General features: G+C 45.4%; 3 gene segments (V, D, J or C); all 3 read right to left on the bottom strand.

Moving 5' to 3' along the window:
• Positions 1–35,690: 35,690 nt before the first annotated feature.
• On the bottom strand, positions 35,691–36,452 carry LOC118498330. The segment is given in 2 exon segments: positions 35,691–36,109; positions 36,193–36,452. Coding segments are annotated over 2 exon segments (465 nt in total).
• Positions 36,453–43,998: 7,546 nt separating this feature from the next.
• Positions 43,999–55,798, bottom strand: LOC114489684. The segment is given in 4 exon segments: positions 43,999–44,023; positions 52,875–52,884; positions 55,251–55,568; positions 55,673–55,798. Coding segments are annotated over 4 exon segments (399 nt in total).
• A 2,127-nt stretch (positions 55,799–57,925) lies between these two features.
• Positions 57,926–69,245, bottom strand: LOC118498329. The segment is given in 3 exon segments: positions 57,926–58,050; positions 68,721–69,068; positions 69,154–69,245. Coding segments are annotated over 3 exon segments (519 nt in total).
• Positions 69,246–72,089: the final 2,844 nt, after the last annotated feature.

The raw sequence follows: 72,089 nt of genomic DNA, 5'->3' as shown, positions 1-72,089 counted from the left end.
AAATGGCCAAGTGCACCTGCTCCTTTGATGGCCCTTGTGTTAAAAACCCTGAGCACCCCCAAGTGATCACAGCCTTGGTTATGTCCATGTGGCCAAGCTGGTAACAGTGAGCATCCAGACCTCTGTCCTTTCCAATGACCCCCACTTCCCCTGTGACCCTAATGCCAGGTAGTGTGGGGCACACTCAGTGAGGTTGTAGGACCTTTTTCCTGTACTGAAAGCATGAATGGGTATCTGTATCTAGGGTTAGGTATTCTCCAGGGATGCATACCCTGTGGATTCAGTATAATGGAGAAGCTTGTGCATTATCTCTGACATGGTTATAATTCAGCTGACATGAGTCAGGTTCACATAGAACTGTCACAGACAAAGGGTGCTAAAATCAGTTTTGGGTTGGGACCACTATTGTAGATGCATACAGTCCCTATTCTCTCCCCTCTGTTATCAGAAGCACTTCCTCTCTCTTCCAGAGCTGCAGGGGCTCATCTTCCTGGGGACCACACCTCTGCTTCCTCATAATGAAGCCATAGAGACCAGAACATACCCATCTGAGTCCAGGACAGAAGCCTGCCTGTGAGACACAGTTAAAAAAAACTACCTCTGTGTGTATTGCTAACATGTTCATATTCCCTAAACAAGCTGAAGGGGATCACAGAAGAATCAGGGTAACTTGGCACTTCAATCTCTGCAACCCTTCCCAGTCTCCAAAGGGACAAATGATCCCCTCAACCCTGTGCTGCCCAACCAGGAGAGTAGGGGACAAGCCAGGCCATGCCCCTTTGCTTTGCAATGATAAAGGACTAGGACGGAATGAACCTAGAGATTCAGCAGATGGGTGTGGGGTGCTGCCCATGTGCACAGGTTGAGCAACACTGGTCCTCTTCCTCAAGCCACACAGTCCAGACTCTCAGTCATTCTCTGCCCACAGTCCTTGAAGAGAATAAGGGATCCTGAAAGTCACTACTGGGTTAACCAAATAGATCCTTCCTCCAGCCTGGGACTGCTGCAAGGACCCTCAAGCAGTCACAGATCCTGCTCTTGTAACAATGGGGTCATTCCCTCCCTGGGATGCCATCCTCAGAGTCCCCCATGTGGACCAAATTCCCACAAATTCCCACAACCAGATGCTATTTTGGTTCCCATTCCCAACTGCCTCACTGTGAACTGCATGGACTGCGACCTCATGCTCCCAGAGGGATGCAGCTCCCGGGTGCAATATCCCTTGGACTTCCCCATCACTGCACCTGTGGGAAGTGAATTACCCTCTGTTTCTCTTTTCCCATCTTGGTCCCCGTTCATGTTTATAAAGTTTTAGACCAGGGCTTCTGGCCAAGATGGAGGTATAGGTAGACACACCGTGCATCCTCATGAAACCAAAAGAAAGACAATTTAAAAACACAAAAACAACCAGAACTGACCAAAAATCGAAAGGGATGGAAGTCTGACAACCAAGGAGTTAAAGAAGACATATTCACCCAGACCTTTAGGTGGGGCAGAGCCAGGAAGCATCACATAGAGGACTCCTGGCAAGGCAGTGGCTGGAGGATCAGGGCAGGCCAGGTGGCAGATGACAGTCCTAGTGATGTGGTGGATTGTGGAACAGGAAGGGCAAGGTTACAGCTGGCCAGCAAGGCAGCAGCTGGATACCTGGCAAGTCAGCAGTTGGTGGAGCAGGAGGTCCTATATCTGAGCTCAGATAAACTGGGAGGGACAGTTGGTGAGTGAAACAGACCACGCAACCCAGGGTGCCAGTGCAGGGAAATAAAGCCTCAAACCATCAACTGAAAACACCTGTGAGAGTTGAGCCAGAAGTCGAAGAAACTCTCAGCCTCACAGGAGAGACCCACAAGGCCCTAGAACATACACAAACCAACCCACATGGGATTCAGCACCAGAAGGTCCCAATTTACTTGTGGGTAGTGGGGGGAGTAACTGAAATCCAGTAGAGTGGAGCAAACACCATTATTCCCTCTTGAACCCCTTTCCCACATACAACATCGTAATGCAGTGATGTGGGCTGCCCCACCCTGCTGAACACCTAAGGCCCTGCCCCTTACTATGTAACAGACACATGGAGACAAAAAAATGGCCCGAATGAAAGAACAGATCGAAGCTTGAGAAAAAAAAAAAATATGAGTAGGCGATGAAGAGATAGCTAACCTATCAGTTGCACAGTTCAAAACACTAGTAATCAGGATGCTCACAGGATTGGTTGAGTTGGGCTGTAAATTAGATTGAAAAATGAAGGCTATGCTAAGTGAAATACAGGAAAATGTACAGAGAACAATTGAGATGGGAAGGAAATTGGTACTCAAATCAATGGTGTGGACCAGAAGGAAGAAGGACACATTCAACCAGAATAGAATGAAGAGACAAGACTGGAAAAAAAAAAAGAAAGAAAAAGAGGAGAGGCCTAGGAACCTCCAGGGCATCTTTAAATATTCAAACATCTGAATTATAGGGGTACCAGAAGGGGAAGAGGAAGAACAAGAATTTGAAAACATATTTGAAGAAATAGCAAAGGAGACCTTCCCCAATCTGGCAAAGATAATAGACTTCCAGGAAATCCAGGAAGCTCAGGAGAGTCCCAAAGAAGTTGGACCCAAGGAGGAACATATGAAGGCACATCAAAATTACATTACCCAGGATGAAAAACAAGGAGAGAATCTTAGAAGCAGCAAGGGAAAAAAAAGACAATTACTTACAAAGGAATTTCCATACGACTGTCGGCTCATTTCTTAAGAGACCTTACAGGCAAGAAGGGGCTGGAAAGAAGTATTCCAAGTCATGAAAGTGAAGGACCTACATCCAAGATTGCTCTGTCCAGCAAAGGTGTCATTTATGAGGGAAGGGCAGATAAAGTGCTTCTCAGATAAGGTCAAGTTAAAGGAGTTCATCATCATCCAGGCCTTATTGTATGAAATGTTAAAGGGACTTATTTAATAAAAAATATTAAAAATATGAACAGTAAAATGGCAGCAAACACACAGTTATTAACAACCGAACCTAAAACAAAAATAAAAGCAAACTAAGAAAACAGCTAGAACAGGAACAGAACCACAGAAATGGAGATCACATGGAGGATTATAAACAGGGAAGTGGGAGAGGGAGAGAGGGGAAAATGTACAGGGAATAAGTGTCATAAATGGTAGGTAGAAAACAGACAGGGGGAGGTTAAGAATAGTATAGGAAATGTAAAAGCCAATGAACTTATATGTATGACCCAAGGGTGTGAACTAAAAGGGGGGGATGTGGGTGGGAGGGGGTGTGCAGGGCAGAGGGGAATAAAGGGGGGAAATGGGTCAACTGTAATAGCATAATCAATAAAATATATTTTAAAAGAATAAATGTTTATGCAATGTTTTAAAAAGTAAATAAATAAAACTTAAAAAAAAGTTCGAGACCATCTACACTTCAACTGGTTTTTCAAGTTGATAGCTCTGGTTTGAGCATGTGGACGAAGCTTCAATCTTTCTGGTTAGCTGATATTCCCTAACGTGAAACCCAGTCATCTTAACAGAGGTACACTTTGTGTTCATTTGTATTCTGCCACCTGTAGGGACAGCAGCTATGAAACAGTGACATCCTGTGGATGAAGTTTCTGTCATATGTAACTGACGATGGTGTGTCAAATGTTTATGAAACAGAATTCACCATGTTGTCTGCCTGCACCACAGACAGGGGTGTGGTTCCTCTCAGGAGAGAAGAGGAAGGAAGACAACAAATTTTGGGTGATCTTACTTGTATGTGGAACCTTTAAAATTATTAATAAGATCACATCTGTGGTTTTCTGAGGTGGCGGTTGGGCAGTGGGAGAATCAGATGATGATGATCTGACAAACTTCCACTTGTAGGATGAGGAAACCCTGGGGATTTAATGGGCAACTTTAAAAAAGGGAAATCTTGTCAGATGATTCAGTGTGGATGGACCTTGAGGACCTTATAATGAAAGAAATAAGACGGTCATAGAAAGATACTTCTGTATGACCCCACTTATGCACAGTGTCTCTCTAGAGTAGGCAAGAATATCCAAACAGGAAGTAGAATGGTGAGTGCCAGAGCTGGGAGGAGGGGAAGATGGTATGTGTATAAAGTGTCATATTTTGCAAGACGAACGTGTTCTGCAATTTGTTCTAAGTCAATGTGAGTGTAATTGACATTATAAAATTGTACAATTCATATAGCTAAGATGGCACATTGGTATTTTGACTACAGTTGCTAATTTTTAAATATGTAAAACTAGAAGTCACAATTTTATGTTGTTCCCATTACATCTAGTTTGTGAGACCCAGCCAGGCTCTGTAACAGGCTAGTCCCATGTCAGCCACTACGAACACACTGTGTTTACTATGCACTGTAGTGAGGTTTCTGTTTCTGTCCTAATTTACCTTCACACTTTGCTAACAGAAGCAGAGAATGGAGTAGAGTGGGGGAGATGCATGGAGATACCAGGCAGACCATGTGGTTCTCCCACACTTTATCCACCTGTACGGTTAACATGTGCATTTCCTCCCAATTTTTCTCCTTATTCATGTGACTATCTTTTAATTGTGCACTTTCCTAGCATTATAAAGATTATTAGGAAACTATAATTTATAGTAGAAAATTCAGCTTTAGCATGCTTGAAGGAGGTTATGGACATAAAGAAAGTATGCCTTTGTATCCTGACACAGGTGTCGATGGTGTTGTTTCTCTGCTTTTACCTGGTGATTAAAGATGGGTTGGAATAAGTTTTTGAATAGGCTCCTGAAAGTATTTGACCAGTAAGTGTAAATTCACTCATAATCAGACCTTTGCAGTTATAGATTTACTTAGTAATCCTCAGGATTTAATCAATTCTAGACACATAATTTTACTTATAATGCTTGCTACAGTAGGAGGTAAATACAAAACAAACACTAGTTAAAGTCACCTATGGATATATGTTGTAGTAATTATACTAGGGAACCATCTGCCCTTGAAAAATTTTGGCTAGAGCATTAACGTGTAGAAAACACCCTGGCATGTTTTACAGAAAATGGTGTGCGATGACATGATCAGTTTTCCATCACAGCTCATATGTGACTGCATGTCTTTTTCAAAAAGAAGTATGAGAGAGATTGAAGATTGTGGCGAGTTAGGTGGAAGCAGAGCCCACTTCTCCCTGTTCCTAGCTGAAACCCCTGACTGATTTTCTGAGGAATAGAATGAGCAGCCAACAGAATCCCAGCTTCTGAGATTCTGAAGTATAAAGTTGGGAGGCCAAATTGTAGGGGATATTGAAAAAAGGCAGTGAGGGGATTGCATTGGGATGTTAAGGTCCCTGGGATCTGCACAGGAACCTAGGCTGTGTGTCCCTCCCCCGGCCACCTGCTATGGGATATTTGGAGGGGAGAAGGATCCTCACCACAAGGGACCCGGATGCTTGAAGTTGCTGGAATAATATAGACAAAGAGAAACAGACACAGATGCAGTATACATCCTCTGAGGCTTTGGACACTGGCTTGGTCATATTGGAGAGCCAGTGACACCTGGAGAAGGGAGAAGAATTGGGCCATGTCGGACCCTGATTGAGATAGTCTCCAGTCTGGAAAGAAAGTTGGGCTGTGTGAAAAGCAAGGCACTTTTTAAGAATGGTGAGCTTAAACAAGAGGCTTAAAACAACAACAACAACAACAACAAAAACAAAAACAAGGTTTGCAGTTTCTTTGTTAGAACTCTCATGAGCATCTGTTTCACCTGACAGGGGATTTGAGCCATGTGCTTGCACTGCACTCAGGCAGCTTGCAGGGTCACTGATTTGCTCAGCTCACCCTGAGGCTGATTTGAGCCACTTGCCTGCACTTGACTGGGGTTGGTAGCCAGTCAGCTGAGTTGTGCCACTTGCCTGGAGGCTGACAGGTGCTGATGGCACTGTGGCTGATTCCGGCTGCTCGAGGGACCACTCACCCCTATGCTGATTTAAGCTGCATGACTGACCTTGCCTCAGCTGCTTGCCCAGAGGGTGAGTGGTGCAGCACACAGAGCAGTTGACTGGCACAGCTTTCCCGAACTGGCCTCCAGCCACTGTGGGCAGGCAAAGAGCAAGGAGGAGGCCCAGCACACTACCTTGGTGAAACTGGTGGATTAAAGGTGCAGGCCTGGTGCAGATGGACAGTGGAGCCTCAGCAGCTCATGGAGGATTTGGGCTGGAAGCTGGGCAAATGTGAATACCATGGCCCAGACCTGGTCTTCATCCTCACAAAACTACAGGGAGTGAAAAAAAATGAAGCCCAGTCCTGCTCTTCCTGTGGCATCCAGGAAGATCAGCAGAACTCACTCAATGGGTTAAAAGTAAGGGGGAGGCTTATTTTATTTTATTTTTTTTTGTTTCCGTGTGTCTTTTTAATTCCCCCAAGTGAGACGATAAGACCTGGAGTTTTGAAAGGTCCAGGGACAGATCCAAAGGGAGAGCACAAGGCTACCCTAAAATCTGTGACACTGAGACAAATTTCACTTTGCTATTCTATAGAACTGGCATTTTATTGTTTATTTGTATTGGTATTATTTTTACTTGTATTTTATTAATATTTTTAAATTTAACTTCTTTTTGTTCCTCTTCATTTTATTTCTCTGTTTTATGACATTGTTTGACTGGTTTTCCTTATTCTATCTTTCATATTGTGTTTTAATCCCCCTTCTTCCACTTCACTCATGTTCCAGTAACACACTACTCTCGATCGTGTACTTTCTACTCTGGTTATCCAAATCATATATTTATTGCCATATTATTGCTGTTCCAGTGCTATTGTAAATGATTGTTGTTCCATAAAATTGTAAATGCTGTACAATACCTCTCCCTGATCTTAGCCCATTTCACTTTATTGCTGAGCTTTATTATTGCTGTCATTAACTCTATTCTCTCTCACACTATTCCTACTTTCTTCCTTTACTCTCACTGTATCTCATCATCTAACCTTACACAAGTGCTGTGTTTTCTGGATTGAGCTCGCAATCCTTCTCCCCTCTAACAAAAGTCTTATCTCTCTTTCACCTTTTATAAAAAGTGGCTAGTTGGGTGTAATATTGTGGTTATTTTTGAACTTATCAAAAGAATCTCCTGTCTCCTCTTTACTTGTTGGTACTTTAAATCCCATACAATGTTCTCCCACTGCCTTAATCCATTTTGATGACCCTTTGCCACTGATCACATACAAGAATAGGTTGGAGCTGCAAACATCAGTATACCTGCTGGAGGACAAAACCCACCAACAAAAAAATAAAACTACCAAAAGGTAAAAGCTCAAGTACAACAAGATAGCCCACACAAACAGAAGAAAGGGCAAATCTAGAGCATCCACACAAGAGATCAAAGAGAACACACAACTTAATCCCACAGAATTCCTTCCCTAGAAATTCACCCAACAAAGACAGCTAGCAAAGTGAAACATCAGGAAGTGCAGAAACAAACAAAAAGAGTCACCTAAAATGGGGAGACAAAAAAAGAACCTGCAATCAGAAGTAATGGAACTTTCCCCACTAAAAGAGCTAAACGAAATGGAAGTAAGCCAACTATCAGATATAAAATTCAAGTTATTGGTTATAAAGATGCTCAGAGAAGTCACAGACAACTACAAGGAACTGAGTGAGAACTACAACAGTATGAAACAGGAAATAGAAACTATAAGCAAAAGCCAGGAAGAAATGAATGATAAAAATTTGGAAATAAAAAGCACACTAGAAGGAATTACAAGCAGGTGGGATGAAGCAGAGGACCAAATTAATGAGCTGGAAGACAAAGTGGAAAGAAACACCCAGGCACAGCAGCAGAATGGAAAAAAAGTCTAAAAAAATATGAAGATAGCTTAAGGGAACACCAAGATAACATGCTACACAACAACATTCAAATCATAGGAACACTAGAAGGAGAAGAAAAGGAACAAGGGATAGATATCTGATTTGAAAAAAATTATGACAAAAATGTCTGAACCTGAAGAGGGGAAAAAAGAGAAAACATGCAAGTTCAGGAAGCACAAATGTAACAGGGAAGCCCCAAATAGGGATTTGTAATCGGGTCCAGAAGAGCTTGGAGATAATTGGCTCCACAGCACAGGGACACACCTGCCCAGAATGTGGGCAGCTCTGGACCATTGTGAGAGGAGCCAGAAGTGGGCTGCAGACAAAGATTATTACTGGGGTTTAAATGGAGGCACAACAGCCATTGGGCATCTCTCTTTTTGGGACCATGAATCTGTTTAGGGCTACACCGCTTTGGTGTCTTGGTTGGGACCATGAGGCTTGGGTGAGAGTCAGGACCACAAGGCTTTGGAAGTGCTCCCTTTTACCACATGGAGGGTGCTGGGAGGACTGTGTGCATTTTTGAGGAACTTTAGTTTGTGTTATTTCAAATGAATAATAAATTTATTTCCTTTTCACTGATCTCTGGCATTGAGAGACATCTTTCCTCTGGTGGCGGACATAAGGAACTTGGGGGGGTTTATTTCAGGTAACAGTATATTGCCTTGGCTGTCCTTGCCCCCCCCCATTTTGTACTGTAACAGTTTTTGGTGACCACAAAGGGACAATAATGATCTATGGCAGCCCAACCCCCTCAGGTGTGAGAGAGTGAGGCTTAGGAGTTTTCCCAGTCTCAAGGATTTCTCTGAACTCCTCCTGAGGGCATCAGCCACCTCTCATGCCTGGAGAGGTGAAAAGGAAATGAAATGGGGAGGGAGCAGAGATGTGAAAGTGTTTTGGTTGAAAATTTGGTTTCTGAGTTTTTTTTTTTTTTTTTTTTTTGAATAGTTGAGCAGGAATGGTGGGCAATAGATGGGGAAATACCTGGTCTCTATGACATTTGTATTATTTTTGCTCTGAAATTTGCTTGCTTTGTTGGAACTGTGTGAATAGTTCTGAGCCGGTTCCTAAGTGGAGCCCATTGGGTAGGACCTTAAGGGACTGGGAGAACTACCATGCTAAGTCGACATACAAGATTCCCTTGACTAAGCAGTTAATGGTTTATTATTGCAATGCAGTGCGGTCTACTTGTGTTTTAGGTGATGAGCTGAAATGGCCTGTGAATGGCTCTTCCCATGAGTTACTGCATAATTGCTAGATTGAAACAGTGTTGCCAGTGGTGTGAACTATTGGAAGAGTTATACTATCTTAATGTGCTTATAATATTGCACAGCAGCCTTGTGCAAGAGACAGAGGAGCGTGTAATGGTCCAGAAGGGAAAAGTGGTCTCAGAACCCTTCCTTGATAGAACACAGGAAAAGAGAGAGAATGAGGGAATAAACCTCATAAATGCTCTGAACCCAGTCCCTGGGGGCTCACAGGCAGGGGGAACTCCAGTGGTGCTGCTGCCTCCCCAAGAGGTGGGGCCTGGCCATGACTCTCCCCTCCTTGCAGGTGAGAGACATATGCACCACAGATTCGCACCCTCTGCGAGTTGGCTCTGCTCACCAGCCCCACCAACAGGTGGGTGGGGTTTCCTTGGCTCCCGAAACCAGAGCGGAAGGGCCCTTGCTATATTTAAAGGTGGGTGTAGCTTGTGTTCTGCCCCCACTCTCACAGGTGGGTGGGGCCTGCTCTTTGTCTGTTCCCCTGGCACCCCATTTCCATTGGGTGGGGGTCGGCTCTGGAGTCCTGCTGCTACCGCAGCAGGTGGGAGGTGCCTTTGAGGCCTCCTGGGCTCCCCAAGCCAGAGTTGCCCTGCCACCCTCACAGGTGGGTGGGGCCTGCACATTGCCTCTGCCAGGGGCACCCCACCCCCAGTTGGTGGGTGGCAGCTTTGCTCTGAAGCCCCACGAGCAGGTGGGAAGGGCCTTCATTTTGCCTCCACTGCACCCCCTGAGGGTGGGGGGCATCTCCACAGGGCTGTTCCCCTTACAGGTGGGAGGGTCCTGGCCCCATCTGCAGGGTGAAGCCTTGGGGCACCACCCTCCGCAAGTGGCAGGGGCCTCCATGAGGCTGCCACCTTCACAGCTACTGGAGGTATCTACACCTCCAGCCTCGCAGGTGATGAGAACTGCCACTGCCGTGATAACTCCCCCTCCACAGGTGGTGGGAGCCACCTAAGTACTGTCTCCTCCTGTAACTGACTTTGAAGTGGAGATTTCAAAGCTAACCACTTTACCCCCACCTGCTGAGGAATGTGTCTCACCCCCCAGAACTTGCCAGGGTACCTCCTATAACCCGAAAGCTTTCAAAGGTGTAGCCAGCCAATACCCTTTGAGGCAATACCCAATAGGCAGAATAAATGAAAAAGGCCAGCCCGCAGGTTACTATTGGGCTCATACTCTCTTGTCCACTTCTGACGTGCTGAACTGGAGGAATGCCAATCCCTCATATAGGAGTGATCCTCAGAAGATGGCAGATCTTATTGCCTCTATTTTTGCCACTCACCACCCAAAGTGGGCAGGCATCCAGGCCCTCCTGAACATTTTGTTAACAGCAGATGAAAGACATTTGGTTCTAAATAGGGCTAATCAGGAGGCCCAGTATCTCCGAGATGAAGACACCAAGGGGATTCTTAACCTGGTGGATGCAATTCCTCGGGTAGACCCTAAGTGGGACCCGAATAGCAGAGATGGCTTAACCTCTTTGAGACACTATAGAAAGTGCATATTGGAAGGACTTAGGAAAGGAGTGCCCAAGCAGAGGAGTCTGAATATGATACAGACTCTCCAGGAGAAGCCAGATAAGGATCCTTCTGAATTTTTGCAAAGGATCTATCAGGCATATAGGAAATGCACTGATGTTGATCCAGAGTCACCAGAGAATTTGAGAATGATAAACATGACTTCCATTGGGCAGAGTGCTCCAGATATCAGGAACAAACTGCAGCGTGTATATGGAGTACTGGGAATGAGCTCCTCCCAGCTAGTAGACATAGCATTTAAAGTCTACAATGCCCAGGAAGCAGGGAAGGCAAAATGGGCCACAGTGTTTTTGGAGTTAGCCCAGGGAAACCAAAAGAAGTGGGGCCCTAGGGCAGAAAAAGGAAACTCATCGGGTGCCCGCCACCCTGCCAGTGGCAGAAGGGGCCCTACAGAGAAGAAGAAAGGCGCACTAGGCATTAATCAACGTGCCTATTGAAAGGAGGAGGGGCACGGGAGGAATGAGTGTCCACATCACAAAAGGGAAAGGGAGAGTAAGAATCCAGGTCCAATGATGGTAAAGCAAGAAATTAAGGATGTCAAGGAATGAGGAGGCCCAGGGGTTCCACTGGACATCTCCCGACCCATCACTATGTCCCCACAGGAGTCCTGGGTACAAGTGACTGTGGGGTATGAGCCAATTGACTTTCTTGTAGATATGGGAGCCACATATTCAGTGTTGAACAAAGTTGACTGGAAAAAGTTCAAATGAAGTAACAGTTACTGGTCTGTCTGGACATCTACAAAAACACACATTCCTGCAACCTCTGGACTTCCAGCTTGGAGGGGGGGAAGCTTACACACAGTTTTCTGTATATGCCTGATTGTCCCATTCCATTGTTGGGCTAAGATTTGCTGTTTAAACTGCATGCACAAATAACCTTTCTTTTTAATTTTATTTTAATCATTGTTCAAGTACAGTTTTCTCCCACCTACTCCCATTCCAGCCCACCCACCCAACCCTCTCCCCTCCCCCCATTACCCCCATCCCTAGTTTTTGTCCATGTGTCCTCCAAATTTGTTCCTGTAAACCCTACCCATTCTCCCCTGAAATTCCCTCTTCTCTCCCCTGTGGTCACAGATAACCTTTTACCCCAAGTGACAGCAGTTGTGTGTGGAAGTCCTGCTGGAAAATGCCCTCTGGTTGCAGGCTTCCCTTACCTGTCCTGGAGGCCCTTCCCACCTGAGAGCTGTGAGCAGGTCGATCAAACTGTTTGGGCTGACGGAACTCCAGGTAAAGCAGCTGATGTAAAACCTATAAAGATATATGTGAAAGAAGAGGTGCGGGTCCCACAAAAGAAACAGTATCCCCTCAAAAAGGAGACTAACAGGGTGAAAGTAAAGTAGAGTGGATCCATCCAGTGTTGCAGAAGTTTCTGAAATTAGGATGAATTCGGCCTTGCTGGTCACCATGCAACACTCCCATTTTGCCAGTCAAAAAGCCACACTCAGATGAGTTCCAGTTTGTACAGGATCTCCAGGCCATCAGTGACATTGTCCAGGACATTCACCCTACTGTGCCTAACCCTTACACCCTGTTGACTATGGTGCCTGGGGATAACAAATGGATTTCAGTCCTGGACTTAAAGGATGACTTGTTTTGCATCCTGATAGATGAGCAGGCTCAGAAATTGGTTGCCTTTGAGTGGCAGAACCCAGAGACAAAAGCCACACTCCGATATTGCTGGATTGTGCTGCCACAAGGATTTAAAAACTCCCCAACAATATTCGGGGAAGTGCTGGCAAAAGACTTAAGGCATGTTCAGTTGAAATCGGGAGTTTGTTTGCAATATGTGGATATTTGGATGACCTGTTAATATCCAGCAGTAACTATGAGGACTGTTTGCACAACACCATCAAGGTTCTAAATCATTTGGCAAAGAAAGGATATAAAGTGTCATGCCATAAGGCCCAAATTTGCAAACAGGAAGTGGCATATCTAGGATTTCAACTGAAACAAGGTACCAGGAGTCTGATGGCAGATAGAAAGCAAGACACTGCTATGCTAAAAATCCTAGGAAATCAAAGGCAGCTTTGTGGGTTCTTGGGAATTACAGGGTTTTGTCAGATTTGGATTTCAAACTTTGGACTCCTAGTAAAGCCACTGTATAATGCCCTAAAATGACTGGACTCTGAATCCCTAGAATGGACAGGGCTTGTCAGGTAGCCTTTGATAATTTGACGGAGAAGCTGGTTTCGGCCCCTGCGTTAGGACTGCTGGACTTATGAAAGCTTTCCAAACTGTACATTCATGAAAGGCAGGGGATAGGACTGGGGGAGTGCTAACCCAGACCCTGGTAAATATCCCCAGATAGGCTGCAGAGTCTATCTCTAAAAGAAGCTGGACCACACAATGAAAGGATAGCCACTGTGCCTCTGAGCAGTAGCAGCCACCTGTGGCATCTTACAGGAAGCTGAGAAGTTTGTCTTGGGACAACCTACTAGAGTGTTGGCGCCACATCAGGTTCTGACTCTGCTAGAACAGAGAGGAGTGTATTGGCTGACAGCAGGGCATATGGGGAAATACCATGCCATTTTTCTGGGCACTCCCAATGTTACCTTGCAGACCACCACAACCCTGAACCCAGCCACCCTACTCCAAGATATGGAGTGGGACTCTGCCTTTGAGCATGAATGCTTGGAAATAATTGACCGAGTTTATTCTAGCAGGCCAGATCTGATGGACGAGCTGCTGGTGTCACCAGACTGGAAGCTGTATGCAGATGGGAGCAGCTTCATGGACAAAGGCCACTGATGAGTGGGGTATGCATTGACCATGGCAAACAAGGTAATGGAAGCCCAGGCCCTTACACCAGGAACCTCAACACAAAAGGCTAAACCAATCACCCTTACAAGAGCCTTACTGCTGTCCCAAGGAATGAAAGTTTATACACACACACACACACACACACACACACACACACACAGATTCCAAGTATGCCTTCATGGTAGTCCATGCCCATGGAACAATGTGGAAAGAAAGAGGACTTTTAACCTCAGGGAACAAAGATGTTAAACACTCAGAGGTGATTTTGCAGTTACTAGAGACAGTGAATGTACAGGGCCAGGTTGCTATAATGCACTGCTCAGGACACCAGAGGGATGGTTCCCAAACCAGTCATGGAAACAAAATTTCTGACAAAGCAGAAAGACAAGAAGCCGAGGAGTTGTCACGCCTAGCAGCTCTGGTTCCCTATCTGGACTTGTCAGAATTTAAACCTCTTAACATGGAACAGGATGAGGAGTGGGCCCATGAATGGGGATTCACTAACACTGATCCCAATTCTATGTGGAAGGTCAATGCCCATGGTATGATTTTACTCCCTTAGGCTCTAGTGTATCCCATCCTCAAGCACCTACATGGAGGGACCCACTATGGAAGGGATGCTCTAATGGATTTCATTAGGCCATACCTGAAGGGCCCTTATTTGCAAAAGACTGTCCACAGGATTAGCCACACCTGTCAGATATGTGCCAAAAACAATACTAAGACAGAGTGTGTTTCTGCAGAAAAGGGAGTACAATACAAAGGAATGTTCCCCTTTGAGGACTGGCAGGTGGACTTCACACAAATATCTAAAATGAAGGGAAATTTCAGATTCGTGTTGGTCTTCATGGATACTTTTTCTGGGTGGGTAGAAGCGTACCCCACCAGGACTGAACAGGCAACTGAGGTGGCAAAACTTTCTTAAAGAAATAATTCCCAGGTTGGGACTTCCCCAGAGTATTCAGAGTGACAATGGACCATCGTTCACTTCAGAAATCTCCCAGAAGGTCAGGCAGGCATTGCAGATAAATGGAAATTACACGCATTTTGGAGAACTCAGTCCACAGGAAAGACGGAGAAAATGAATCACATCATAAAGAAGACTTTGGCAAAAACATTCCAGGAAACATTTAAAATAGGACCAGGCACTCCGGATTGCTTTGCTCTGAATCAGAGTTGCACCTAGAAGTGGGCTTAAACTGAGCTCCTTTGAAATAGTTTATGGGAAACCCCTCCGGATTTCTGTTTTAGGTACACCCCCTCTGGATTTGGAGCACAAGGCATGAATTAAGCAATATGTACAGCATTTAGGGCACACACGAACCATTGTGCACAAGCTTGCTTATTGCAGGTCTGTCTACCCCTCTGATGAGCCCCTGAACTAATTCCAGCCAGGAGACCAGGTCCTACTAAAGACCTGGAAGAGCCAAGGCCCTTAACAGAAGCTGTCTGAACAATGGACTGCTCCCTACGATGTTCTGTTGACAACATATTCCTCCCTGAAGCTCATGGGACTTAAGCCCTGGATTCACCACACACGGGTAAAACAGGCACCACCTAAGGGAGACAAAGACCCTACTGCTGCATCTGAGGCAGAAAGGGAAAGTTGGACCTGTACTCTGGAAGAAGGTCTGAAAATCTTCCAGAAAGAGACAATGAATCCAAGTGCAGGGTGACAGTGTTTGTCATGTCATGAAAGTGTTTGTAAAGCTAGGGACTTTTAGCTGCCATGTACTGAGTTTAAGTATAATCCTTCCCAGTGTGGAAAAGGAACAAGGATTGAAGGAGAATGATAATTAAATCTGAGTAAGTAAAATTAGTGTGAAAGATGTGAAAGTTTTAAACCTGGAGTAAAGGAAACCTCAACTACTTGTTTTCTGGTTTCATGGGAAAATAGCAAATTTCTAACATTGGTTTTGTTTCTGATCAGAAACCTGTATTTGAAGACCTAAAAAAAGGTCACCATAAGACCTAGGGAAGGTGGCTTGTAACCCAGGAAGGGTCATTTGGGACTGATGAGTGCTTCAGCCAGAGGCAAAGCAGCATATCTCTGCCAAGAGACCAGGCCTGAAGGAGCATTTCTATGCCAGGCCCCGATGGATGCATTGGTGCAAGAGAATGCCTCTACCTGTGTATTGTTTTGGAACTCTGTGTTTTGGATTTCGCTGTGTAAAGGAAATTGAGGATTCCAGGGAAGGTTGAAACTTCACACTCTCTAGGAAAGTAAATGGGAAAGTGAAATATATGTAAATGAGAAGGTGTATGAAAGAAAGAATAGAGGGTTTGTGAATGTTGCAGAAGGTCTGTGGGAAACTACAAAGATAAATGAAAAAAGTGAGAGTTTTAGGAAGGAATTATGTGTTGTTAGTAATGAAATGTATATGGCATGGAGATGCAATTTTGGTGTGTATCAGAAAGGGAAGGATTTTCCTTCACGCTTTGTATTTTTCTCCCTACCTGATCCCTCCAGAATTTGGCATTCTGAAGGAGTGAGTGATGACATAAGATTTCTTTGCATAAAACCAATAAGACCAGTCACTAATAGTGGTTTTGTTAACCAAGACTTTGACTGGAATGCCATGCCTGAAAGAGGCATGTATGGGCTCTGGTCATTACCAGAAAGCCACAAGAAACTGGGATTGACTTGTGAAACTAGTGTAAGTCCACGAGAAAAACCTGGCACTTTGGTTGGTTGTGTGGTTCATGACAGTCTATCCAGGGAAAGAACAAAGGTTGCTTTCCTGAAAGATGGCCAAAAAGGAACCTGTGGGCACAATGGAAGCCTCAAGGATTTGAGTGAAACAACTGGGACAGGTGACGTCAGATGGTGGATGTGTGGCTCTGCTTCTGTGCCTCGAGGGGCAGGCTGAGAAGTCAATCTAAAGGTTCCCTGTGTGAGTTCCAGCAAAGTGGACTTAAAGATCATAAGTGATCCAGGCTACTGTTGGTGTGTTTATTCAAACTAACAGTCAAAGTTAAAAGTGGGACCCATAGTCCCTTTAATAATGGTGAGGGTGATCTTAAGGAGAAAAAATATGGTTTGAGAAAAATCACAGTGCTCAGTATCGGACATCAGAATGGTGTAGCTAACTGTCTTGAAAGTTTGTTTCTTTTGAAAGCTGAAATTGGTTTTGCAATATGACATAAGATGTACAATTTACAGGTACAGAGGACCTGTCAAATTGCCATTGTTAAATGTCATTGCAGGAAGGGCCTTGCAACTGAATGTCTTCCCAAAAGACAGTCTCACAGGCACAGAGACTAGTTTGGGGATTGTTGTGTGGATTAACCTGTGTACTCTTCTGTTTTCATAGGACATATGCCTATGACTACATTATCTGAGTGATTGGTTGCAATGTAGGCCTCAGTTAAGGAGACCATTTTCATCATCACCCCCTGAGACTCAACAGTTTGGCTGAACTAATTGGTTAGGTTGGTGAATGATTTGGTCGATCAGTGGGCTTCACTTTAGAACTGATTTTCCCTTTTCTGTCCTAAAGGCTTTGACAGAAAGGGACCAGAAATCTGAAAGGAGGGGAATCCTAATATATATATCCCTCGGCCTGAGTGAAGCATAGTGGGCCACAAGCGTTTGGATAGGTGTAGCATGACTTGCACAACTTCCTGCAGATAAGCCATTTTTTTTTTACCTAAGTCCCTGCCTTTGTCATTTAGTGGATTATGATTTAATTATGCTTCCTATTCTCTTTTCAAATCTGTCACCTCCATAATATGACCAGGATGCCAACCATCCAGTAATGCCAGCCTTTGGACACCAAGCCTGTGAATTCCTAGTGACAGACAACTGTGGTCAATTCTGTAAGGTCCTTCCCCTTACAGGAAGGACTCCCTCTGTGCTGCACACAGCCGCTTACAGGGCACCCCTGACCCACCAGTAGGTAGGACAAAGTCCATGTCCACCAGGAAGTAGTTACACGAAAATGAGACCTTTGTCCATTCTCCTTTATAAGATTATAAACTGGGTGTAAACCTGAAAGGAGGGGTTGTAACAGGGTGCAGCCAAGAGGAAAGCCCCAAATAGGGATTTGTAATAGGGTCCAGAAGAGCTTGGAGATAACTGGCTCCACAACACAGGGACACACCTGCCCAGAATGTGGGCAGCTGTGGCCAATTGTGAGAGGAACCAGAAATGGGGCTGCATAGGAAGATTAGCACTGGGATTTAAACCGAGATGCAGCAGCCATTGGGTGTCTGTTTTTGGGGGACCACACATCTGTTTAGGACCATGTGGCTTCGGTGTATTGGTTGGGACCATGAGGCTTTGGAAGTGTTCCCTTTTACCACATGGAGGGTGCTGGGAAGACTGTATGCATTTGTGGGGAATTTTAGTTTGTGTTATTTCCAATGAATAATAAATCCCTTTCCTTTTCACTGATTTCTGGCATTAAGAGACATCTTTTCTCAGGTGGCAGGTAAAACAAACCCAGACAGGTGAGGAGGAACCCCCTGTAGACTATAACACAGAAAGTCCCAATTGAGATGAATCCAAAGAGGCCAACTCTAAGACACATCATACTTAAAATGCCAAGTACTAAAGACAATGAGCAAATCTTATAACAACAAGGGAGAAAGAAGAAGTAACATACAAAGGGGGTCCAATAAGGTTAGCAGGTGGTTTATCTAAAGAAACACGCCAATCTGGGAGAGAATGGCAAGAGGTATACCAAGAAACTATAGACATATGCCTGCAAACCCAGATTACTCTACCCAGCCAGGCTCTCAATTAAAATGGGAGGCATAATAAGGAATTCCCCGGACAAAAGAATGCTGAAAGAATACATCTCCACCGAACCAGCCCTGCAAGATTCACTAAAGGGACTACACTAAGAAGGGAAAGGAATTGCCCTGGCTGGCGTAGCTCAGTGGATTGAGCGCGGACTGGGAACCAAAGTGTCCCAGGTTCGATTCCCAGCCAGGGTACATTCCTGGGTTGCAGGCCATAACCCCCAGCAACCGCACATTGATGTCTCTCTCTCTTTCTCTCTCTCCCTCCCTCCCTCCCTTCCCTCTCTAAAAATACATAAATAAAATCTTAAAAAAAAGAAGAGAAAGGAATTGAGTGAAAAAGAGATGAACATGGTTACAAATGGAAAAATGAACAAATATCTATCAGTAAAAATTTTAATATCAATTGATTAAATGCTCCAACCAAAAGACAAAGGGTAGCTGAATGGGTAAGAAAACATGACTCACGCATATGCTGCCTACAAGAGACCCAGCTAAGGAAAAAAAAAGACCTACATAGACTGAAAGTCAAGGGTTGGAAAAAAATATACTAAACAAATTGACAGGAAAAAAGCTGGGATAACAATACATACATCAGACAAAATAGACTTCAAAACAAAAGCCATAAAGAGAGACATGGAAGGAAAACTGCATGGTACTCAAGGGAAGAATTCATCAGGAAGGCACAAACATTGTAAGCCAATATTCACACCACATAGGAGCACCAAAATATATAAGCAAAATCATGGAGGGATTCAGGAAAGATATAGAGAACAATGCTATTTTAGTAGGGGGTTTTAACACCCCACTGTCAAAAATGGATAGATCTTTGAAACAAAATGTCCACAAAGATATTGTGATACTGAACAATGTCCCAGACCAAATGAATTTAAGGGGGGGGGTATCCCAAATGAGCAAAACACACAGTCTTTTCAAATGTACATGGAACATTTTCAAAGATAGAGCACGTGATAAGACACAAAACAAGCTTCAACAAATTCAAGAAAATTTAAACCATGTCAAGCATTTTCAACAAATACAATGGACTGACACCAGAAACCAAACTCAAGGAACAAACTCAAACACTCAAACTCATGGAGATTGAATAGTGTTGCATTGGACAGTGAATAGATCGAGAATAAGATCAAGGGAGAAATCAAAAACTGTTAGGAAACAAATGGAAATTAACTCTCAACAATCCAAAACATATGGGACACAGCAAAGGGAGTCCTGAGAGGAAACTTCACAGTGATACAGGCCTACCTAAAAAAGAAGTATTTCAAATAAACAACATAATCCTTCACCTACAAGAACTAGAGGAATAACAACAAAGGCAGCCCAGAACAAGTAGAAGGAAGGAAATAACCAAGATTAGAGAAGAGTTAAATGACATAGAGACTAAAAGCACAATTTTAAAGATTGATATATTAACAGCTGATTCTTTGAAAAGATAAACACAAGCTACAAGCCTTTAAGTAAACCCATCAAAAAAAAAATAAAAGAGAGGGCCCTAATAACCATAATAAGACAAAAAGAGAAGAGATTACAACTGGCACCAAAGGCATGCAAATGATTGTAAGAAATTACTGTGAAAAACTATTTGCCAAGTGATTTGAAAACCTAGATGAAATGGCCAACTTTCTAGAAACATATAATCCCCAAAACTGAATGAAAAAGCAGAAAACCTGAAAAGACCAATAACAGCTGAACAAATTGAAGAAGTAATAAAAAAAAATATGCAGACACACAAAAGCACTGGGGCAGACAGTTTTACAGAAGAATTCTGCAAAGCATTTAAGCAAAAGTTAACCCGTATACTTCACAGAATATTCTGGAAAATCCAAAAAGGCAGAAGACTCCCAAACTATTTTTATGAAAATAGCATCATCTTAATCCCAAAACCAGATAAAGATCTAACAGAGGAATAAAACTTCAGGCCAATAATGCTTATAAACATGGATACTACAATTATCCGCAAAATATTGGCAAACCTCATTCAGCAATACACTCAAAAGATCATACACCATGGTTAAGTGAGATTCATCCCAGGGATGCAAGGATGGTGTCATATTCACAAATAAATAAATGTAATACACCAAATAAACAGAACAACATACAAAATTAAATGATCATATCAACATATGCAAAAAAAGCAGTTGATAAGGCACAGCACAAATTTATGATAAAAACATTTGGCAAAGTAGAAATAGAGGGTGCAATCCTCAACATAATAAAGACCATATATGAAAGATCTACAGACAACATCATACTGAATGGGCAAAACCTAAAATCTTTACCATTAAGGTCAGGAACAAGAAAAGGTTGTCCACTTTCACCTTTTCTATTCAACATAGTAGTGGAAGTCCTAGCCAAAGCAATCAGACGATAAAAAAAAAAAAAAAATCCTATTTGGAATAGAGGAAACAACACTGTCATTGTTTGCACATGGCATGACAGTGCACATAGAAAATCCTTTAGACTCCACCAAAATAACTGCTCAACATGATAAGTGGATTTGGCAAAAGAGTGGGATACAAAGTCAATATTCAGAAATCAAAGGGATTTTTGTATACCAAAAATGAAATATCAAAAACAGAAATCTGGGGGGGGATCCCATTTGATATAGCAACAAGATAAATAAATAACTAGGAATAAACCCAACCAAAGAGGTAAAAGACCTGTACTCAGAAAACTGCATAATACTGAAGGAAGAAAATAAGGAAGACACCACGAAATAAAAGCATATGCCGTGTCCATGGATTGGAAGAATTAACATTATCAAAATGTTCATACTACCCAAGACAATTTATAGATTCAATGCAATCCCTATTAAGTACCAATGATATATTTCACAGATGTAGAACAAACACTTCAACATTTTTTATGAAATAATAAACTACCCCAAATATCTGCAGCAATTTTAAGAAAAAACAACAAAGTAGAAGGGATCACAAAACCTTACATCAAACTGTATTACAAGACTACTGTAATCAAAACAGCCTGGTACTGGGATAAGAACAGACACATACACCAATGGAACTGAATAGAGAGCTCACAAATACATATCTATGGCCAATTAATTTTTGACAAAAAGGTCAGAAGCATAATTTGGAGTAAAAAGAGCCTCTTCAACAAATGGTGTTGGGAGACTGGACAGCTACATAAAAGAAAGAAAAAGAAACAAAGAAAGAACGAAAGAAAGAAAGAAAGAAAAAGAAAGAAAGAAAGAAAGAAAGAAAGAAAGAAAGAAAGAAAGAAAGAAAGAAAGAAAGAGAGAGAAAGAAAGAAAGAAAGAAAGAAAGAAAGAAAGAAAGAAAGAAAGAAAGAAAGAAAGAAAGAAAGAAAGATGATCACCGACTTAGACGATTTATCTTTATACAAAGATAAATTCAAGGTGGGTAAAAGATTCAAATTTAAGTTGTGACACCATAAAAATCCTTTAGAAGCACATAGGCAGGACAATCTCAGATATTCCACTCAACAATATTTTCATTGATATGCCCCCTAGAACCACTGACATAAAGGTAAGGGGAAAACAAAAAGGATATAATCAAAATGAAAAGCATCTGCATGGGTAAAGAAAACAGTATTAAAATGGAAACAGGACCAGCCTTATGGGAAAATATATTTTCCAATGATATCTCAGACAAAGGTTTGATCTCCACACTATATAAAGAACTACTGCACTCTAGGGGAGGAAAGAACCCCATTAAAAAATGGGCAAAAAACTTGAAGAGACACTTCTCCAAGGAGGACATATAGAGGGCCCAGAGACACATGGAAAAATGTTCAGGATCACTAGCCATCAGAGAGATATACATTAACAGCACAATGGGGTATCAATTCACACTAGTGTGAATGGCCATCAAACAAATCAACAAACAACAAGTGTTGGAGAAGATGTGGAGAAAAGGAAACCCTAGTGCACTGTTGGTTGGATTGCAGACAGGCGCAGCCACTGTACAAAACAGTATGGGATTTCCTCAGAAAACTAAAAATGGAGTTGCTTTTTGACCTAGCAATTCCACTGCTGGCATTATATCCTAAGAACACTGGAACAGCGATCCAAAAGCACTTATGCATGCCAATATTTCTAGCAGCACAATTCATAACAGCCAAGCACCAGAAGTAACCTAAGGGCCCATCAGTAAGTGAATGGATCAGAACACAATGGTACTTTTACACAATAGAATACTACTCAGTAGAAAGAAAGAAGGAACTCCAAACCTTTGAGACAGCATAGATGGGACTGGAGAGCATTATGCTATGCGAAATAAACCAGGTGGTGAAAGACAAATACCATATGACCTCACCTTTAAGTGCAACCTAATCAATAAAATAATCAAGCAAGGAAAATGTAACAACAGACATTTAAATTAAGATCAGACAGTAAACATGGGGGGGGTAATTGGGGGAGAGTGAAGGGTTTTCAGGAACAGCTGTAAAGGACATATGGGCGAGACCAAGGGGGTGGATTTGGGGGCAGGAAGTGGGGATTTCTGGTGTGGGGTGAGAGGTGGGGGAAAAAGCTGACAATTGTACTTGAACAACAATAAAATACAAAAGTGGAAAAACAAAAACAAAACCAGCTGTGTGGCAGTGTGTGTGACTGTGTTGTTGTGTGTGTGAATGTGTTTGATGCTGAGAGTTGCAGTGTGTGACTGTGTGAATGTGGATGTATATGACTTTTTGTGATAATGTGTTGTGTGAGACTCTGTGTGACTCTGTGACTGTGCATGTTACTGTGTGTGTCTGTGTATGACTGACTGTGTGTGCATGACTGCAGTGTGACTTTTTGGACTATGTATACACATCTCTCTGTCTGCTCTACTCAAGGACTAAGAAAACAGTTTAGTGGACATTGGGCAACCTATGCTATCAGATATATTCACTCTGCACATTTTGTTATGTACTGGAGAGGTCGACACTAATTTTATTGAAAATTGTAACAGACATCTGTTTCTCTCTGGAAGGGGTTATGATTAAACATGTGTCTTCTCTGACCATCAAGATCATGGACAGGGCCTACTGGACATAAAGGCCAGTGAGTCAGGGTCCCCTCAACTGCTCCTAGGACCCAGCATGCTCCCAATGCGAATCTTATGTGCAGAGAAGTTCAAAGGCCTTGCATCTGGAAGAAACCTTGAAGAAGTCCAATGAGGCACATCCCAGTCCTCAGAGTCCCAGGTCCCCATTCTGGTGTTAGGGTTGCTTCTTACAGGAGAGATGGACTTCACCTAAGGATGGAAGTGGGGGATTCAGTGTTTGAAGAACTGAGCTGACAGCCCTTTCCAGGTTCTATATGGACCCTGAGGTGTTGGGTGAGGTCCAGCATCCCTGAATCTGATCATACCTGTCAGGAGATGGAGGACCCACGGGATCTGGGATGAGGACAGGGAGGACACACAGAGAGTCAGACACTGTACGCAGCTATGTCCACCTGAAAGATGGGCATAGGACTAGGCACACAGAAAAATCACCGCCAAAATGCCTGAAGAGCTTCGACTCATGGGAGAAAAGGTAAAAACACGCCAAGAAAGGTATATATATATATATATATATATATATATATATACACACACACACACATAAAGATGTGTCATCAGGCACATTTTTCAGCAGTTGAGCATTTTGTTAAAAATTAGGAAATGCTGTAAAGAAACATTAAGCCCCTGCCCTTCCACAAATGTCATGCCAGTATTAGGACAATAAAACACTTGGAAAGATACATCAATTTACATATAAAAGCATACATGAATGTACACAGTGCACACACTCTAACACATACAATTGCACACATGGAAAACACAGAGTGACACTCACCCACACACAGAGACACACATTAACAAGAATCCTGTTCCCATCCTCTGTCTTCACCTGCTCACTGGAAGAGCCCTCAGCATCCATGAGTCCTGAGAGCCCCATGCATTCAGCCCCATCTATTAACCCTGAAGAGGGACTTTGGTGTCTGGTTTGGCAATGACTTGCCAGCTGTGTGTGGTACAGCAACCCATGGCTGTGCCCTCAGTGGTCACAGAGCTCAGCTTCATGGAGAGCTGGAACTGGAATATGCCTCCGGGGTCAACATCCTGCTCTGTTAAGAAAGTTAGGGTGTGCACTGACCCTGAATCCCATGTACCCCACCCCCATCCCCACAGCCCCTCTCAGAAGTTCACTAGTCCTTAGCTTGACTCATGCACCTCCAGTGGGATAGGACACTTGGGGCAAGGAGAACACTTTGAGTAATAGATTCCCCACCTCTCTGCCTCCTTACACATATTACCTAAGCCACTCAGAAGCCAATTTCTATGAAGGAGAAGATCCCTGAGAATGTTTTGTCCATGACACACTCTTGACCTAATGCTCACACTGAGCTGACAGAGAGGTAAACAGAGGCACCCTAGTGGGCTGCTCTCTCCATGGGCGTAGTTCTCATTGACATTGGGGTAGGTCCTGGTTCTGTGAGCTGTGGGAGACTCAGAAAAGAGATTAATTCATACATGTGCACACACAGAACACAATGCACACAGTCACAAACACATGTGCAAACAAGTTAACAAGTGTGAACACATATTAATTTGTGTACACTCCTGCACAACTTCCAGCAACCCGGAAAGGAAGCCTTCTTCCAAGCTCCTGAGGTGCAGCTGAGATCATGATCCTCAGTGCACCAGCATGGCTGAACCTGGAACCTCAGAAACATCTAGAGTCCTGTTGCTGGAACTGGTGAATGTTCTTTTATATGACAATATTCTGCAGATGTGGTTAAGTTCTGGATGATTGAGTTAAATGTGTTAACATGGGGAAATTATTGTGAGTGCTTTGGTTGGGACATAAATGCAATCATGTGTCCTTTTCAGAAGGAAACTATAGAAAATCAGTGTAAAAATATTGTGATTGATTCAAGCAGGTGTTAAGGTGGGTTTCCACATTCACCCAGTAAAGGAGGAGCAAGAGGGTAATATGTGGAAGGGAGAGCAGTGACCTGAGGGGTGGAGGTCCTGGAGGACCATCATAATCCCTGGCAGATGGGGTGTGCCTCTCAGAAGGAAGAGCACATGTGAGGACATTCTGTGCATGTTGGGCAGGGGACAGAGAGCCTGAGCTCAGCACACAGGGGCCTGGACAATGCTCGATTCCTCTTTGTGGAAAACGTTTCCAACCATGGGGTAGACAAGAACACTCAGGATGGTTCACTGTCAAGGAGGCAGAGGATGATGAAGGAAAAGTGCCCAGGTACAAAGGGAATCTCATCTGCAAACAGACAATATAGTTTCTTCCTTTGCCATATGCACTGAGGATGTGAGAAACCAGAGTCACAAAGAAGGAGGAAGTTTCCCTGGATGAGGCTTCGAGCTTTGAGAAGAAACCCTGCTCCCAAGAGGAAGCCCCTTTCTCCCCACAAAGGCCCACCCTTTCCCCTGGGGCTGTTCTATTCTTAAGTCTCAGGAGGGCCCTTGTTGTCTTGATAGCTCTCTCAGCACACCACCTCATCTCTCCCAGCCAGGTATGTGTCTGGGATATCACTGACTTCCCCTAACTGTGTCTCCCACAGTAATCCACAGCCGTGTCCTGAGCTCTCAGGCTGCTTGTCTCCGTGTAGACAGTGCTCACGGATTTGCTTCCAGTCATGCTGACTCTGCCCTGGAATTTCAGTAGGTAAGTTGCATTACCAGTGTTAGGGTAAACATACCCCAGGTACTCAAAGCCTTGCCCTGGGGCCTTTCGCACCCAGTGCATCCAGTAGCCTGTAAAGGTGCATATGGAAGCCTTGAAGGAGAATTTCACTGATAACCCAGGATTCCTCACCTCAGCCCCAGACTGCACCAGCTCTACCTGGGAGTGGGTATATATAGAAAGGAGATAGGACTTTGTGGAAATGTCTCTTCAGTGTGCCTGGACCCCTAACCATCCCAGGGACTGGGGACCCCCTTATCTGTAGCCAATTCCACCATGGAGGGGACTCTCCAGCTCCAGCACATGGTGAGGGGCTATGCTTTGGTTAGGAATCCTAGAGGGGAGGGTGTGGCTGTGGGTGATGCTCTTAGAGCCAAGACACACTCATATTCAATCTAGTGTTCCTCTTTCTCTGAATATTCATGAGGCAGAATGTTTACCTGAAGTCCTGAAGTCCTGACACCTTCTGAGAAAAGTTGGAGGACACAGAGACCACATTCAGTAGGAGTCTGATGAACTCAGTCCTAATCCCTGTGTGAGGATACGTGTCCCCTGCATGGTTCCTAAGCTCTGTAAAGAAACAGCTCGTCTTTCTGACAAACAAGTTCCCACAGGGCATGCTCCTAATTGTGAACCCATCTTTGAGTGATACAGAGACATCTAGACCAGTCTCACCTTGGTACAAGAATGTCTTATTATTGGACCAGTATGTCTCCCCGATTCTCCATCTAGTGAGTTAATAAAGTGATTTTGGCGTCCACTATAAAAGTCCTACGGGAAAACATAGGCAATAAAGCTCAGACATTCTACACAGCCATATTTTTGCCAATATGTCCCCTAAAGAAAGGGAAATAAAGGGAAGAATAAACAAATGGGATTTCATCAAAATAAAAAAAAAAGCTCCTGAATAACTAAAGAAAACAGCAATAAAATGAAAAGAGAACCGACTCTATGGGAAAACATATTTCTAATGATACCTCAGACAAAGATTTGATCTCCAAACTATATAAACAATTCCAAATACTGCACTCCAAGAAAACAATAAACCCAATTAAAAAATGGGCTAAAAAGTTAAACAGAACTTCTCCAAGGAGGATGTACAAAGGACACAGATACACATGAAAAGATGCTCAGCATCACTAGCCATCAGAAAGATGCAAATGAAAAGCACAAGGAGATACTACTTCACACAGGTGAGAATGACCATCATGAACAAATAAACAAACAAGTGTCTGAGAGGTTGTGGAGAAAAGGGAATCCTAGTGCACTGTTGGTGGGAATTCATGCTGGTACAGCCACTGTAGAAAACAGTATGGTATTTTCTCAGAAAACTAAAATGGAACTGCCACTTCACCCAGCATTTCAACTGCTAGAATTATATCCTAAGCATCCTGAAACACCAATCCAAAAGAACCCATGCACTCCAATGTTCAGAGAAGCATAATTCATAAACTCAAGTTCTGGAAGCAACCAAGATGTCCATCAGCAAATGAATGGATCAAAAAACTATGGTACATTTACACATTGGAATTCTATGCAGCAGAGAGAAAGAAGGAGCTCCTATCCTTTGCTGCAACATAGATGGAACTGGACAGCGTTATGCTAAGTGAAATAAGTCAGGCAGTGAGGGGAAAATACCATATGATCTCACCTTTAATTGTAACCTATTCAACAAAACAAAAAAGCAAGCAAAATATATCCAGGGATATTGAAATTAAGAACAATCTGACAGGGACCAGATGGGAGGTGGGAGGGGTAATGTGGGTGAAGGGGGAAGGGTTTTCAGGAACAGATAAAAGCACACATGGGCAAGACCAAGGGGATGTAAGCATGGCAGGGAGGCGGGAATGGCTGGAGTAGGGGGAGTGTAGGGGGGTTAAATGCAGACAACTGTACTTGAACAAGAATAAAATGCTTTAAAAAATAATCCATGTCCAGTTCCTTTCAGTTGAGAAATAAAAAAAAAAAACAACATAAAAATACCCTTATTGACTATGCTTCTCATCCCTTACTGAATTTCATAAATGGTCTAATGGAAGTGGGTATTTACAGTCACCTCATGTCCAACTCATAAGTTAGATGCTTTTATGAGAAGAGGAGGTCTCAGGCCTTAAGAGGAAATCTCTCCTCAGCTCTCTCTCCAGCTGATCCTGGGGCAGCAGTCCTGAGCTCTGGGGTCCCATGGAACCCCTGCTGCTTATCCTGAGTCCTGCAGGGGAGGGTCATATCTTGGCTCAGAGGGCATGGACATCTCACTGGCACTCGATGAGTATTAAAGACAGTACTCCGACTTCAGGATGCTCCCATGGGGACACTATATCCTTTGACATCTCTGGGCACAGAGAACTGACCTTACTAAAAACCAGTGACTACAGGAAACCTCCAAACAAGGGCTCTACAAGCTGCCAGGGGGTGGGGGGCTTTCCTGGAGCTGCTTGGTACACTGACACAGCCACCAGTTCTGACACTGGAAGTTCTTGGGGCCTTTGGAGGCCTCTGATGTCCTCAGATTCCTGTTTGAAGGTCTTATCTCAGGGCCCTGCATGTGGCCCTAACCCCGCCTCATTTCTGCTACTCAATTATTCACACACACAGTGATAATTTTCATGGTAATGTTGTTGAAGTCTCCTTTCTCTCTTGTTCCTACCACATGGGCTGGTCCTCTATATGGGTTCTAGGCCTGAGTGGGACTTGTTAGGTGAATGAGGTCATCTCTTTGAGTGACATCCTGGGTTTTCATCTACCCTCAGGTAGATTTTTTTGTTGAGGTTCATGTTGATTATCCCTCACTGTGTCTTTCGCAGAGTAATACACAGCTGTGGCCTCAGTAGTCACAGAGCTCAGCTGCAGGGAGAACTGGTTCTTGGATGTGTCTCTGGAGGCGGAGGTGTGGCTCTTGAGGCCTGGACTATAGTAAGTGCTCCCATCATAACATATGTACTCAATCCATTACAGCCCCTTCCCTATGGGCCAGTGGCTCCAGCTCCAGCAGTAACCACTGGCTGTGATGGAGAATTCAGAGAAAGAGCATATGAAGGAGAGGGCCTGTGAGGGCTTCACCAGTCCTGGACCTGACTCCTGCAGCTGAACCTGGGACATGACACCTGGGGACAAGAAGCATCAGTCCCTGTCAGTCAAGTTCAGTCACCACCATCCCTTAGACCTATGTCTGACATCTGAGACACTCACCCTTGGGGGCTTTTACCAGGCAAAGTAGGACACCAAGAAATCTCTCCTTCCATAGAGCACAGCTTGGCCTTCCTCAACTAAGTCAGCTCCTGTGCAGAAAGAGCTGTAAGTCCCAGTTCAGGGGAGGATTTACCTAGGGAATGAGAATGAAAGTTGCATGTTGGTGACTCTGTTCTCATAAGTGAGAAGGAACTGAGATCACTGCCTCATGTCCCCCAGGGTCCTGAGCACATTTCTTCTCTGATACTCTATGATGGAGAGCAGTTGGGTTATGAGACAACGTTGAATCATGTCAAAGGACAGCCCTTATTTCTACATGTAAAAAAATAAAGATGGGCTGGATGAGGGATCACACTATGTTAATTTCATACATTACTCAAGTGGATATGAAAACACATGCACATTATGTAGAAACATATCAAGTCCAAAGAAACACATGAAGTAGAGTCATTGTTTCCAGGCTGAAAGCATTGTTTCCACATCCATTGTTTTATAATTTCATATAAAATATTATATGGTATGAATTTTATGTAAAAATAAGAGCAAAGTAACAAACACTTTATCCCTTAACCTGGCTTAGGTCCCCAGTCCTGAAAGTGGTCATGCAGGTGTGACCTCTGTCCCAGTCCAGCTCAGGTACTGGGCCATGCAGGTTAACACTTGTGGCCAGAGGTCCAGCCCTGGCCCTTCATCGAGCCGAGTGTTACACACACTGTGTCCTTCCTTTTGCCTCACTTCCCACAGGACAGTGCAGCTGCTTCTACAGGTGAGATGCTCAGCAGGCTTTTAAGTTTCCTAGACCACATGAGGCCTTGAGACCCACGAGTCACCTTCTCTCAGAGAGACACAGGCAATGACTCTGGGCCAGCAGGTGTTGTGTGATGTGTCTGTTAATGGCAGGGCCTCTTTCCTGGTCATAGAGGGTCAATGTGGAAACTGCCATCCTCAAATACACTTGGGACCCTGGGTGGGGGTGAATCTTGTGTCTGATGTCCTAGAAAGGGGGCTGGGAGCTCACGATGGGACCAGGTGACAGATGGAGGGAAATAAAAGTGCAGAACAGGTCTATCTTTCATTAAATCCCTAAACTGAGTTGAAACACATGATGGGATTTAACAGCCCGGTAAATGTTTGAAACAAGGTTTGCTTTCCCAAGTCTCACTCATGCTCCGCACACAAAAAATAACCACTGCTGTCCCATTATTTAATAGTGAACAGCAAGGACTGGGGCACATATGACAAACTGAGGACATCCATCGACCAGAGGTGAGATTTCCTCAGGTGACATATGTCTGAGGTGATTCCCTCTTTGTCAACAAGAGAGGTGAGACTGAGGGGTTGGTGTATTCTCATGGGATCGACGTGGCATCTGTGACAAAGATAACACCACTGTGCTGCAGGTGCTGTGAGGGCACCTATGAAGATCCCTGGACACTGGCCAATTGTAACCAGCATGAAGAAAAGTGAGGTGTATGCTGAGTGAGGGAAGCTATAAGAATGCCCCCTCCAGGGGGTAGCATACCTGTGCCCCTGAGCACACCTATGCTTTGTGACCCACTCTTGTCCCATCCCACAGCATGCAGGAGAACTAATCCCTCATCCAATTCTTTCACCATCCCAGTGATGTGTGTCCCCATGTGTCCCATAGGCCCTCAGACTGGACATGCCCTCCATTCCCTCCCCTGTTTTTGTGACACTGTCTAGAGACTTATTTCAGGTGATCCCTGGGTGCCTCTGTGTCCCAGTTTTCCAGGAGATTTAGAGACCATGAGACACACAGAAATGGAACCTGTTGAAGGTCTTTTCATTTTCTCTCTCCCATGTCAAGGTGAGAACAGAGAGAAATGTTGGTTGCCTGCTGAGGGGACTCTTCAAAGTGAAAATTCATGAACACAAAGTTCTACTGAGATGGAAGGGTCCATTTGGGTCATCATGGTCCTGTGTGTTAAGAACATCTTGGATGGTTATGCATCTCTACTGTCATTCTTGTGACGCCATGAGTCAGAGAGTGCTGGGCCTTAATGACATAGCACCCACATTGCATATCTCTGAAAGAGACACCCGGTCCTTATAGTGCCCTGCACAACCTAAGTACATGACTCACCTACTATCCTTGTCTCCACATACCCACCTCATACACTGCTCCCAGTTTAGGGAACACGTGGCCTACAATCCTGATCCAGGCTCCCTATCTTTTCATTGGCTGGAATCACACATGGGACAGTCACACTCTTCCCGAGATTCTTACCCAAGAGCTAGCTCCTCAGAACAACCTCTCATACCAGCCAACTGAGTTCAGCCCTGACTACATTTCAACATTGTAAGATCATGAGATGCCATCTCTCCTGGAAGATATGTGCACACTTCATATTAATGCTGGTGTGACATTTGTGGTAAAACATGCATTAACTAGCACTCACCATGCTGATCAATTATAAATGGACACAGCAGCATTAAGCACTTTCACACTGTTGTGCAACATTTTCACCTTCCAAATCCAGGAAACCTCACTTTCCCAAACTGACTCGGTGTCCATTAAACAATAACTCCCCATTTCCTGTCCCCGCCCCAGTCACCCCTTATTGTGCTCCATCTTCATGTCCTTGACCCTCCTTCTCTCACATATGTGGAAGCCCATAGCCATTGTGATTCTGAGAGTGGTGTGTTTCTTCAGTCAGGGAGTCTCCAAGGCTCAACTGTGTTCTTGGGTCCGTTCACTTTCTCTTCTTTTTATGGGGAATGTAATTTTGGTTGTGAGGATGGAGCACACATTTCTTAATGAGTTTCCTATTCCACTTCTCTGGTTTTCACAAACATTCAGATTCTATATAGTTTTTTTTTTTTTTTTCTGTTTTCCTGATCACGGAGCAGGGGGCACTGCACAGAGAATGAAGATAACAAATTCAGGTGAAAGGAGTCAGCAGGTGATCAATGAAATATACAGGAAGCACCTGTGACCAAGGGCTGTGCTGAGTTGGGACAAAGAGTAATAATTTCCATAGCATGCTAATGGTCTTCTGTCATGGTCTCCTGTCCATTCTGGAAGCAGCAAGATGGGTAGAAAGGGGTGTGTGTGTTGACAGCAGGGTGAATAGAGCCCTAGGTCTGATGGGGACTAGGTGCAACATCATGTCTCACCTGCATTAGCCTGGACTTCCTGGGCTGGGGGATCACATCCCACCTTTGCCCTGTGGCTCTGAGGAAGTAAGAGATTGTGATAGAAAGGAGATTCAGGGGAGCTTGAAGAACCGGGGTGATGTGAGGGTCGAATAGGAGACTCAAAATTAGTTTCAGTTCAAAGACTCAGGCCTGAGATGCAGGAGGAACCTGTGTGCCACGGTTGCTGGAAGAGGGATCACAGCTCATGTGGATATTTCTGTTCCAAGGACATCAAGCAAGAGGGTCCCATTGGTCCCCTGCAGGCATTCAATGGTAATGCAGGGACCCTCTCCCACATCATGGGAGATTATCTTTCTCATGAAGTCCACTGATACTAAGCAGCCTCACAGAAATCCCCAGATGAAGTAGGGGGGTAACAGGATACAGCCAAGAGGGGAGGGGACATACCCCAAATAGGGATTTGGAATGTGGCCCAGAATTCAGAGTGTCCAGGAAATATTAGGATGCCCTCACCCCTCCAAAGGTGTGAGTGGGGGAAAGGGACAAATAGAGCAAGGCCATTGAGAGCTGTTTTGAATAGCAACAGCTTTGCAGCTAACCTCTGGTGGGGTCATTTAACATATCTATAACCTTTAACTGGTTATATAGATATGTTAATAGCTGTGGCCATGCTATGAGCCAGAGGAATGGAAGTAACTTCCCCACCAATATGTAACTGGGGGGGGCAGGTACCCTGGTTACAGCTCCTGCTTGGGAGCTTGGAGAAGATTGGCTCCATGCTATGGGGGCATGCCCGCCCAGATTCACCATGGCAACCCAGTAAAGCTGAAGGGTATTAGAGTGCTGGCAAGTGTAGCCAATTGTAGGAGGAATCGGGAATGGGGCTGCAGAAGACTGGGGCCAAGATTCAAAACAAGGCATGCCAGCATTTGGAGAGAGGACCACAGCCAGTGCAGGTGGGAGAACCACTGGGTCTTTAGCAGGGTGGGGACTCCCATAGCCCTGCCAGAAAGAATCACCATGCGGTTTTAGCAGATAACCACCACTCGGCTTTGGCAGAGTGGTGACCCCCATCCTCGCAGCCATTGCTGAAGAGAACCACACAGCTTTGCCAGAATGGGGACTCCCACGGCCATTGTGAAGGAAGGACCAAATGGTTGTGGCATTGCAGAGAACCATGTGGCTGTGGCAATTGTAAGGAGAGTCACATCACTTTGAAAGAGTGGGGGCACCCTCAGCTTTAGAAGGGTGAACCACCACCTGGCTTTAGCAGAGATCCCGCGACACAGCTGAGGGTGTGGGGAACTGAGGGAGGCCTACCAGCTGAGATGGATTACTGGGAAGAACCAGGGGCTTCCTGAGCCACAGACTTGTATTTCTTTTCCTGAGATATGGTACCCCTGACTGGGCAAAGGGAGAAGGAAGGACTGTGTGTGACTGTGGGTGTGTTAAGAGATTTTGGGATTTAGATGAAGGCATAAGGTCACTACTTTAAGTCTGTGTAACATTAAATAAACATTCCCTTCCCTGTTCATAAATCTCTGGCATTGAGAGATGTCTTTCCTATAAGGCGATAGGGATAATGATCCTGAAGGGTTCCTTTTGGAAATAGCATATCACCCTTTGGCCCCCCCATTTGTTCTGTAACACTAGGACAATGACCAACACCACTGGACATTTTTGTCTCCATCAGGACTGACCACTGATCTGAGAACTGGTGGCCAGTGAACCCTGGGAGCTGATATTTACTGCTGAGTTGTCTGTCCAGTAGGTGTCCAGATCCCACCTCTGGAGAAGATGCAGAAGTAGATCTCAGATGATGTGGTAACCCCAGACTACCACAGGGCCCCAAGGCTGACACTGACTTCCCCTCACTGTGTCTCTTGCCCCATAAAACACAGCCATGTCCTTGGTGGTCTGGGAGCTCAGCTGCAAGAAGAACTGGCTGCTGGGCATACCATACCAGTGCTGTCTATGGGAGCACTGATGGCGATGTGACCCTGGAAATCTGGGTTGTATCTTGTGTTCCCTGTCCAGTACCCTATCTATACCTGCCTCTTTCATAGGGACTGCCAGATCCAATCCAGTACTTAATGCTGGTGAACGACCCTGCAGGCACAGATCAGATGAGGGAGAGGGTCTGCAAGTCCTTCACCAGGCCTGCACCTGACTCCTGCTCTACCAAGGATAGGACACCTGAGTACAGGAGCCATAGTTCCCTGTCAGTCACATGCAGTTACTACCATTCCAGAGACCTGTGTATGACATCTGAGACACTCAAACTGTGGACTGTCACCAGGTGAAGGAAACACAGCTGCCTCATCTTCTCTAGAGCACAGCTATGCCTTCCCCTGAGACCTCAGCTTCATGTGAGGAGGGAGCTGTGAGCTCCCACTGCCCATGGGAGGACTTACCCTGGACCTAGGACAGAAAGTTGTATTTGGGAGATTTCTTTCTTATAAGTAGAGGAGGACTGTGGCAGTGTTCCCTCTAGGAATTTCTTCTTGTGACCACAGATCTTGTGTGAGCTGGGATGAGAGGACCTTAGGGTTGTGAGGCTCATTGCAATCAGGTCATAGGATTGCTCCACATTTCTGGATGTAAGGAGATAATTAGAATCTCATTTATTTTTGGACATTTTACAAGTTATTAGCTTTATATTCAGATGTATTTCTAAACACAAGCATGATAAACACATTGATAATTAAGAAGATCTTAAAATAATGATTTTATGTTTACTAATATGTTGATTTCAGTTTAATGTAAATCTGGTTCCAACATATAGGAGAGTTTCTCCAAAGGCCCAGTTTTCTCTAACTGAAACACATATGACCACGTTTACATAAGTAACTACAAAGCCTTGGCAGCCTAGAGATCCTTGATCCTTGCTGTGTGTGTTGTATTTATGTTCAAGGCCCTTTGAGATAATTCTCCCTTAAGGCACTGAAGCCTACATCAGAGGACCCTCACGACTTACATAAACAGGAGCACCCTTTTTATGCAGAAGAGTAAAAAAAAAGTAGCCACTACAACTCTCTATGATGCAGTGTCGACCAATTTGGAAGGGAAGATGTGGGCAGAGTCATGGTTAAGCCAAGTTCTCAGATTCTGGTACGAAGGGTTCATTGCATTCATAGGCAGCATAAAGTGGAGGAACCCGTCCATAGCTTTGCTCAGAGGGAAGCTCATTAGAAATTCAAAGGAATGCTCTCCATCTCCATCCTTCCTGGAAGGGCTTGGCCCTATGCCCAGAAATCCCTGGTCTCTGTTACTACATGGAAAGAACTTTATATTCAGGATACAATATTTTCAGATATAGCATTGCAATATGCTCTGTAGTCTATACTTGCCTTTTTATCTCCCTAGCAGTGATTTCATAGGACAACGAATTTCAAGTTTAATTAAATTTTATTCACCAATGTTTTATCTCAATGTTTTATCTTAACGTTCACCAGACAGCTCATTCTCATAGCCAGTATGTTCTGTATTTCCCTGTCATTTTTATGCAGGTGCTGGTGCAGGAACAGTGGAGCCAGAAAAATGGTCCTGGGATATCAGTCTGTGGACCATTGTCACTGTAGTTTTCCACTGCCACCCCTAGTGTCCTCAGGGCCCCCTTCAACCCAGCACTCCTGTGTTCTGGGAGGTTTGTGTCTGAGCTCATGTTTACTTCCTCTCACTGTGTCTCTGGTGCAGTCATACACAGCTGTGTCCTCAGTGACCACAGAGCTCAACTGCAAGGAGAATTGGTTCTTGGATGTGTCTCTAGAGATTGAGGTGCGACTCTTGAGGGATGGGCTGTAGTAGGTGTTCCCATTACTACATATGCACCCTATCCACTCCAGCCCCTTCCCTGGGGGCTGGCGGATCCAGTTCCAGCAGTAACCACTGATGATGGAGTAACCATACACAGCACAGGTAAAGGAGAGGGTCTGTGAGGGCTTCAACAGTTGTGTGCCCCACTCTTGCAGTTGCACCTGGGTCAGGACACCTGGGGACAAAGAGCATCAGTCTGTCAGCGGTGCACACTCACCATTACCCCACTGACCTTTGTCTGACACTTGAGACACTCACACTCGGCGGCAATCACCCAACACAGGAGATGACCCAGCAGTTTCATCTTCTCCTGCACAGTTCTGTCTTCCACAGAGACCTCAGCCCCATGTGGGGAGAAAGCTGCAGGTCCCACAGCCCAGGGGAGGATTTACCCTGGGGATGGAAGAGAAATTTGCATGTGGTGAAGCCTTTCTTATAAAGTGGGGAGGGACTTAGGTCAGGCACCCTTGTCATTCTGGAACCTCTGTTGGGGCATCTCTTCTCATGAACTCACTCACCATGTGCTTCAGGGAAAAGGGATTCCCATGGCTCTGCATATGGCCCAAATCCTACTGCACTTCTACAGCTCAATGAATGACAGGTGGACACTATGCTGATTTTCATCGAAATTCACTCCATGACCCCCTTATCTGCTGTACCTATCACTTGGAAAGTTCCACAATAGACTCTATGTCATTTTGTGCCTTTGTAGGTGAGGTCATCTCTGTATGTGTCTCCCAAGTTTTTTGTCTATTCTTGGTGCTCCATCCATATGGTTACCTTCCCTTCTGACCATACACCCCATGGGCCTCAGACTGGACATCCAATTTGATGACAGACTCACTGCTCAGTGACCCTCAGCTGCACCAGTCAGTCTCTGAACGAATCACCATCTCCTTCTGCATCCAGGTTTCCTGTTCAGCCATCATGAACTTTCTCACACTGATCAAGCCACCAGGGGTAGAAATCAGTCACTACTGGTCGTTACTCAGGCTCCTTTTCAAAGGCGGTATTCTCCAGGGCTGGTCATGGAGGAACTATGGTGATGTTCCCCATCCAGCAGCCCAGCATGTTCTGAGTTCTCACTTAGTTCTAGGGACAGATGAGAACATCTGTTTCAGTTTTTGCTGTCTGGGGAATGTTACAGGTGGCTCCTATGGAGAACACTGAGAAAGATCCCATTTCCTTAGGACCATGGATCAGTGGTGGATTAACAAGCATGTGTCAGTTACATGTCCCACCACCTTATATAAGTCACTGCATAATTATCCTCTAAGTCAATCTTATTATCATATGTGCTATCAATTAGAACCTGCATCAGGCAAGCATTCTTTCTAAGCAAATGTTCACTATAATCTTACAGATTTATTAAATCTCTATCATTTCAGTAAATGTTCATCATGACCTTTTTTTGCATGAAGGCAAAGAACAAGATGGAGAAAAATCACTCGCAAGATCAATCACCGAGAACCCAAATCCTGTGCCCTGTTGTCAGCTTTGTCTGCTGAAGCTGTCTCAGTGAGCTCTGATGGCATGCAGTTCTGCTCTGTCCATCCTCAGTAAACTTTCCTGAGTCTTCATGAGGCTCCGGTATTTTCAATGGTCCTTGCATGTCATGACCATGCAAGGCACATGGAATTCCCTTGCATGCACAAGGGATATTAAGTAATAACTTTGTGAATTAACATGACATGAATTAATGTGATCCTCCTGTTTGTTCACTGAATGCATCTTGATATTTACCTTTATAGGGAATCAATGCTTATATTACAGTCAGTGAGGTGCCCCAAAGCCTAGGAGCTGTGGTTTTGGTCAGCAGAGGCAGGAGTGTTGCTGCCATAATCCATCTTCACCTGAAGGCTGAAGACCAGGGTGCCCAGGGAAGATCTCTGTCTAAGCTATAGAATCCAGCTCACAGGAAGTAAAGGGTTAATTTTCCCTCTTCAGTTTGTGTCAGTCAGTACATTGGTGGAGGGGATATTGCCCATCCTCACTAGGGTTAAAAAAAAAAATAATAAAAACTGCTTTTCTAAGCCACCATTTCAAAGGTAAGTTCACCTGTAAACAGATTTGGAGAAACCCATGAATGATTATTAGCCAAATACTTAGGCATCTTGTGATCTAATCAAACTAACACAAAACCCACAGTCAGGGCAGAGCTGCTTAGTGGAAGAATTCCAATAAAGGTAAAATACGCATCTGCCCATCTGCCAATGCACATAGATAAAGGTCAACCAACCACTTTAGACTGGTTGTGGTGAATGCTTTCTTAGATATCTACATGTTGAATGTCAGGTGAAGAGGAAGCTCCCTGCCAGAGGATTACATAGGAGTCACTGAACTTGAATCCAGAACATTTGCGGGAGAGTCTCACAGACCCTCCAGGCTGCATCCTGTCTGCACCAGACTCCACCAACTGCCCCTCTCACCAGGCACCTGCAGACAAGAAATTTTAATTAGCAGTGGGCACACACACACAGAATGCCCCGGGTTCTCTGTAATGCTACCATGCAAAAGCATGAAAGCAAATGCCCAGTTCAGCTCAAACTTCATAGTGCTTCCTCTGGGTTAACGGCTTCAGTGAGTGCTAACTGCAGAAACCTGGGGGTTGGAACTGATCTCCCTGAGGTGCAGGGACAGCCACAAATCTCAGTTTATTTGCACATATTGATGCCCATTTGCATGTGATGCCCCCTTAGTGACAGAAAAGTCCCTGAGTGATGGTTCTAACTTGACATGAGGGGGAAGCACACACATTCTGACAGTGAAGGCTTTTTATAAGGGACTGATTAGTCTCTGCATTGTAGAGTTATTATCATTTTTGCTAAATTCTACCATTGGTCAGTTTAACACAATTTAATTCACAGCGATATTCCACATGCACGGTGTTTCATGCTATTCAGCTCAGCATAAATTCTTTGTATGGCATTGTTTATCTGTTGACACACAGAGTGAGGTTCATCCCCATTGTCAGCCTCCCTGGCTGAGGGCAGTGGACACTGCAAGGGCTGGCCTCTTGTTCTTTGAAGACAGAATCATTGCCCTTTGTGCATCTGTGCACTGGGTGTCCATCATTGTGGAGAAAGAGTGGGAAGAAGGGACAAACACATGTACAGCCTTTTAACTGCCCTGGACGCCCTCTCTCCTCAGCCTATTCAGCCTCCTCCACCAACCACTTAACAATGGTCACATCAAGTGACTGAGGTGCACACAGTATATTAATAATTATTCAGGTAAATGTGACTGTAATCTAAATACCATGTTGTCATTATTACATGCAATCTCTGGGAAGTTTGAAAAGTGTCATGCTTAGTTAAAATCATAAAACCTACATAAACCCACAGTCCCACTTGGTCAATGCTACACCCAGGTCGCATTCATGCCTACACCTTCCAGTGCACATCAGTCACGTCCCTGTGACATGGTGACTGGAAGAAACATGCATTCATGAATTTTGCCTTCAGTGAAATGTGGGCCTCCTTCCATGCTGAGATTGTAAATACTGAAAGGTTCACAGATACAACCAACTTCTAACGTTGCCTTCTCACTGCATCTATTTAAGAGCCTTCCATGACTTTCAACCAGGGAATATTGCCTATAAGAACACCGAAGAAAAACCACCCTTGAACATCACTGGAAGGATACTAATACTGTACTTTTAACAGCACATATATGGCAGCAAATCTTCAAATCTCCAGAAAGACAGCCCTTGTGGTCATGTCACTCTACAACTTGACTACATTCTTGGTGCTGTAAAGATCTACTGTGAACTGGGTCATTGGCCAATAAATTTATTCATCAATAATCTGGAGGTGGGAAATGCAATAACTGCTGGCAGATTGATGTCAGTTACAGAAGAGATTCCTATATGACTGTTTGCTCACTGTAATCTCAGAGGGTGGCTAGGGCAAGGGAGCTTCCTCTGTCCTCTCTTACAAAGGACACAATCACATTCATGACAGCTCCACCCCAGGACCATCACTTGTCCCAAGGCCCAATGACCTAACACGATCACATGAGCTTCAGGTTTTAATAACCTCAGAGCTTTGGAGTGACACCAACACAGGCCCACAGCAACAACCATATAATCAAATCATGCTCCCACCCAATTGGAAGACTACTTCAGGAGTGACCCCCAAACTGAGGATCCCCATAAATCTGTGGATATTTCTCATCTTAGGAAGCAGAAAGTGGACACAAGACATTCAGAACGAGCTGATATCCCTGAAGACTGAACAGACTACACTTTGAACAAAGTGTTTATATAATTTATTATTTATCCCTTTATTGCATCCCTATGATTGTTATTGTTGTTTTCTATGGACTAAATCTGTTCTCCAGTCCATAATTACAGGTGGCTCTGTGTTCTCACTCATGTTCCCTAGGTGCTCAGTGAAGTAAGGACACAGGCTCTAGTGTTTGATGTCTGATGGTGTTATGATGAGGTTCACCCCTCTCTCTCTTCCTGTCCACACGTGGGAAATCTGATGTGGAAGTGGGAATTCTCTTTAGTTTGATGCAGGTTGGGGATAGAAACCACGCAAATCCCATCATGAGCAGGACCCTCCTCCGGGATGAACAAAAAAACCTGGGCCAGACTTCATATCTGATGTGATGCGACCATTCCTGACCTGCTGAAAAGTCTGCCCTGCTCTCAGGAGACTCCTCAGTGAAGGGACAAACATTCTCACAGTCCCTCTGTGTGTGCCATCATCACCCTGGGCATCCATACCATGGCATGGTGGGGGACCCTCTATGTCCACGTGATGTCAACTGCTACTGATGCCATGGATATGGAATTAAGTAAATGACCTATTCACCCCTGATTTTTTTTCTCTCTCTGGGACTGGGTTCCTACAACTCTGGAGTCCACTGTCCAGCATGTCTCCTGCTACTGCCTGAATTGGACTCTGAGCTTTGTGGGGATGGACTCCTTGTTGGGTCCAGCAGAGCCTCTGATTGGATTCAGCTGATTTGGGCCAGGAGGTTCGATAACTCATTAGGGTAGGGATCAGCAAATGTATGTGACTCTCTCACTTTGGAGCATGTGATAATGTTCTCTGGGAACAACAAGCCTCTGTAATTCAGATACTGAAGAGGTCAGCACAGAAGCATAAAGGGAATGAGGCTCCCAGAGGGGAATTTCTGAGTGGAGAGTCGACCCCACACCTGCCAGGAAACCAGACCTTAAACTGCACCTGCAGTTGCCCCCAGCCTGATGATTGTGCTCACTGTGCCCTCAGCACCCCCTGGTGACCTGAGTGTCCCCTGCAGCCCAACGCTTGTGTCTCCCTCAAGGAGGTTTGTATCTGGGATCACACGGACTTCCTCTCACTGTGTCTCTCACACAGTAATGCACGGCCCTGTCCTTGGCTCTCAGGTTGTTCATTTGCAAGTAAAGTGTGCCCTTGCCATTTTCTCTGGAGATGGTGAATCGGCCCTTCACAGAGCTGGCGTAGTATGAGCTACCACCACTACCACTAATTTCTGAGACCCACTCCACCCCTTCTCTGGAGCCTGTCTGACCCAGTACCTTGCATAGTTACTGAAGGTGAATCCACAAGCTATGAAAGAGAGTCTCAGAGATGCCACAGGCTGCACCAAGCTTCCCCCAGATTCCACAAGCAGCACCCCACACTGGGCACCTGCAAACACAAACATCAGGTCAGGAAACTGTCACACTTCACCGTTTCTCTCAGTCATGTGAACTCACATACCCAGTGTATCCCTCTCCATATATTACCTCTTAAGACTGAAAAAAAATGAAAACCCAACTGGGCACAAACACCATGGTGAGTGTTCTGTCTTCTGTCCTGAGGAGGAACTGGGAACACCTGGGAATCCCAGGTTGGGCTCCTGTCGCAGAGCAGCAGGGTCAGGGCTGGGCTGCTTTTCATGAGCAGAGGGACACTATTTGCATGTCCTCCTCCTACATAGAGGTCTGGTGTTGGACACTGACATAAATTACATGGTCCCGGAGTGTGACATGTTGTAGTGTCAAGATGGTGCTTGAACTAGGAGAGTAAATTCTCATAAAAGACAGGGACTTAAAATGAGTGATACCTTTGAAATTCACCAGTAATGAACTCATGAAGAGGAGTCAATTCTCATGAGCAGAGGAAAAATTAACAGAGCAGAAGGTTGTTGTTCAGGTCACAGGAAGATCCAGTTGTCCACATTTCATCTACAAAGCAATCAGAGTTTGATCTAAGAACAGAGTGTGACCTTAGAGCACATGGACTCAGTGTTGGAGGAGATGGAGGGTCTTTGTAGATCACTGGAGGCAGAAGGCTGAACTCTGCAGAAAAGCAGCCTGTGCTTCTGGGTCATGTTCATACAATGGAATTTGGTGCTAAATGTGCAGCAGCCTCACTGCCTTTTTGTGTTTTCATTCTCTATTATCTGCAGTAAAACCAGATTCAAATATTTGGACATAGAGAAAACTCAGGCATGACCAGATTTCCTTTGCTGAAGATGTAGGTAGAAATTGTAAGTATGTTGACATTGTTGGAGTTTGATTATGAAACCTTGAAACAAACCACTAATAGACAATAATTGATGTAATAAAATAATACTTGATATGAAGAATATTATTTTTCTTTATCCCTTGATTACAGGATGAATAAATCATTCAAAACACTTCCCGTTACTGGAGCTGGTGGACATAACTTTATATTAAAACTGTTCTTCATTTCTAATTCAGCCTGATACCCACTCTTAGGATCTGTGTTCACATGCACATGTGAAGTAGCTGTAATCAGAGAGCAGGAGAAGGAATGGATTAGCCCCCTGGTTCTTTTGTAGTTAATTTCAGAAGAGCCATCTCCTCTTTTTCTCTCTGGCTCTATTCATGTCTTCATGAGACACATCTGAAACTGTCACTATGGTTGTTTCTGATGGGTGTCCACTGAACTTGAACCTGATTCACTGAATGAATAAATGTGCAAAGTGGGAAAAGAGACTATATCCATGGGGATCAATCCCTAGGGATGGTAAATGAGCCTCATTTCAGCTGACACACTTGCTCTGACCTCCAGACTCTGCAGGAATAAATGTGTATAGATGGCAGTTCCAGGTGTGTGATTGGTTCATTTGTCATAGGAACATAGTGCAGGTTAGATATTGGATTGCCATTGTTAAAGGTTTCCCCACACTGTACCCTGCTGTGTGCTGACATTAATAGTGTCCAAGGGACAGGGACACTCACACAGCTGTGGTCTCAGGTCAGGAGACTTCTTAGGATCTCCCCCTGAGGTAGGAGTGAGGGAACACGGTGATGTCATAGACTGTGCTGGAACCTGGAACACCTGCCAACCTTCGACTTTGTTGCCACAGTGTCATCTGTGTGATGCTTGGTCAGAGGCAAGAACAGAAGTGTCTTATTGACTTTAAAGTCCTTTCATTTCCCCAAACACATTCCATTGTTCAGACATAGGATAGTGTCCTAGAACTTTCTAGGAGACACTATAGTCCGATCCCAAAGCTGAACACACCATGATTCCCAGATGACACCTCCATGAACACTCCTCATCCCCAGGACAAGGAGACTCCCAAAGTTCCCCCTGCACAATCACAGTAAATAACAGGGGTCCTCTCAGGAGCATCTTCCCAGACACTTCCTTGCAGTGCATCTGGCTCCTTGAGTGTCTGATGTGCATGTCACAGCATCAGCCCTGGTCTCAGATACAGACTGTTTGGGAGGAAGTCAGGAGGCTCATCACCCTGTCACCTACTCAGCCTACAACAGCTGCCCCATCCCTCAGGGTTTTTGACACATTCAGGATGTGGTTCATGAAACTCTGTCTCTTGTGCCAGAATACACAGCCATTTTGTCATTTCTCAGGCCACTCAGTTCTCTGTAGCCTGTGCTCATGGACTTGTGTGCAACCATGGTGACTCTGCTGTGGACCTTCTGTATGTACCTTGATTTATTATCTTCAGTATCAGTTTGTCCCTTCTACTCAAGCCCTTGTTCTGGGGCCTCTCATACCCAGTGCATCCAATAGTTGGTGAAGGGGCATCCAGAAGCCTTAGAGGAGACCTTCACTGAGGATTTAGGCATCCTCAGCTCAGGCCCCAACTGTACCATCTGCATCTGGGTGTAGATACCTGTGGAAAAGAAGCAGGAGTGCATGGAAATACCTCTCAGCCTTCCCAGGTCCACTCCACTCCAGGTCCACTCCTGAAACCAGGTACTGGGGAGTCCCTTACCTATAGCCACTGCTTCCAGGAGGAGGGCTCTCCATCTCCAGTCCATGGTGAGGGGCTGTGACATCAGGGTGTCTGTAGTCTATAGGGGATGGTGTGGGTGTGGGTGATATTCTCAGGGCACAGACAGACCCACATTCAACCTAGTCTACTTATTCTCATTTGTATATGCATGTGGCCAAGTGTTTCATACATGAAGTCCTGACCCCTCTTTAGAGAAGGCAGAGGACACAGAGACCATGCTGAGTGGCAGTCTGATGGACCAATCCCTAAACCACATATGAGGACATGTGATCTCCAGCTGGTCCCTGAGCTCTGTACACTTTCTCCCAATGAGGAACCAGCCCCCACAGGACATGCTCCTCATTCCAAATCTGCCTTTCAGTGACACTGACACCACCTGGACCAGTCTGGCCTTCATACCTCAATGTCTTATTACTAGGCCACTGTGTCTTTAAAATTGTCCACATAGTGAGTTAGTTAAATAATTCCTATGTTTAACTCCTTAGAATTCAGATATAAAGACATCATAAAAATCCCTCTTGACTGTGGTCCTCATGCCTTATTGAGTTTGGTAAATGCTCTGATAAAATTGGGTATTTACAGTCATCACACGTGAAGCTCTTACTTTAGATTGTGTTATGACAAGTGGAAGATGCAGTCCCTCAGAGAAAATCTCCCCAGCTCCCTCTGCACCATATCCTGAAGTAGCCACCCTGAGTTCATGGGTCTCATGCACCCCCTGCTGCTCATGCTGGACACTGCAGGGACAGTGCTGTCTGGACTCACAGGGCATAGACTCCTCAGTGGCTGTAATGCACAATTAAAGGCTAAGCCCTGACTTGAGGTAAGATTGGTTTATTTAACTTAATTGATTCTGTCAAAAAAAAAAAAAAAAACAATGACTGGTGGATTGTCTGTACTACTGAAGCCTCCTTCCCCCTCACTGTAATCTGAGTCTTTGAGGCTATGTAGGGGAGTAGGATCGGATGGACAATGGGCATTTGAGTGGGAATAATATGATAGCCAGACATTCCCAGCATGATTTTAATTCCCCCGATAGTCTGAGCCAATGGCACCTAGCTGAACGAGAATGCCTTTGGTAGGAATACTGGATCTCCCTAAGATTACAACGACTGTTCCTGGGGGTTAGAGGTCCTCAGACAACAGTGGGAGCTACATTTACTTGATCCTGTTCCTTTAAGATGAGCTTGTTGGTTGTGACCAAGTCGAACCCTGTGTTTCTGTGGGTGGCTGCATGAAGGTCAGAAACTGTGCGTTTCCTTGAATTCCCTGATATTGATTGCTGTTCTTTAAGCTCTCATTGGGGTTGGGAGCCCTGGAGTGGGTGCCCCCTTGGAAGTTCCTCTGAATAGGTTGGCCATTTTTGTCAAATATACTGTGGAATTCCTTCGCCAAATATCTGTCTTAGCCACAGTGTGGCAATCCTTGGGGGGAAGCTTGCCATTACCTATTCCCCCTCTCAGTGTGGAGAGACATTCCTTGCTCAAGTGACCCAGCTTTCTACAGTTATAACACTTGGAATATCCCTTGATTGCAGCAGCCAAGAGAAAGTTCTTATCCTGCTCTGTGCCAACATCTCGTCAAGGCTTGATAAATTCACTGATGTCTCTGGTGGTAACTCACAGGGGCCCTACACTGGTCCTGAAGTCTTTGTTAGCATTTTCATAAGCTTCTTGCTTTGAAAGAGTCTTGGCTGCTTTATGATTATGGATTTGCCATTCAATGGCTTCCTGGAGGAAACCAATAAAGTTAATATATACCTGTGTAGCACCCTGATGGATATTGATGAAGGAAGAAGTTTCCTTGGCCTGAGAATTGGGCACAGCCTTCATGGCTCTGAGAGTGATTTGAGCACTTCGAGTAAATGCTTGAGGATTAAGCCTGGCTTAATCTGCTGTGGTAGCAAAGTCACCAGACCCAGGCAGCATAGGGAGGGTGACAGGATTATTCATTTGTGCATTTTTAGCTGCCTGGTTAGTGGCTCACAGAGAATATTCTGAATTTCACACTGTAAACTGAACAGGGGTTAAGGCTGTCCTGGCCAGGGCAATCCAACCACAAGGGCCATTTTATAGCTTTCAGTAATGGCTTGAAATAGCTGGCTAGTATAGGAGACTGAAGCCCATTTTCTTTAATGCTCTTTTTAAATTCCTTGTAAAGAGAAAAGGGAAGAGTTTCATGGACATTTATCTGACCCTTGACTATAATGAAGGTGGCGGAATGGACATCTAAATCCCCAGGCTCTGTTGCCTGCTGAAGGCACTGTCACATGGCTCTGGCAGGATATCAATCTGAATTTTCTGTCTTTCTTGCTGGTGACACAACCTGCCAGAAATGACACTCCCAGAGTTAAATCAAGGAGCGATGGCTATGAGGCAGGTCCTCCTTTGGGGCTGCAGGTGGAACCTCCATGGCTAGTTCTTCTACTACATCATATAAGACTTCCTCCTCTGAACTAGACCCCTCACCCTCCTCTGTGACTAGCTCCCGTTGCTTAGACCATATAGGCATGAGGCCAGTCCTGACTAGTTCCCAAGTTAGTAAGTTCTGAACTCCAGTATAAACGCCATTGTCCTGTAAATATCTTAGCTTGTCACCTGCCTCTTCCTAAACTTCAATATCTAAGGTTCCATTGTTAGGAAAAGCAGGGTAGTATCCCTTTATAGTTTGCAAAAGCCAAATGAGATGCTGTTCATTTACCTAATATCCTGCTCCCAGAGGAGCTGCTGTAACACACACAGGTACTCTTCCTGATCTTTAGATAAAGGAGAGCTCATTATTGCTGATAAAAGCCTCTTTTTTTTCCTTTTGATTGTTGTCTTTTCCGATTCTGCCACCTGTGCTGAAACCTATCTAGTTAGCTATTGGGGGATATACTGTGATTGGTCAAAATGTTCTGTTGGTGAAAGACAGTCAGGAAGGGGTACCAGACATTCCAGGTACCTGAACCCTGCTTATGGATCTCAGGTCCTCCCCCAAGCATCTAAGGCTGTGGGGGGGGTTGAAGTGCTAGGTGACCAACTTTTATATTGTGCTTTCCTGGACACGCCATAAGTTACATTAAGTTGTTTTGGAGGTTCCTTCAAGGCCCCTGCACATCTTGGGAATTGATCCCAGACACTCTCTCAAGGATCAGACTCACATGGGAATACCTGGTTTTTCGAGTCAGGTGAGGAAGTGACTTATGTCTTCAGAACTTGGCAAATTCCAAAAGCTCTCATAAAAAACCTGTGAGTAACACTAAATTGTTCTGGAAAGTGATCTTCAGAGTCCTGTGAAAACCGAAACACTCATTCACTATCTGTTTTTCCTTATGCAAGTGGGTGGAGAGAAAAGGCAAAATCAAAAGGACCTCAACAAATGGCCTGAAAAAAAGAATCAGCTTATATTCTTGTAAATAGCCCTGTAAATAATTACTGTTTTTAAAGCTGATTAAAGAGAAAGTCTTTGCCCTTTCTCCTAAATCTAACAAAGGTGTGGGTTGTGTCACAGGGATGGGCTTGTGAGTGTTTTTACAGTATGCCTCTTGTTGCATGGGATTTTGCTTGTGGCTGGCAGGAAACCTAGTGTTCTGTCCAGGTCCTCATTCTACCTTATCTTCTCATGGGTGCCTTATAGCAGCGAGGACTCTTGTGGGTTTTAACTGCTTGACCAATGCTTGCAAGATTTAGTGAATGCTTGGCAGAGGGCAAGCCTCCTGGTTACTAAAGAGGATGCAGATGCAAAGCAGACACAAGAGAGGGCAACCTTGGAAGGAATCCCTTTTCCTCTGAAATCTAACACAACCTACAACCTTACTGAAAAGCACTCAGTATTGTTGGCCCTTACCTGGGCTGATGTACACACTCCAACCAAATTGGTGTGTTGTTCACAGTTGTGGCTCGTAGCCCTGAGTCCCTGTTCCTGTGCACCAGAAGATGTGGACTACAGCCAGTGTTGCTCATGTGCTGCGGCTTCAATGAACACATTCACGTGGACTGCAGAAGTCCTGTGGAGAAAGGGGATGGCAGACCCACTTTCTGAGAGAAAGCGTCCCCACCCTTGCCTAGACAGGCTTTTATCACTTTTTCTGGGCACATTACATTGAGGATGGTCTTTTTTCACCATGTACAGGCTTGCTGTAGGTCATTACCTTTTACAGATAAAAAAGGAAAGGATGTTGTTTATTACTTCAAAGAAAAGAATGTTGCAAATGCAAGGGGAAAAGTGGTTGAAGTGGTTACACTCCATCCTTGGGAGGTTTAGCACAGAGTTTAGGAAGTTACTTTAGAGATATGCAGTAAACATTTGCTGCCTCGATTCAGTTTTAGGGGTTTTAGCAAAAGCAAGCCTCATAGAAGCCTAAGTACAATGAAAGCCTGGTTCCTCACGGGAGAACCTATCCATGGGCATGAGTCCTGGGTGCCGACTCACTTCCCACTGGCCTTTCTGAGTGGGGGCTGGACTACATTCCCCACACCACTCAGAACGGTCTTCTATAATGTTCCACGTGTGGAATCCACATCCTAAATCCAGCAGCCCATCAGGCACTGCGATATAACTTAGTCCCAGAGAGAGAGAAGAGTGTCTGATAGTTTTTTTTTTTCCTGTTTGGAGAATGTCACATGTGGCTCCTGTGTAGGAGAGTATGAGAATGCCCATTTCCACAGCACCATGGACCTGTGCTGGGTTTATCAAGCATGTGTCAGTTATGTTGTCACCATGTCATTTAAGTCACTGTGTGTTTATCCTCTGCGTTGAACTTGTCATTATCACCTATTACTGCACTAGGGACCTGCATCAAGCAAATATCTTCCTTAGAAAACGTCCAGAGTGATCTGATGAGTGAAACGAATCTTTTTTTGTTTTGTTTTGTTTTGTTTCATGAATGTATCTCAGAAATGCTCCCAGATTAAAGGCAAATTACAGTTGGTTATTTTCCAAAGTGGAGATGAAGAAAAACTATTTGCAAGTCAATGACTGAGGACTTGTTTTCTTGTCTTCTCATCAGCGTAGTTTTACCAGTCTCAGTGAGCTGTGATGCCATAGTACTGCTGCATCCATCCTCAGAAATCTCCTCTGTGTCTTCATGAGGCTCTATTTTTCCCATGGGCCTCATAGGTCTAGGACACATGGAATGTTAGGTAGCAGCTTTGTAAGTTATAATGTGACTTTAATGGGATCCTCCCTTCATTGAATGCCAAGTACTGTTTCAAGGAAACACATGTTTGGACTCTGGTGGGTAAACCTGGACAAGCTTACATGCTTTCTGATGTATGGTAGCAGAGGGCATAGACCTCCAGAGAACGATACCCAAAATGATATTTACATTTATTGTTATATAGACTTTGTGCTCATATTATGCACAATGATACATCTCACAGTCTCATGAGGTACGGGTTGCAGGCAGCAGACCTTGGAGAGCTATTTCTGCAACTAAGCCTTGTGTGACACCTGGAGACTAGGGTGCCTAGGGCAGGAGAGGACCTCTGTCCCAGCCTCAGACTCCAGTAAACAAACTGGAAAGGGTTAATTTCCCCTCCTTCACTGTTCCTTCCAGTCAGTCCCTCAGAGGAGGGGAGAGTGCCCGCCTGTACTGGTGAAAACAGTTTATTTTTCTGAGACACCATTATAAAGGTAAGTTTACTTGTAAACACGCTTGGAAAAACTCAGGAATGACTTTAACCTGGATCTTTGGGTGCCTTGTGATCCAGTCAACCTGAAACAAACCCTGACTCTTACAACAAAAAGGGAAGTATTTAAGGGAAGAGACCCAAGTGAGAGACAATGTGCATCTGCCCAGTCCATTTAGATAGAGGAGACACATCCATGTTAGAATCATTGTGGTTATTGCTTTCTCGGGTAACTACAAGTGTAATGTCAGATGGAGGGGAAGCCGTTGGCCAGAGACAAGACTGAGCCTCAGCCTTCATGTTCCCAGTACCTACACAATCTGTGTTCCTGAGCGCCCCCTGCAGCACAGCTCTTGTGTCTCCTGTAGGAAAGTTTGTACAGGGGCTCACGCTGATTCCCCTCACTGTGCCTGTCCCACAATCATACTCGGCTGTGACCTCATCTGTGAGACTGCTCATTGTTAAATAAACTTGGCTTTCTCAGGTATCACTGCTGATAATGAGATGGGGTTTCAGTATGGCTAAGCAGACTTTACCTCCATCAGCCCATATAATACTGACCCATTCCTGACAACCCCCTGGAGCCTTCAGGTCCAGTGCACACTATACCTTGCTAAAGAGAACCCAGAGAAAGTGCAATGTAAGTCCTGGTATTTAAGCTGTCAGTGAGGATGGAACTGTGAGGAGCCTGTGCAGAATAAGACTCAAGGCAAACACACAACTACCTCTTGTTTTCTCAAGATTTGCCTTTTTATGGTAGATCTTTAATGGAGCCAGCAACTGGCCTGCCAGTATGAGTCTAAGAGCATTTATTAAAACACAGAATCCTTTGTTCAAATATGTACTAAGAGCTATCCTGAATTAAAACATGTCCCTTGACTTTCTTCACCTTGTTAACTGCAACGCTTAGCTCATGACATGTGCTGTTTTCCAATGTTCCCATAAAAGTATTTCTGGGCAAAGATTCATCTCTTCATCTTTCTTTAAGTCCATTCCATGATGTTTGGCTCAGGCATTGACTGTGTACCTGGGTTGTTGTCACTGGGGACTTTGGATGCTTTGGGAATGGCAAGCCATCCTTTCTATTTATAGATTGTCATGCTGGGGCCACCAATAGGTTTATCCATCACAGTGCCCTGCAACTGGTTAGGCTCCAGCACTAAAGCAGACCCCCAGTGGTGAACTGATGTATGTGACTTGTTAGAGGTGCCCTGGGGTCAGCAGCTGCTGGACTCATACATGACACAGGTGTGACTTGCACCAGTGACTAGGACATATGCCATCCTAACTGATACCAACACAGCCCATACCAATTTAAATTGAAAGACAAGCCACACACTCAGACAATATACACTCAAATTGCATATTTTATATAGTCCCTCCTGCAGGGAACTTTGTCTCTGGGCACACGCTGACTTCCCCTCACTGTGTCTCTGGCACAGCAAGCCCAGTGTCTTCTGCTCTCAGGCTGTTCAGGGTTAAATAAACTTGGCTCTTGGAGGCGTCCCTGGTGATTTTTAGCTGGCATTTCACTGTTGGTTGTATGCTGTACTTCCACTACTCCATATAACACCAGCTCATTCCAGCCACTTCCCTGGAGTCTGGTGGGTCCAGTGCACACCAGAACTCATTAAAGGGAATCCAGTGACAGCACAGGTAAAGGAGAGTGTCTGCAAGTGCTTCACCAAATGTGGCCCTACCTCATGCAGCTATACCTTGGGCAAGACCCCTGGGGACAAGGTGCATCTGTCCCTGTCAGTCACATGTAGTCAAAACCATCCCACATACCCATGTCTGACATCTGAGGCACTGACACTGGGAGGCTGTCACCAGGCACAGGAGTAGACACAACAGCCTCATTTTCTTCTAGAGCACAGTTATGCCTTCTCCAGAGACCTTGGCCCCATGTGAGGAGAGAGTTAAGAGTCCCTACAGCCCAACAGAAGTTGTGCCCTGGAGCTGGAAGAGAAATATGATGGTGGTCAAGCCTTTCTCCTGTAAGTGGAAAGGGACAGAGGACAGTCACCCTGGTCACTCTGGGGCTTCTGTTGGGATGTCTCTGTGGAGGATCCTGGATGGCAGGGTCCATGTAGGTCGTGGCTGCTCGTGAAGAAATACACACAGACTACAGAAGTCCTGTCGAGAAAAAGGGACAGTATGGCCTCTCTCTGAGAAAGAGGGTGAGAGGGCCAGAGAGCCCAGTCCCTGCCTGGGAAGCCTTTTAATGCATCTCTGGGTACATTGCAGGGAGGGTAGTCCTCATTTACCATGCACAGATTCACTTCAGAGGACTACCTTTTACAGATAACAAAGGAAGGAATGTTGCTAATTACTTCAAAGGGAAGGCTTTTGCAGACCAAGGGGAAGAGTGGTTGAACCTATCACATTCCATACTTGGGAGGTTTAGTTCAGAATTTAGGAAGATGCAGTAAGTCCTCGCTGCCTCAGTTCAAGGTGAGGGAGTTTTATCAAAAGAAAGTCTCATAGCAGTCTAGGTGCAATGCAGGTGTGATTCCCCATGGGAAAACCTCTCTGTGGGTGTGGCCCTGTGTGCCACTTGCTCCCCAATGCTTTTCCATGTGAGTGCTGAGCTATAATTCCACACCATGCAAACAGGTTCCCTACATGTCTCTGTTCTTGAATCCACTTACCTTGTTTATTAGGGGTAGGGGATCACCTGGTTTATTAGACACGATGGAATGAGATGAAAGGAAAACCTGTCCTTTGGGAGCATAAGAATAAATGGTGGACTAGATGAGTAGCAAACACTTAAATTCTCATGCATCTTACAAATTAAAGAAGGAATGACCCTTGTTCAGTTTCTAAATCTCAAAACTCCAGTATACATATAATTATCAAACATTTATATACTTTCATGAAAATAGTATTTACTTTGGTAGAATCAGGTAGATAAAGGAAGTCATAATAAATACCCAATTTCTTCATGTCTGAACTTTTATAAGATGATGGTGAATTTGGCTTCCTGTAGAGTTACTGTTGTTGCTAATTTCTAACATTGGTGCATTTAGCACAGTTTAATTCACAGAGATCTTCCACATGCCCAGTGCTTCATGCTCTTCAGCTCAGAATAAATACCCTCTACAACCTTGTTCATGTATCGACTCACAGAGTGAGGTTGATCCCCATCATCAGCCTCCCAAGGGCTGCTCCTTGTGCTTTCAAGACAGAATCCCTGCCCAAAGTCTGTCTGTACCCTGCGAGTCCATCACCATCAAGAGAGTGTGGTAAAAAGGTGTGAACACATGTAGAGAATTTTAACATCCCTGGACATACTCTGTGCTCAACCTCGTTCCCCTCATCCCTGCAATGGCTTGTGGACTCTGACATCAAGTGACTGAGGTGGGCACAGCACAGCCAGACTTATTCAGTAACAGGTTACTCTTAACCAAATGTCACTATTATATATAATCTTTCAGAAGTTTAAAACTATGACAAGTTTAGTTAAAATGATCAAACCTAAGTGAAGCCACAAACCTCCTTGGCCAATGCTCCGCCTGAATACGGTTCCTGCCCATGCCTTCAAGCACACATCAGCCAGTCCCTTGTGATGTGGTGACTGGGAGGACCATGCATTTGTGAATCTTACCTCCAGTGAATCCTGGACCTGGCTCCATGCTGTGTGGTAAATACTGAAATGGTTCATGGACTATATCCACTTCTAGTGCTGCCTTCCTGCTGCATGTGTTTAGGAGTCTCCTATGACCTTCACCCAGGAAATTTGTCCATGGAAGAGAAATACTGGAGAAAAACTGCCATAGAATATCTGGGGAGAAAATCCATACTGTAATTTTTACAATAAATATGGCAGTGAGTCTCCAGGAAGTCAGCCCTTGTGGTCATGTTACACTGCAACCCTAATCCATTTTGGATGCTGTATCACACTACTGTGGACTGGGCCATTACAAACAGCAGACATGCATTTCTCACAGACCTGTTGGTGAGAAATCAAAGGGTAGATGCTGGCAGGTTGGATGTCTAGTAAGAACCTGCTTACTAGTTGGCTGTTTGTTTGCTGTTATCTCAGAGTGTGGATGTGACATGAAGCTTCCCGACACCTCTGTTATGAAGGCCCTAATATGGTTCATGAGAGCTCCACCCTAGGACTGAAACTTGTCCCAAGGCCCCACCTCCTAACCACCCATGGGTCTGTGGTTTTAATACATGTGATTTTGAGTGACAGATACACAAGCTCATAGAAACAACTAATAAATCAAATAATGACTCCACCCAGATGGAAAGATACCTCAGTAGAGCTTCCTAAACTGAGGATGCCCATATTCTGTGGAAGGTTCTCATCTTTGGGAGATGAAAGGGGACCCAAGTCTTTCAGAACAAGCTGACAACCTTGTAGAGTGGACAGGTTACATGCTAGAATGGAACTAAGATAGCATGTAATGTATTATTATTTTCATTATGGCTTACATATAACTATCACCCTCATTTTCTAGGGACTGAAATAATTTTCTACCCCTAATGGTTGGTGGCTCAGTGTTCTCACTCATGTTTCCTAGGTGTTCTGTGAAATAAGGACCAAGGCCCTAGTGTTTTATGGCTGATGCTGACATGTTAAAGTTCAGCACTCTCCTCCTGTGCACACTTGGGGAATCTGACATGGAAGTGGGGATTCTCCCTAGTTTGATGCAGGTGCAAGGAGGAAACCACACAACCCGCTCCTGTGAGTAGGACCCTGATCAGGGGTGAACAATAAAATCTGTACTAGACCCCTTATCTGACATGATGCAGCCATTTCTGACATGCTGAAAAGTCCACCCTGCTCTGAACATACTCCTCAATGAAGGGGCACACTTTTCCATAGTCCCTCTGTGTGTGCGGCATCATGGCCTTGGACATCCACACCATGGTGCAATGGGGCTCCCTCTACGTCCAGATGTTGTCAACTGCTATTGATGTGGTGGATGTGGAAATAAGTCAATGACCATCATCCCTGTTCTCCCCCCGTCTGGGACTGGGTCCCTACTCTGGTGCCCATTGTCCAGCAAGCATGGGCCCGGCTGATGGTTGGCTTGGAAACTCAGCTGCATGGGGATGGGCTGCTTGTTGTTTCCAGCAGAGCCTCTGGTTGAATTTGGGTCAGGAGGTTTGATCATTCGTTGATGTTTCATTAGAATAAGACAAAACAAATGTATGTGGCTCCTTGACCTTGGAGGGTGTGAGAGAGTTTTCATCATATGGAAACAAGCCTCTGTAACTCAGATACTGGAGAGGTCAGCACAGAAGCGCGAAGGGAGGGGGGCTCCCAGAGGGAAAGTCCTGTGTGGAGAGTCAACCCCACACCTGACAAGAAACAAGATTTTAAATTGCATCTGCAGCTGCTCCCAAGCCTATCTCTGTGCTCAGTGTGCCTTGCGCGCCCCCTGGTGTCCTGAGAGCCCCCAGCAGCCTATGCCTCTTGTTTCTTTCAGGGAGGTTTGTGTCTGGGTTCACAATGACTTCCCCTCACTGTGTCTCTCCCACAGTAATACATGGCTGTGTCCTCGGCTCTCAGGTTGTTCATTTGCAGGTAGAGCTCGTTCCTGCCATTGTCTCTGGAGATGGTGAATCGGCCCTTCACAGAGTTGGTGTAGTATGTGCTACTACCACTACTAATTGCTGAGACCCACTCCAGCCCCTTCCCTGGAGCCTGACGGACCCAGTGCATCCAGTAGCTACTGAAGGTAAATCCTGAGGCCAGGCAGGAGAGTTTGAGGGAACCCCCAGGCTTTGCCAAGCCTCCCCCAGACTCCACCAGCTGCACATCACACTGGACACCTGCAAATGCAAGGATGTTGGTTAGGAAATTTCTCACATCCTCCACGGTTTCTCTCAGTCATATCCACCCCCATGCTCAGTGTCCTTCATTCTCCATAAATTACCTCCTAAAATGGCAACAAAGAAAACCCAGCTGAGCTCAAACTCCATGGTGAGTGGTCTGTGTTCTGTCCTCAGCAAGGAGTGAGAACACCTGGGAATCCCAGGCTGGGCTCCTTTCTCAGAGCTGCAGAGTCAGGGTTGGGCTGCTTTTCATGAGCAGAGGGGCTCCATTTGCATACCCCCCTGCAATATATGGACCTTTGGTGTTGGATGCTGACATGAACTACATAGTCCCAGAGTGTGACATGTCAAAGGGTCAAGATGGTGCATGAGCTAGAAGAGTAAATTCCCATAAAATAGAGGGATTTAACATGAGTGGTGCCTTTGAAATTCACAAGTAATGAACTCACCAAGAGGATTCAATGCTCATGAGCAGAGAAATAATCAAAGAGCAGTAGGTTGTTGTTCAGGTCACAGGGACTTCCAATTGACCCCATTTCTCCTACAAAGCAATCAGAGTATGAACTAAGAACAGAGGCTGACCCTAGAGCATATGAACCCAGTGTTGGAGGAGGTGGAGGGTCAGTGTGTCATTGGAGACAGAAGTGTAAACTCTACAGCGAAGCACACAGTCAGTGCTCCCAGATCATGTTCATGCAAAAGAGTTTTGTGCTAAATGTGCATCAGCCTCACTGCCTCCTTTTGTTCTTATTCTCTAGACTCTGTAGAAAAAAACAGATTCAAATATTTGGACATAGAAGAAACTCAGTTCTCACCAGATCTGCTTTGTTGAAGATGTAGGTAGAAACTGGGTAGTGAGTATGTTGACATTTTAGGAATTGGATTATACAAACCTTGATGCAAACCACCAATAGAAAATGACTGATATAAATAAAATCATAATTGATAGGAAGAACACAATTTTTATTTATCCATTGATTATGGGATGAATAAATCATTCAATACACTTCCCATTATTGGATCTGGTGGACCTTACTTTACATTAAAGCTGTTCATCACTACCAGTTCAGCCTGATGCTTTCTCTCAAGATCTGTGTTTACATGCACATGTGAAGTAGCTGTAATAAGAGAGCAGGAGAGGGAGTAGATTAGGCCCCCTGGTTCTTCTGTAGTTAAGTGCAGAATAGTCATCTCTTTTTTTTTCTCTCTGTCCCTATTCATGTCTGCATGGGACCTATGGGAAACTGTCACTGTGGTTGTTTCTGATGGGTGTCCACTGAACTTGAACCTGAGCCACTGAGTGTATCACTGTGCAAAGTGGGAATAGGAACTCCATGCATCGGGCTGAGTTACTAGGGATGGTAAATCAAACACATTTCTGCTGACACACTCGCTCTGACCTCCGGACTCTGCAAGAATAAATGTGTACAGATGGCAGTGCCAGGTGTGTGATTGGTTCAGTTGTCATAGGAACATAGTGCAGGTTGGATGTGGGACTTCCATTGTTAAAGGTGTCCCCATACTGTTCCCTGCTGTGTGCTGACATTAATAGTGGCCAAGGGGCAGTGAAACTCTCATGGCTGTGGTCTCAGGTGAGGAGACTTCTTAGGATCTCATCCTGAGGAAGGGCTGAAGTAATACTGAGGTGTCAAAAGACTGAGCTGGAACCTGGAACATCTGCTAACTTTTGACTTTGCTGCCACAGTGACATCCGTGCGGTCCTTGGTTACAGGCAAGAAGATAACTTTTTCTTGACTTTAAAGTACTTTCATTTTACCAAATACATCCCATTTTTGAGACATAGGAGAGTGTCCTTGAACTCTCTAGGGGACACTGCAGTTTAATCCCAAAGCAGGACACACCAAGGATTCCCAGATGACTCCTCCATGAACACTCCTCATTCTGAGGACAAGGAGGCTCCCAATGTGCCCCCTGCACAACCACAGTAAATAACAGGGGTCCTCACAGGAGCATCTTCCCAGACACTTCCTTGCAGTGCATCTGGCTCCCTGAGTCTCTGATGTACATGTGGCAGCATCAGTCCTGGTCTCAGATACTGACTGTGGGGGAGGAAGTCAGGAGGCTCATTGCCCTGTCATATTCTCAGCCCAGACCAGCTGCCCCATTCCTCAGGGGTTTTGACAGACTCAGAATATGGGTCATCAAACTATATCTCTTGCACAGGAATACACAGCCATCTTGTCATTGCTCAGGCCACTCAGCTCTGTATAGGCTGTGTTCAGGGACTTGTCTGCAATCATAGTGACTCTGCAGTGGACCTTCTGTGTGTCCTTTATTTCATTATCTTCAGTATCAGTTTGTCCCTTCTACTCAAGCCCTTGTTCTGGGACCTCTCATACCCAGTGCGTCCAATAGTCGGTGAAGGTGTATCCAGAAGCCTTACAGGAGACCTTCACTGAGGTTCTAGGCTTCCTCAGCTCAGCCCACAACTCTACCAGCTGCATCTGGATGTGGATGCCTGTGGAGAGAAAGCAGGAGTGGGTGGAAATACCCCTCAACCATCGCAGGTCCCCTCCTTAAACCAGGTTCTGGGGAGCCCTTACCTGTAGCCACTGCTGCAGGAAAGGAGCTCTCCATTTCCAGTCCATGGTGAGGGGCTGTTCCATCAGGATATTTTTAGTCTGTATGGAAGGGTGTGGGTGTGGGTGATGCTCTCAGGTCACAGAGAGACCTACATTCAACCTAACCTACTTATTCTCATTTGCATATGCATGTGGAATAGTGTCTCATAGGTGGAGTCCTGACCCCACCTGAGAGAAGGCAGAAGAGACAGAGGACTTGCTGAGTGGGAGTCTGCTGGATCAAGTCTTAATCCACATGTGAGGGTATGTGTCCCCTGGATGGTCCCTGAGCTCTGGGAAGACGCAGTTTCTTCCAATGAGGAACTAGCCTCCATAGGACATGTTCCTCATTCTAAGTCCACCTTTCAGTGACACAGAAACCATCTGGACCAGTCTGAACTTTATAACTGAATGTCTTATTAGTAGGCCAGTGTGTCTTCAAAACTTTCCATAGTGAAGTAGTTAAATAATCCCTAGGTTCATCTCCTTAGAATTGAGATATAAAGAAGCCATACAAATACCCTTATTGACTGTGGTTCTCATGTCTTACTAACTTTGGTAAATGCTCTAATGGAATTAAGTATTTACAGTCACTTTATGCCCAACTCTTTTGGACAAAAGGGAGACTCAGGCCCTCAGAGGAAATCTCTCCCCAGCTCCCTTTGCACCTGATCCTGAAGCAGCCACCCTGAGCTCATGGGTCTCGTGTGCCCCCTGCTGCCCAGGGTGAACTCTACAGGGCACAGTGCTATCTGGACTCACAGGACATGGATGTCTCAGTGGCTCTCGTGCAAAATTAAAAATAAGCCCTGACTTCAGGTAAGACTGGTTTATTTAACCTAATTGATTCTCTCTAAAAAACAGATTGTTTCTCTGTGCTACTGAAGCCTCCCCACCCCCCTCACACACACACTGTAATTTGAGTCTTTGAGTTTACATAGGGGAGTAGGAGCAGCTGGGCAGTATGCATTTGGGTGGGAATAATGTGATAGACAGACACTTTCAACATGATTTTAAGTTTCTCTGATCAATTTCTGGCTCAACCAATGTCTGAATCAATGGCCACGGGCTGAACAAAAATGCCCTTCATAGGAGTACTGAATCTCCCTAAGATTACACTGAGTCTTCCTGGGGGTAGAGGTCCCCAGACACCAGTGGGAGCTACAATTACTCTGTCCTGTTCATTTAAGAGGAGCTTGTGGGTGGTGACCAAGTCCAGCCCTGTGTTTCTGTGGGTGGCTGCACAAAGGTCAGAATTTCTGTATTTCCTTGAATTCGCTGATATTGATTGTTGCTCCTAAAGCACTGATTGGGGTTGGAGCACTGGAGCAAGTGCCCCCTTGGAAGTTCCCCTGAATGGGCTGAGCCATTTTTGTTAAATTTAAAGTGGAATTCCTCTGTCCAATATCTGCCATAGCCACAATGAGGCAGTCCTTGGCAGGAAGCTTGCCATTACCTATGCCCCCTCTTAGTACAGATGGGCATTCCTTGCACAGGTGACTATGCTCTCTACAGTTATAACACCTGGGATCTCCCTTGATTGCAGCAGCCAAGAGAGAGTCCTCATCCTTCTCTGTGCCAACATCTTGGCAAGCCTTGATAAACTCACTGATGTCTCTGGAGGTAACTCGCAGGGTCCTATAATGTCCCTGTAGTCTTTGTTAGATTTTTCATAAGCTACTAGTCATGAAAGAGTCTTGCCCGCTTTATAATTAACAATTTGCTGTTCAGTGGCCTCGTGGAGGAAATCAATAAAGTTGATACATGCCTATGTAGCACCCTGATGGATATTGATGAAGGAAGAAAGTTCCTTGGCCTGAGAATCAGGCACAGCCTTCATGGCTCTGAGAGTGGTTTGAGCACTTTGTGTAAAAGCTTGATGATTAAGCCTGGCTTCATCTGCAGTGGTAGCAAAATCACCAGACCCAGGCAGCATAGGGTGGATGACAGGATTATTCATTTGTGCATTTTTGGCCACTTGGTTACTGTCTCACAGAGAATATTGTGAATGCCAGACTATAAACTGAACAGGGGTTAAGACTGTCCTGGCCAGAACAATCCAACCACAAGGGGTCACTTTATAGCTGTCAGTGATGGCTTGACATAGCTCACAAGTATAAGGAGATTGAAGCAGTTGTCTTTAATCCACTTTTTAAGTCCTTGTAAAGAGAAAACAGAAGGGGCTCATGGACATTTATCTGACCCTTGACTATAATGGGGATAGCAGAATGGACTTCTAAATCCCCAGTCTCCACTGCCTGCTGAAGTCACTATCACATATTCCTGACAAGATATCCATCCGAATTTTCTATCTTTTTGGTGGTGACACAACCTACCAGGAAGGACACTCTCAGAGGTAATGTAAGGAGTGATGTCTATGATGCAGGTCCTCCTTTGGGGCTGCAGGTGGAACTTCCATGGCTAGTTCTTCTACTACATCATATATGACTTCCTCCTCTGAACTAGACCCCTCACCCTCCTCTGTGACTAGCTCGGGTTTCTTACTCCATATAGGAATGAGAGCAATCCTGACTAGCCCCCAAGTTAGTAAGTTCTGAACTCCAATAGAAACACCACTGTCCTATAAAGATTTTAGCTTGTCACCTGCCTTTTCCCAAACCTCAATATCTAAGGTTCCCTTGTCAGGAAAAGCAGGGTTGTATTCCTGTACAGTCTGTAAAAGCAGAATGAGATGCTGTTCTTTTACCTCATACCCTGCTCCCCAGAGGAGCTGCTGTAACACTCGCAGGTACTCGTCCTGATCTTTAGATAAACCAGAGCTCATTATTGCTGTTAAAAGTCTCCTTTTTCCTTTTGATTATTGTCTTTTCAGACTCTGACACATGTGCTGAAACCCATCTAGTTATCTATTGGGGGATACAGTGTGGTGGGTCGAAATGTGCTGTTGGTGAAAGACAGGCAGGGAGGGGTACTGGACATTCAAGGTACCCTAACCTTGCATCTCAGGTCCTCCTCCAAGCATGTGAGACTGAGAGTGATGTCTCGACACAGGTGACCTGCCTTTATATCATGCTTTCCTGGACATGCCAGAAGTTATGTTTAGTTGTTTAGGAGATCCATATAAGTCCCCTGCACATCTCGGGAATTGATCCCACACACCTTCCCAAGCTTCAGACTCACGTGGGAACATGCACTTTTTCAAATTGAGGGAGGAAGTACATTTTCCCTTTGGAGCTTGGCAAACTACAAAAGATCTCATACAAACCCTGAGACGAACACTAACTTCTTCTGCAAAGTGATCTTCAGAGTCCTGTCAAAACCTAAAAACTCATTCACTATCTGCATTTCCTTATGCAGGAGGACAGAGAGAAAAGGCAAAATTGAAAGGACCACAGCAGATGGCCTGAAAGTGTGATGGATACTGGACCAGTAGTATCCATCAGGGCTGCGGATGTTCATCGAAACATGAGAAAAATATACACAGGGACAACTGAGTCCTATGGGGAAATAGGGACAGAACAGTCACTCTCTCTTGTGGGGAGCACTTTGGCCACCCTCTCTAGGGGAGAGTGTCTCATTCTCCTGCCCGAGCAGGCTTTTATTGGGTTCATTTACACAGGAATTCAGGTAAAGCTCATTAATCATTGCCAGGAAGTAAGGATCAAACAATAGATAGCAATGAAGTCTGAGGGCCTATTTTGAGTCAGGGTCAGATAGCTAAAGAGCTATAAAACTTTGAGGAACGAACTTACTTCTTGCTTGGACCCTTACCATTTAATTGAGAGCATTCTAAACAAATCAGGTTTCACAGGATTTTACATATTCTTTCTCAGGCCTGATCTCCAGGGGACCTGGCCCTTTCCAGCACAGGGCTGTACCACCCTCTGTCATTGTTTCAGGCTTAGGTGGAGCAAGGGAAGTAAGGCAGCCAAGAGGTTAGGAGAATTTCTTGCAGACAGAATGAGAATTCAGGTTTTGTCAAAGCTGAGGGGCGAGGGTCCATCACCCCCTTTTGCTGAACTTCCCAAAGTCCTTTCTTGGGGGCCTCCTACATGGTTGTGCTGTCTTAGGTTGTTCCCCCCTTGGGGGATCTTACCCATCACTGGCCAACCAACCAAGCATTGGGGGCCAAGCAGGGTGAAGTAAAAGGAGCAGAATCCAGAAGTGGTGCTCCTGCCAAGGAGATAATCTTTTGTCTCCTTGGTGGTTTACGTTCCAAGGTCGTTCCCTCAACCTTAGCCTTGACGGGAATTACAGCTTCTGACACCCGGTAGGTCGGTTCCCAACATGAAGGAAAGAATCTGCTGAGACACTTGTAAATAGCCCTGCAACTAGGTGCTGTTTTAAAAGTTGATTAAAGGGAAAATCTTTGTTCTTTCTCCCAAACCAAAAATAGTTGGGAGTTGTGTTGCAGGGATGGGCCTGTGAGTGTTTTTACAGTGTGCCTCTTGTTGCTTGGACTTTTGCTTGTGGCTGGTGGGAAACCTAGTGTTCTGTCCTGGTCCATGTTCTAGCTTATCTTCTCATGGATGTCTTATACAGCAAGCAAACTTGTGGCTTTAAACAGCTTCACCAATGCCCATGCCATGCAGCAAATTCTTGGCAGAGAGCAAGGCTCCTGCTTACTAAAGAGGGAACAGATGCAAAGTGGCCACAAGAGAGGATGCTCTTGGAAGAAACCCCCCTTTTTTTTCTGAAATCTAACACAGCCTAAAACCTTACTGAAAAACATTCAGTGTCATTGGCCCTTACCTGAGCTGATGCACACCCTCCAACCAAGTTGGTGTGCTGTCCACAACTGTGGCTCATAGCCCTGAGTCCCTGTCCCTGGACTCCAGAAGATGTGGACTATGACTAATGGGGTCTCTGTGTTGTGGCTGTGATGAGCAAAATCACATGGACTGCAGAAGTCCTGTAGAGAAAAGGAACAGCATGGACACTCTGAGTGAGAGAGCTTCCGGATCCTTGCCTGGACAGGCTTTTATTCCTTTTCTGCACACATTGCATCGAGGATGGTCCTCGTTTACCATGCACAGGTATGCTGTGGGTCATTACCTTCCACAGATAACAAAAGGAAAGGATGTTGCTGATTACTTCAAAGAAAGGATGTTGCAAATGCAAGGGGAAAAGTGGTTGAACTGTTTACACTCCACTCTTGGGAGGTTTAGCACAAAGTTTAGGAAGTTACTTTAGAGATATGCAGTAAACATTCCCTGCCTCAATTCAGGTTGAGGGAGTTTTAGTGAAAGCAAGCCTCAAAGCAGCCTAGTGCCCCATGGAAAAGCTGATCTGTGGGCCTGGCTCCTGTGTGCCACTTCATGCCTGGTGGTTTTCTGAATCAGGGCTAAACTACATTCACCACTGCCACATGGGTCAGTTCCCTATACCCCTCAGCCCAGGCCTTCTGTCTCTTGCAAAGAGTTTTGTTTCTGTTTTCACACTGACTTCCCGGCACTGTGTATCTCACAATGTAATACAAACTTGTGCCCTCATCTCTCAGGTTGTTCAGCTCCATGTAGGCTGTGCTTGCAGACTTGTCAGTTGTCATGGTGACTCTGCCCTGCAACTTAGTTCACAACTCTGTTTCCACTGTTAAACACACCCCCTCTATTAAAGGCCTTGTCCTGGGGTTTGTAACACCTAGTGCACCTCACAGCTGGTGAAGGTGAATCCAGAAGCCTTGCAGGAGACCTTCGCTTCAGTCCCAGGATTCCCCACCTCAGCTCCATACATCACCAGCTTTACCTGTGAGAGGGCGCTTGTGGAAAGAAGACAGGAATGGCTGGAAGTGTTCCTTGACTTTCCCTGGTTTCCTCCCCAGCTCAGGCACTGGTGATCCCCTTATCTGTATTCAGCATCACCAGGAAGAATGGTGTCCAGCTCCAGTCCATGGTTAGAGGGTGTGACTTAAGAACCTCCCTAGGGGAGGGTGTGGCTCTGGGTGATGCTCTTAGGGCACACACAGACCTATATCCACCTACTCTAATTTGTATATCCATGAGACAAGGGATTCCCAGGTGATTTTTGACCCCACCTGTTAGAGGGTAGAGGGCACAGGGACCATGCTTGGTGGAAGACTCAGAGTCCAAGTCCGAATTCATATTATTGGATATACTCCTCCTGTCAGCTCCCTGAGCTCTGTGCAGACATAGCTCCTCCCAGTGAGGGACAAGCCCTGACAGGACATGCTCCTCATTGTGGGCTCACCTTTGGTGACACAGGGGCCACAAAGACCAGTCTGACTTTGATACCTGCATGTTTTATTGCTGGATCAGTGTGTTTCCAAAACTGTGTCCCTGGTGAGTTAATAGAATCTTCCCTGTCCCCAGCTTCTTACATTTCAGATAATAGAAGCCCTATTCATACCCCCATTGACTGTGGTTCACATGTCTTATCCAGTTTGGTAAATGCTCTGACAGAATAGGGTGTTTACAGTCACCTCAAGTCCAATTTTATTTTAGATGTTTTCTAACAAGTGGGAGACCCAGTCCCACTGAGGAAATCCTTCCCAAACTCCCTGTACACCTGCACCTGGGGCAAGGGCCCTGCACTTTGGAGTCCCCCATGTCCCTTGATGCCCAGCTTCTGTCCTGCAAGAGAGAGTCCTTTCTGGACTCACAGGGAATGGACCTCTCATGGCTGTGGGCTGACTTCAGGGTGCTCACCCAGGGACATCATGTGCTTTGACATCTCGGGGCTCAGAGACTGCCTGTAGTAAACCCCAGTCACTCTGTACTGAGCCCCGTAGCCAGTGATCTATGAATCATCAGGGAGCCTCTTCTCTGGAGCTGCCAGGTGGACTTACACAGACATCACCTCTGAATCCAGAGCTCTCGGAGTCTTGTCCTCCAATTCATCTGATTGAAGGCCCTCTCTGAGTATCTTTGCATGTGGCCCTAATCCCACTGCACATTTGCTATTCTGTAAATTGCGCTCTCGCCATCGCGCTCTCTCTCTCTCTCTCTCTCTCTCTCTCTCTCTCCCTCCCTCTCTCTCTCCCTCTCTCACACACACTCATGCACACAAGCACACACACTGATGATTTTCATGGTAATGAACTCCAGGTCACTTTATTTTCTGTTTCTGCCACATGGGCAGGGTCCCTACATGGATCCTAGTTCTGGGTGTGACTTCCTGAGTGAGTGAATGATGGGCTGATCTGTGAGGGACATGGTGGCCTTTTGTCCTTTCTGGATGCTTTATCCTGATAGATATCTTCATTTCTATCACCTGCCCAATGGACTTCAGATCCCACATTGCACAGGGAGACAGATTCACTGCTCAATGACTCACAGCTGCACATTTTAGTTGCTACAGGAACCTCTATCTCATCCCTCATTTATTTTTCAGGTTCAACCCTCATGGACATTCCCACACTGACCAAGGTGTAACAGATGAGAACTCAGACAGTGCGGAACATTACTTAGACTCCCATTCAAAGGTGGTCTTCTCTAGCATCATTCATGGAGGAGCTGTGCTGATGTTCCCCATGTGGACTTCATGCCCTCAATCCAGCAACCCCATAATTACTGAGATCTCAGTTAGTTCCAGGGACAGAGGAGAACATGTGATTGGTTTCCTAAGTCTGGGAAATGTTACAGGTGGTTCATACAAAGGAGAACACTGAGAAAGTTCTTATTTTCACAGGACCTTGGACCTGTGCTGGGTTTCCCAAGCATGTGTCAGGTATGTGTGCCACCAAGTCAGTTCAGGCACTTCAGGCTTATCCTCTGTGTAGATGTTGTCATCATGTGCTATCACACTGGGGAACTGCATCACATAATCACCCTTTCTCAGGAAGGGTTCACTGAAATATGATAAATGAAATAAATCTCTTTAATTTCAGTGAATGCACATCACTAACACGTGCACTAAGCCTTCAGGAAAGACCAGCACTGTGTGACCCCATGGGGGTGAGGTCTGTGAGTCAGCGCAGCTCATGAACAGAAGCAGCAGCATAGTTTTTGCAGCACTGGGGCAGGAATTGGGAAGCAGGTGTTCCCTGGCTGGAAGTTTCCATCATGAGGTGGAGTCACATCTGTGGGTCTGCTGTACAGCTCAAGCCTGGGATGAGTCACACTGAGTTGTCCACTCAGGGATGTGTGGTGGGCACATCATAGGTGGTGGGCTTTCAAGTGTGAGAAGGTGACAAGAGAGGGACCATGTTAAAATAGAGTGGGAGCAGACATTCCAGTCAAACAACCCGGCATGTCTTCCATCTCCAACCTGTGCAGAGTGTGGACTCCACACAGTCACCTTTGCACTGGGCCCCAACACTGCATTTTATGCAACTGTTTGCACAGCTGACAGGGAAGAGATAGCCTTACCATGAGACTGAAAATTGCAGACAGTCTTGAAATTTGCAGCCCCACATGCAGTACAGAGTAACATAGCTTGTCTACAATGATAGAATTTCACCCCTTCAGCCCTGAACTTGCATCCCTCCCTGTTTCACAAACACCCCTTGCCTTCACCCCTGTTCAAGGCAGGATTTAGGCTCATGCCTGAATCTCTGTTTCCTGAGTAACTTTTTTTTTTAATCTCAAATGAACACTGGATTTCACTCACTTTGTTATTTTATTTTTTACAGTATAATTAAAAGGCAATCCTGCTGTAAGCAACTACATGAATGAACCCTGAGGGCACCATGCTGAGTGAAGGAAATCAGACACAGCTGAGTGAACACTACACAGAGCCTCTTGCATCAGGACTCTCTGAGTCCATGAACACCTGCTGACGGCAGCGTGGTAGTTTCTCAGAGCTGGATGGAGGTCCAGGTGAACTTTCTAAAGAAGCATCCTATCATTCAGGGTGGTTGGGTTCCAGAGGTTGGCTGCACATTGCTGCACCTGGGGTTATCAAGCAGCATGGCTTGTGTAAAGCATAGATCTCATGTGGAGTTCTTGCCACAACAAAAGGAGGCAGACAGGACTTCAACTCCAGTGTGAGGGCATGAAGAGCTATAATGGCTTCAGTGCTAGTCAGAATGCAGCAATTGTTTTAAAAGTCCTACTTGGACTAGGGGTGATCCACCTGGAACACTTACGATGGAGAAGAATTCATTCCAGAACAGATTCCAACAGTGATAAGACCGAGACAACATGCACTAAGGCACACACCCTCCCTTCCCCATCCTAGTGCAGCCAATGCATTCAAGACAAGCCCATTCAAGAGCACAGACTCTGTGCTGCCACATCCTGGTCACAGGTCCCTGTTCCAGAAGAGAAGGTGTCAGTGTCCTGCGTTCTTCCACAAGGTGCTGGCCACTAAGGGTGAGATCGACACAGCTGCCACCAAACTACAGGACCCACTCTGTCCAACTGACCCGACTCCTGGGATGGCGGCCCTCTCCTGGACACAGCCTCCTAGGGCACTGGGTCCCTTACATTCCTACCTTCACTTACCTCACAGGGTTCACCCACTTGGACATTAGGGTCATGGAGACAAGAGCTGCCATGTAATCAGTTCTGAGCACTCAGTTCCTTCCTGAGTGTGGAGTGAAGCCATGTTTCTCACCAGCAGGAGGTGAATAACCTGTGTCAGAGTTTTCTCAGGAAAATACCTAGAAATCAGCCACCAGGGTAAAGTCCAGATCTATTCCCACGGTGATGAAGCCATTTCCAGCAGCGTCTGAAGGTGCTAGAGGCCTTGGTGTAGAGTAAAGCCATTGAAAGAAATGGGGATCATTGGAGTCTCAGCTGCCATGGGGTCCTGTGCTTGTGGGAGAACCAAAGACAGAAGCACCTGGAGGAGACAGCTGCTGTCTGGACAACAGCAGACCTGGTGGTGGACACTGTGCATTCACAGCAGCCTGGAGGTGATTGTTTCCATATATGGAACAATCCACTCATCAGGCCCTACTGAGAATGAGAGTGTGGTCAGTCTTCACAGACTGAAGCTTCCTGCGTTCTAACAGTGAGAGAGGCACAGAAAACCCCACCACCCCATGTCCTCCTGGGGTGGACCTGTGAACAACAGGACACGCCCCTTAGGAGTCCCTGAGCCTGGCACATTCCATGCCGAGTGATACCTGAGACTCACTGGCATTGATTCCTGTGTTACCTGATCATTTTTTTTTTCATTGCTGAATAGAGTCCATTTACACATGTTCCCTAGTTTGCTTATTTCAAAGTTAGAAAAACTTTTGGGAAGTTTGTAGCTCCTTCAAATGCAAATAAAGGAGCTATAACTATGAGCTTATGTTTTACTACAAACAGAATTTTTTTTCTTCTGGATCAAACACTCCTCGGTCAGGTTTTAAGTGTAATTTAATAATAAACTGTGGAGTACTTTGTTAGGAAAGGAAAAGAAAATGAACTTGTTGAAGAAGTGGTTGGTAGTCCCTGGTGATCTTTCAACTGCAAACATGTTTAATTTCTTGTTTATTGTCTGCATTGAAACCTCAGAAACCCGGTTCACAGAGAGAAAGCAGAGACCCTGGATGCAGCTGTGAGCTCTGAGAGGAAATCCCTGCTCCCAGGAGGAAGCTCCTTCAGTCCCCACCAGGTCCACACCAGCCCCTAGGGCCTTTCTCTATGATTAGTGAGAGGAGAGCGCCCCCTGGTGTTCTCAGTGGCCCCTACAGGACAGTCCTCCTGCCTCCCACAGGGAGGTTTGTGTTTGGGGTCACACTGACTTCCCCTCACTGTGTCTCTCGCACAGTAATACATGGCTGTGTCCTTGGTTGTGAGACTGTTCAGTGTTAAATAAACTTGGCTCTTGGAGGTGTCCCTGGTGATGCTGAGTCGGGATTTCAGCGATGGGTTGTAGTATGTACCTCCACCACCCCATATAGCACCGACCCACTCCAGCCCCTTCCCTGGAGACTGGCGAGCCCAGTGAACACCATTGCTTGTTAAAGAGAATCCAGAGACAGTGCAGGTGAGGGAGAGGGTCTGTGAGGGCTTCACCAGTCCTGGGCCAGACTCCTGCAGCTGAACCTCGGACAGGACACCTGGGGACAAGCAACATCAGACCCTGTCAGTCATGTGCACTCACCACCGTCCCATAGAACTATTCCTAACATCTGAAACACTCACCCAGGGGGGCTGTCACCAGGTACAGGAGGAGACCCAGCAGTCTCATCTTCTCTAGATTACAGCTCTGCCTTTTTGAGAAACCTCAGCCCACTGTCAGGAGACACTTGTGAGCCCCCACAGCCCGGGGGGCAATTTCAACTGGATGTGAGAAGGAAATTTGCATACAGGGTACTCTGTTCTCATAAATGAGAGACTTAGGTCACTGTCCCATGTTCTTCTGGTCCCTGAACACTTCTCTTCTCTCAGACTCGATGACATGGGTCAGGGTTGGGAGCGTAGTTGGGTTATGACACAACTTTGAATCATGACAATGGAGTCATTTTATCCCCATTTAAAAATTGAAGCTGGACTGGATGAGGGACCACCTCTTTAAATTCTGTGTATTATTTAAGTGGATATTAAAACAGATTGACATTATGCCCAACATCTTCCCAAGGCCAAAAACATCATGTGAAGTAGATTCATTGTTGTCAGATTGGAAAATTATAATTTTATAAAAAATAACACTTCATGTATTTTTGTCTTTATTTTTAGATACAGAAGGGAGGGAGAAAGAGAGAGAGAGAGAGACATCAATGTGTGGTTGCTGGGGTTCATGGCCTGCAACCCAGGTATGCACCCTGACTGGGAATCAAACCTGCAACACTTTGATTCACAGCCTGCGCTCAATCCACTGAGCTATGCCAGCCAGGGCTTGATGTAAATTTTGATGTAAACATAAGAGTAAAATAAAAAACAAACATTTCCCTTCACCTGGCTGAGACCCTTGGGCCTGCAGGTGGCAGTGCAGTTTCAGCCTCTGTCTCAGCCCAGATGCAGTGAATGTGCTACACTGGTCAGGTCCGTCTGCCACAAGTACAGCCCTGACACTGAAGCTGAGACAGATGCTACACACACTGTATCCTTCCTTTCACCTCACTCCTCCCAGGGCAGAGGAGGCAGCCCCTTCCCACAGGTAAGCCATTCAAGAGACCTCCCAAGTTTCTAGACCACATGGGATGCTGAGACCCTGGGGTCACTGTCTCCCAGAGAGACAGAGGCACTGCTTCTGGGTCAGCATGTGTTCTGATATATGTGAGGACAATGGGACCTTCTTTCTGGTCATACAGATCAGTTTGGAACTTGCCATCCCCACATTCACCTGAGACCCTGGTCAGGGGATTGGAGAGTGATATCCTTGGGAGGGTCCTGAGGGCCCACGATGGGCCAAGGTGACAGATGGAGGGAAGCCAACTGCAGGGTAGTTGTACTTTGAACTAAATGACTAAACTGAAGTGAAACATGTGATGGGATTTAACAGCCAGGCAAATGCTTAACACCTGATTTACTTCACCAAACCTCACACAATCCATAAACAGAAAATCTCCACTGAAGTGCCATTATTTTATAGGGCACAGTGAAGCCTAGAGCACATCTGAGAGACTGAGGACTTCCATGGAACACATGTGAGGTTTGCTCTGGTGACAAATGACTCATAAAATCACTCCCTTTGTTCACAAGAATTGTGAGTGAGGAGTTAGCTCAGCCACGTGGTGTCCAGGTGGCATCTTTGATTGGAATGCCCCAACTATTCTGAAGGTGCTGATAGACACCTGTGAGGAGCCCTGGGCACTGTCCAGTGTGACTAGCATAAACGAAAGGGAGGTGGACATCAAAGGAGAGAAGCAGTGAGAACATCTCCTCCAGTGAGCAGACACCTGTCCCCTAGAGGACCCCTGTGCTATGTAACCCTTTCCTGTCCTCTGCACCATCATGGAGAAGGAGAACTGAGCCCAATCCTGGCTCTGTCCAGCCTAACAGTGTGTGGTGGCCTCCCCTTCACCAGAGGGCACTCCCACTGGACATGTCCTCCCTTCCCTCATATATCATCGTGATACTGCCCTGATGCACATTCTGGTGAGCATCTGGGTGTCTAGGTGCCCTCGTTATCAAGGAGCTTTAAAGACTCTGGTGCCAGGTTACACGGATCTTGTTGAAGGTCTTGTAATTTTTCTCACTCTCACACCAGGAGAGAGCAGAAGGAAATGTCGGTTACCTGCTCAGAGGATGTTTCAAGGTGGAAATTCATGGGGACAGAAAAATCTCTGGAGAAGGGTAGGTCCGTTTTGTGCAGGAGTGTCCTGTGTGTGGTGGGCATCAGGGACAACCGTGCAACCCCAGCCCTCTTCCTGGTGACACTCAGAGTCAGAGTGTGTTGGGTTCCCATGATGTGCCACCCACTTCTTATCTCACTTGTAGAGGCACCAGACTCTTGTAATGTCCTGCAGGCCTCTCAAGACATGACTCACCTGCTGTCCTTGTCCTCACACACCCACCTCACACACTGGCTCAGCTCAGGGACCCCTGTGGCCAAAGACCCTGGACTAGGCCCTCTCCTCTTCCCAGATTCTGTTTCCCTGGAAACATGCACAGGGCATTAGTCATAACCCTCCTTAGGTTCTTGCTCCAAACTGTGCTAACATATTTCAGGTGGACACAGTGGCGTTAAGCACACTCACAAAGTTGTGCAACCATTGTCACCTTCCACATCCAGAAATGCTCACTTTCCCAAACTGGCCTGGTGCCCATTAAATAATAACTTCCTGCTTCCTGTCCCTGCTCCAGCCACCACATTCTGTGCCCTATCTCCACGTTCTTGGCCACTCCAGGTTCTCACAGACATGGATGCACAAAGCCATTGTGATGCTGAGAATGGATCATTTCTCTGGGAAGTGTGTCTTCAAGTCTCATTTCTCTTCTTGTATCCGTTCACTTTCTCTCCTTTTTAAGGGGAATGATATTTTCTCGTGAGGTCAGAGCACATCTTGCTTACTGAGTTTCCTATTCCATCTCTCCTGTTTATGCAATAATTCAGTTGATTGTAAGCAGATGTTCTCACTATCTTCCTCAACAGGAAGGAGAGGGCACAGCACAGGGAAGGCAGACAACAAACTCAG

The sequence above is a fragment of the Phyllostomus discolor genome, chromosome 15 (genome assembly GCF_004126475.2).
Source record: "Phyllostomus discolor isolate MPI-MPIP mPhyDis1 chromosome 15, mPhyDis1.pri.v3, whole genome shotgun sequence".
Lineage (NCBI taxonomy): Eukaryota > Metazoa > Chordata > Mammalia > Chiroptera > Phyllostomidae > Phyllostomus > Phyllostomus discolor.
The sequence above is the reverse complement of the archived record's forward strand: the minus strand, read 5'-3'. Positions and strand labels throughout refer to the sequence as shown.